Here is a 67,121-nt window from a genome sequence, read left to right as displayed (position 1 = left end):
CTTTTTCTGCTTATGTGGTGCTGAGGAATTGAACCCAGGGCCTCATGTATGCAAGGCAAGCACTCTACCACTGGGCCACCTTCCCAGCCCCTAGTGTGTGTTTTTCTGACTGTGATCAGACCCCAGGCCCTAAGCTTTGCCTTTCAGGTCCCCTCCTGTCTGCCCCAAATCCTATAAGGCTCTGGATTCCTCCCAGTTGCGAGTCCCTTAGGACCGTCTAGACTGACAGAGGACCATGCCAGGAGCCCCCCAGCTGGTTCCCAACCCTCGGTCCCCCTTGACCACAGGCTTCCTGACTGACATCAGTGGTAACTGGAATGCATGCCCCTGACAGGTCACAGCTTCCACTTCCCCGGGCCTGCGGATGACCCGGCACCTCCCTGCCACCCTGGGTGAGGACAGAAAGGAAGCCAGCCCAGGCCTGCACCACAGGGCAGCGCCCGTGAAGTGAAGGTCACGTTCCTCGGGCCTCTCATCAGCTCATTCCTCTGGTCGAATGTCACCTCATCCCTGGGCCAGCAGAGGAGCTGGCTTCCCACCCACACAGGACAGCAGGAAGGGCTAGCAGGCAGACCACCAAGCGCCCCGATGCCCTGGGCTTGGGCCACTCGGAGAACTCTGGAATGCATTCCCCAGCCTTGTCCTGGCGGACAGCCAGCAGCAGCATGTGTCATTTAACTGCACATGGACACAAAGAAAACAAAAGCTCCTGAAGCATGTGGTGTTGGTGGCTCCAGGACCCTGCCCAAGAAGCTTTCCCAGCTTCCCGCTTTGAGTTGGCCAAGCTTACTTCCCCAGAGGTCTGGGCAGCTGGGCCGCGGATGTCCTTTTGAGGAGGGGGCTGTGGCCTGGGCCCCAGAGGCTCCAGGGAGCCCAGAGGCCATTTTGGCCTCAGGTGCTGGAGCCCACTATCAGTGACACACACAGGGTAGGAAAAACTAGAAATCTGGCCTACTGGGGGTCCTAGACCCCACTTCCCAGGGTAGTGATAATTTCCTGTTTTTCTCTCCTTATGGCTTCCTCCCTTCCCAGAGGAAGGAGAAAGGAACTGCCCCACTCTGGGGGTGTCTGTGAACATGCCCCTCTCCACCCCAGACCTCCGTAAACTCCCATGCATAATGGCCAGTTGGCTGAGGCTGTGGAAACAAAGGAGAGATGAAGCTTGACTGGTCCTGTTCCAGCACTGCCCGGCCACGCCCCTCTGAAGCCAGACCTTCTAGACCCCGGGCCCAAACTTCATGAATTCTGTGTCAGGTGTGGCCACTCACCCCTGCACACCAACTAAAGAGATAGGGGGAAGGGCAGAAGATTTACTGCATGGCAGTGGTATGCCAAGCAGAGACAGCACTTAGTGTGTCTGTGACCATGCTTGCATATGAGCTTTAGATGGCGGGGATGGTGGCTTAGAAGAACATTCTCTTGGTCTTTGTTTCTGCCAAAGTTACCCCTTTCATCACATGAGGGGTGTGGGGATGGTCAGTGTCACCTTCGGGTGTTTTGCCCTGAACCTTTGGTTGTCTTTTTCCTTTTTTTTTTTTTTGAGGCAATTTTGTCTTTTACCACAAGATGGCTTTTTGTAAAAAAAGATACTCTGTCTGGGGGACACTCTGCCTATGTCCCAAGATGTTTATCTGTAAATCCTGTCCTTCCTAAAACCCAAGGTAATTACAAAGTGACTGTAGGAAAAAGATTTAAAAAAAAAACACAGGTGTAAAGTGAGGGCTTTTATTCTGCTGCTAGTTCATTTGGAGGCCCAGCAAAAACTCTAAGCAGCTCTTACCCGGCTTGGACCATGTTTGTCCCGCCAGCCTGGACTGTTGTGAGGGAGGAGGGTCCTGACATGCCAGGCGTCTGTCTGTCAGCAGTGTCCAGGTTCTGCCCAAATTCCCTATAGCCATCCCAGGCAGACGAGAAAACGGAGTTTTGGTGTGATTTTTTTTTTTTTTCCCTCCAGTCCTGGGACTTGAATTCAGGATAAGGGCACTGTCTCTGAGCTTTTTTGCTCAAGGCTAGCATTCTGCCATTTGATCCACAGCTCTACTTCTGGCTCTTTTGATAGTTCACTGGAGATAAGTCACAGGTTTTCCTTCTTGGGCTGGCTTAGAACCATGATCCTCGGATCTCAGCCTTCTGAATAGCTAAGATTATAGGTGTGAGCTACCAGTGCCCAGTAAGTTTGGGGTGTTTTAAGGAGTTAAGTGTCTATTATGTGCTAGTTTGGTAGTTGGGTGGGTTTAGCCTCTAGGAGATACGAGAGCTGAGCGTGTTGGATATACCAACAGGAGGTGACATCCTGGGTGAGGGGCTGCGGGGCTGGTCATAGGATTGTAGTAATGGCAGCATTGCCTAGGAGCTGATCCTGGAGGTAGAACCAGTGGATGGGGGCTTGCCCCGCATAGGCCGCTCCCACCGTGAGGGTCTGACTACAGGCCCTAAATCACCCGGGTCTCCAAGGAAAGAGGCCTGTCCTGCAGGCTCTTTGTCCTCTCATCTTGTGCACAGCTTTCAGCTTGGGCAAATGCTTTCTAGCCTGAGAGTTGTCTGCCACACCCTCAGAGTTTACAACCCTCACGGGTGCATCTGAAAATGAAGTCTGGAGAGACAAAGTAAAACGAGGTCATTGGGCAGTCATTGTCCAGCATAGCGGGTCCTTACGGGAAGAGATCAGCACACAGACACACACACAGGGTAACCACGTGGGAAACGAGCGAAGATGGCAGCTCCAAGCCAAGTACGGAGGCCCCAGCAAAGGACTGGCCCCGCCCACACCCCATCCTGACCAGCAAAGCACTGGCCCCGCCCACACCCCATCCTGCCCAGCAAAGCACTGGCCCCGCCCACACCCCATCCTGACCAGCAAAGCACTGGCCCCGCCCACACCCCATCCTGACCAGCAAAGCACTGGCCCCGCCCACACCCCATCCTGACCAGCAAAGCACTGGCCCCGCCCACACCCCATCCTGACCAGCAAAGCACTGGCCCCGCCCACACCGCGATCCTGACCAGCAAAGCACTGGCCCCGCCCACACCCCATCCTGACCAGCAAAGCACTGGCCCCGCCCACACCCCATCCTGACCAGCAAAGGACTGGCCCCGCCCACACCCCATCAGCAAAGCACTAGCCCCGCCCACACCCCATCCTGCCCAGCAAAGCACTGGCCCCGCCCACACCCCATCCTGACCAGGACTACATAAAGCGGCCAGGGGGCTTGAACTCTGGGCCTGGGCGCTGTCCCTGCGCTCTTCAGTTCAAGGTGAGCGCTCTACTGCTTGAGCCACAGCGCCACTTCCAGTTTTCTAGTGGTTTATTGGGGATTAGTCTCACGGACCTGACTGCCCGGGCTGGCTTTGAACCGTGATCCTCAGATCTCAGCCTCCTGAGTAGCCAGGATGACAGGCGTGAGCCACTGGTGCCTGGCTGATAAAGCTCTTTTCTATGGCACCCAGAATGTGGTGTGTATTGCAGCAGCCCAAGCAGGCTGATTCACCTGCAAAGTAGAGTTCCATTTGTGCGTCCCTTGCAGCTGGTATTAGCTGGGTTAGGTTCATCTAGGAAGGGCTCACGGAGTGCTGGGACTCAGCTTGGAGTCAGGATTCTCCTGGAGGCCAGCTTGAGGCTGGGAGCTTACCCGGGAGTTGGGGCCCCCTAGGGGCAGAACTCCCTGGAGCGCACCTGGAGTCAGAGCCTACCTGGAGTGCGGTTCCCCTGGAGGCCACCAAGCTCACTGGGGAATGGGGCTCACCTGGTGGCAGGTTACCTGGAAGTGGGGTGAGCAGGGCTGAGGCCCAGCTGGGGTCAGAGTGCCCCTCACAGTCAGCAGCCCACCAGTCAGGCCGGAGTTGGCTGGGGTGAGCCCAGGGACGCCAGGGTTTGCAGCCTGGGGCGACGCTGCTGGGGCTGGGCGCCAAGGACGTTGGAGACAGCCGGGCTGCCGAGCAGCGCCGGGCTGCAGCTGGCCACACCTCCCCTGCCCCGCCCCCACCTCCCCTGCCCCGCCCCCACCTCCCCTGCCCCGCCCCCACCTCCCCTGCCCCGCCCCCACCTCCCCTGCCCCGCCCCCACCTCCCCTGCCCCGCCCCCACCTCCCCTGCCCCGCCCCCACCTCCTCCCCTGCCCCGCCCCCACCTCCCCTGCCCCGCCCCCACCTCCCCTGCCCCGCCCCCACCTCCCCTGCCCCGCCCCCACCTCCCCTGCCCCGCCCCCACCTCCCCTGCCCCGCCCCCACCTCCCCTGCCCCGCCCCCACCTCCCCTGCCCCGCCCCCACCTCCCCTGCCCCGCCCCCACCTCCCCTGCCCCGCCCCCACCTCCCCTGCCCCGCCCCCACCTCCCCTGCCCCGCCCCCACCTCCCCTGCCCCGCCCCCACCTCCCCTGCCCCGCCCCCACCTCCCCTGCCCCGCCCCCACCTCCCCCCCTCTCCCTCGGTAACGCCGCGGTGGGAACCCTGACACTTCAAAGGACGATGGGAAAGTGGAAGGCGGGCGCCGGGGGCGGGGCCGGGGCGAGGGCTCTGAGGCGGGGCGGGGCGGGGCGGGGCGGGGCGGGGCGGGGGCGGGGGCGGGGCGGGGCGAGGGCTCTGAGGCGGGGCGGGGCGGGGCGAGGGCTCTGAGGCGGGGCGGGGCGGGGCGAGGGCTCTGAGGCGGGGCGGGGCGGGGCGAGGGCTCTGAGGCGGGGCGGGGGCGGGGCCGGGGCGGGGGCTCTGAGGCGGGGCGGGGCGGGGCGGGGCGGGGCCGGGGCGGGGCGGGGCGGGCCGGGGCGGGGCCGGGGCGGGGGCTCTGAGGCGGGGCGGGGCGAGGGCTCTGAGGCGGGGCGGGGGCGGGGCGGGGCCGGGGCGGGGGCTCTGAGGCGGGGCGGGGCGGGGCGGGGCGGGGCGGGGCCGGGGCGGGGGCTCTGAGGCGGGGCGGGGCGAGGGCTCTGAGGCGGGGCGGGGCGGGCGCCGGGGGCGGGACCGGGGCGGGGCGGGTGGAAGGCGGGCGCCGGGGGCGGGGCCGAGGGCTCTGAGGCGGGGCGGGGCGGGAGGGCGGGGGCTCCGGGGCGGGGGCTCCGGGGCGGGGCGGGGCGGGGGCTCCGGGGCGGGGCGGGGCTCCGGGGCGGGGCGGGGGCTCCGGGGCGGGGCGGGGCGGGGCCGGGCACCCGCGTCCGCCCGGGACCCTGGGCTCGGGGCGGACTGTTCCGAGGGGCTGCCAGCGTGCGGGGCTCGCCGCGTCGCCAGCGCGCACCCCTCCGTGAAGACACCGCGCGCCTGTGATGGGAGCGTGCTTTATTGGGCCTCCCGTCTGGAGGCCGAGTGGGGAGCAGGCAGGGGTCGGGCCCAGCTCCCCGGCGCTGCGGGCCCCGGCGGGCCCCGTCCCCGTCCCCCTCCCGCCCCGCCGGCGCCGGGCCTCAGATCCACACGGTGGCTTTGCCGTCCCTGCTGCCGGTGCTGCCCTTCTCGGAGCCGGCCCTGGCCCGGGCGCCCGGCCGGCCCTGCTCCCCCAGCGTGCCCCCCGACGTGGCGCTGCCGGTCCCGGAGGCCGGGGCCCCGGCCCGGGGCGGCGCCCGGGACGCGGCCGGCAGCGCGGGGCCGTCCCCGGCCGCCCCGTCCCGCAGCGCCTGCAGGGCCAGGTGCGCCAGGTGCTGGTCGTGCGCGTGCGCGCGCGCGCGCTCGGCGGCGCGCACCACCAGGCTGTAGTCGGGCGGGCAGGCCAGGCCCGGGGCGGCGGCCGGGCCCGGGGCGGCGGGCGGGAGCGCGCGCGGCGCGGGGCCCGAGGCCGGCGGCGCGGCGGGGGCCCGGCGGCCGCGCACGGCGTCCTGCGCGCTGCCCAGGCCGAGGTGCGCCATCTCGCAGAGGTTGAGCAGCAGGCACAGGCAGCTGACCACGTACATGACCAGCAGGAAGACCGTCTTCTCCGTGGGCCGCGACACGAAGCAGTCCACCACGTGCGGGCAGGGCCGGCGGCCGCAGGCGAAGGCGGGCGGCACCTCGAAGCCGTACAGCAGGTACTGGCCCACCAGGAAGGCCACCTCGAAGGCCGCGCGCGCCACCAGCTGCGCCACGTACACGCGCATCAGGCCCTCGCGCTGGATGCGCCGCCGGCCGTCGTGCTGCGCGGGCCCCGCCGCGCCCGCCCCGGCCGCGGGCCCCGCCTTGGCCGCCGGCGCCTCGTCCTCGCCGCGGGCCTCGGGCGCGCCCGGCTCCTCCGCCTCCGCCTCCGCCTCCGCCTCCTCCGCCTCCGCCAGCCCCAGGATGGGCTCGGCCTCGCCCAGGTCGGCGGGCTCGGGCCAGCCGGGCGGCGGCGGCGGCGGGGGCGCGCGGGGCGGGCCCGGGCGGCGGCGGAGCGCGCGGCGCCGCTCCCGCTCCGAGGCCCGCGCCAGCCGGTGCACCGCGTAGCCCAGGTACATGACGGAGGGCGTGGAGATGACCACGATCTGGAAGACCCAGAAGCGCACGTGCGACAGCGGCGCGAAGGCGTCGTAGCAGACGTTGTCGCAGCCCGGCTGCCGCGTGTTGCAGGTGAACTTGGCCTGCTCGTCCGAGTAGATGGCCTCGCCGCCCACGGCCGTCAGCACGATGCGGAACACCACCAGCACCGTCAGCCACACCTTGCCCACGAAGGTGGAGTGGTTGTGGATCTCCTCCAGCAGCCGCGTCAGGAAGCTCCAGCTCATGTTGGTCATGGGCGCGGGCGGGCGGGACCTGCGGGCGGCGGGGGTCAGGGGTCAGCCGGGGCCCGGCCGCCCGCGCGGACCCTGCCCGCGGGCCCCGGACAGACCGGGCGTGAAGCCGCGTTCCCCGCACGCGCCCCCGTCCCCGCCCCAGACGGCCCGCGCCTGCCGCCCGGCCCCGCCCGCCCCGGGCCCGGAACCGCGGAACCGCAGAGCCGCCCGAGCTGCCTTGGAGGCCGGAGAATCCCAGGCCCGGCCCGGCCCCGCCCCGCCCGTGGCCCCAGCCTCGGGTCTCCCAGGGCCCGGTCCCCGGCACAGCCACTGGGGAGTGCGCGCAACCCCTGCTGCTCTCCGCCCGTGGGACCCGAGTCCCTGGCCCTGGCAGCCCCCCGCCTCCAGCCTCCCTGACCCCCAGTCTGGGCGTGGGCTCCCCTCCCCCCGGGAAGCCCCTGCTGGTCCTGCTGAATCCGGCTTGTCATCTGCTCCCCAGGGCCCAGAGACCACTAGGGTCCTGATGCAGCCCCTACACTGCCTACACTGTTCCCAGCGAGGGGCCAGCAAGCAGGACGCAAGCAGGATCCCAGCCAGTGAGGCTGCAGACACTGCGAGCCCTGAGCCTGGGAGAGGGTCTCCGCCGTCTCTGATTGCCCACCCAGCCGGTACCTGCCACTGGGTTCCTTTGGGGCGCGAGACCCCGTCGCAACCCTCAGCGTACTTCTGGCCCTGGACAGGCCTGGGAGGCAGCTGCAGCAGGTGTGTGAGCAGCGGCGTCGGGAGCGGGGCTCCAGGCCTCTTTATGGGGCTGGGGCCTCTCCCTGCAGCTCAGGAAGAAGCAGCAGCCAGAGGGGGCAGCAGGGGTTCCTGAGGAAGTGGCCCCACTTCCTCTCGTCTGTGCAGCCCCCACCGGAGCCAATACACTCCCATGTGTTAAGTCACACACCTTCATGGCACACTTAGTCAAACACATGTACACAGACATGAGAACAGGTGCAAACACAGTGCACATATGTAAATATAGATGTGCACTCACAGATCACATCCACACACATGCAAACATACCTACATACAATTACATGCATGCATGGGCTCAGACACGTGTGCACACATCCAAAGTGCATATCTGCACTAAGATGCACAGAAGAGCACGTGACCTGTCACCCATGAACACAGAAACATTTGCACATGCACATAGATATGCACACACAAGCGTGCGCATAGACATTCACAGGCCAGTGCACCCACAGGCCTGCACTCAGGCAGGCGTGAACGTGTGGAGCCTGATGCCTCCCAGGGGATGGATCCGGCTTCCTACCAGCTTCTGCCCGTCACTGGAGCAGGAGCCCTAGATGAGCAGCCCAGAGGAGAAATAGAGTAAGGGCTCCTGGGAAGCTTCGGCAGACTTGCCCAGCAGTGTGTGTGCAGCTTTTAGCAATTAGATCTCTGTGGGAAGCCCTGGCTTGTGGTGTTTGCCTGTGCACAGGTGTAAATAATGGCTGATTAACACTGAGCGTGCAGTGGAGAAGTGCAGCCATTGCAATGTTATGATACAGCCCAGGCTGACTTTGTCCTGGGGTCTGAGGGAGGATGCTTTGCCTTTGGGAGCCCCTGGCACTGTGCACACATGCACAGTCACAGCCATTAATTCTGCACCGACTTCCTAGGGCCGTGGGTCAGAAGTTGGCTGGAAGAGTCAGGGCCCTGGTCTCAGGTTGTGAATATGGGAACTCCCAAATCCTTAGCTCTTTTCTGCCTAAAACTGGCACTCAGACCCTCTGCAGGAAACTCAAACTCCAGAAGCACAGACCTAACTGCCGGTCTTCCCTCAGGCCCCACTGCCAGTCTCCCCTCCGGAGCAGCCTCATCCGCACAAGATACTTAATTTGGATGGCGTTTCCCCTCCTGCCCTCTCCCGTCTGAACCCACCTGCTCATGCCTGACTGCATGACCCGGGCCCTCTCCATCCCGTGGGTTGCTGGCTGCTGCATGCCTCCCTCCCTGTGAGCCTCACTTCAGCTGACACAGCTTGGAATTGCCGACCAGCACAGGTGACTTGCCTCCTACCCAATACCCTCTCTGCTGTCCCAGCCCACTCTGTTGGAGGCGATGGTATGTTTTCATGCCACTGCACATGTTCTTACACACACACACACGTTCCTACACAAACACGTTCATGCACATGTACACACTTGCATATACACATGTAGTTGGCCCTGCCCCAGTTGGCCTTTCAGAGGCCTCCCAAGAGGGATGGGTTTACATCCGGATGCTGCTGTCCTGCCTGTGTGCCTGGTGAACATTCCTTAAGGTAATCTCAGAGTGTTTACAGATATTATGTGGCAACCCATGGGCCTGTACACACACACACACACACGTCCTTGCACTGTCTTCTGAAAAGGACTAAATACAAGGACACATCTGAGTCCCAGATCTTGGTTTCTCCACTCCTAATAATAGGAACTAGGATCTGGGCACCAGTGGCTCATGCCTGTAATCCTAGCTACTCAGGAGGTTAATCTCCATTTAACCACCCAAAAGCCAGAAGTGGAGGTATGGCTGAAGTGGTAGGGTACTAGCCCTGAGCAGAAAAGCTAAGGTACAGAGCTCAGGCCCTGAGTTAAAGCCCCACTATCAGCGTGCGTGCACACATACATGAAAAGGAACTGGGACTCCTTGGGGAAGTGGCTGAGACCGAGAAGATGGATATGCTTAAACACACATACACGCTTGCGGAGGTTACTCATCTGTGATGGACAAATGGCACAAGTGAGGACAGGAGACAGATTCCCAAGTGCAGAGGAGCTATGCAGACACTGCGCTGGGGCATGAGAGAACAGTATGAAAGGGAATCATTCACACTTCGAGTGAACACATTTAACCACATCCCCTGACCAGGCAACTGGGGTCAGCACCATGTTGATACCACCTGCAGGGCCTCCCATTCCAAAACCCGTTTCCTGAGACACCGAGGAAAAAAACAAGCCTATTTCCAATGGAGGAAATTGATACTCTACAAAATGCTTGGGCAATATTCATCCAAATGGCCAAAATAAGAAGTGTCTGAGGACAGCCAGACAAGAGATGCCTGAATGTCAGGAGGGGCCTTGGACAAGTCCAGATAGGAATGCAGGAGAAACCTAAGAACATCTGAATGGAGTGTGGTCTTTAGGCAGCACGGATACAAGCAGGCATCATCAACTAGTTCACTGCGATGACACATGAATCTCACTAAAGCAGACATGAGCCTGGGGGACGTGGGAAGGAGCTTCATCTCCAACCCATTTTGCTCTGGTTACTTGGGAGGTAGTGTCTCACCTTATGCCCTGCCCAGCCTTCCCCTGCTTACATTTCACAGTTGGGACACACGTCACTGTCACAATTCCTGGACATTTGTTGAAATGGTCTTGTTAACTTTTTAATTCCAGCCCCTGCCCCAGCTTCTAACCTCCACTCCAATTTCTGCCTCCCAAGTAGTTAGGATTACAGGTTTGAGTAACTACACCTTCCTTTTTTTTTGTTAATCTAAATACATTTAATTAGAGAAAGGACCTTCAGCAACAGAGGCGGGGGCTGCCCCAGCTCTGAGAGCTGATCTTCAGTCAGGAAGCCCAGTGAGGTCCAGGATGAGAGGTTCCACGGGGGAAGGGGACTTGGGGACTTGGCCAAGGCCTGGTGCTGGTCAGTAAAGGGTGAGGCTAGGGAAAGAGGGGTGGCAGCTACCCAGGGCCAGTGGAGGGCGGTGTTCACAGTGAGTTCAGCGCGGGGACTCACAGTGAATCCTGGGAGTCTCCAGTGGGGCTGTCCCACGCCCACCACACCCCGACAGCCTTGGGCACTCTGGCCGGTCATGGTGCCGACGGCATGGAGGGGGCTCTCCCCACCGCGAGCTGAGATGGGGAAGGGAGAGCGATGGTTGGGCTGGAGTCACACTCCGGGAGGAGTCTCAGGTTAAGCAAGCAAAGCTACTGTCTAGAAACTCACACCCAACCCCGCAGGCAGTCATGACCGACCAGCCAGCCCAAACCTCCCGGGGCCGACTAAACCCTGCCTATCCCAAACTGAACGAGGTTGTGTGGGGCTCAAGAACCAGGGAACTCCCTCTCACTCCTGCCCAGCGTTTCCGTCCCTTGTCCACCCCTCTCAGAGCAGGAAGGACAGGGCAGGGCTTCCTGCTGCCCGGGCAGGTGCTGGCAGGGGCGGGCAGAGGCTTGGCTACCAAGCAAGAGTGGTGCGGAGTGGCCCCTCACACCACTCTTCCCCTTCCTGAGGATGATGGGGTTGGCACAGGGCTGTCCTTCCCAGGCCACCGCTCGGCCCTTACCCAGCTCCCGGGTGGCACGGCCCTGGGCCCTGCGGGGCAGGCAGCGCTCATGCAGAGAAGCCACAGGGCTTCCGCTCTGCAGGCCGCGGCCGCGTGTATCCCCGGGGCAGGAACTTTCTCCTGCCTGGGCAGGCAGGGTTCTAGGCCCAGGACGTTTGGCCTCAACACACCTCCTGCCACCCTGGCCGGCAGGTGTGCTGTCAGCCAGAGCCCAGACCTCCAGCCTCGGCTGTCCAGGCTGGAGACTGGCTGTGTGGCACTTCAGCACATCTGTAGCCTTTTCCGCCTCTCCCCAACCCACTTCCTCCCCCCGGAGGCAGCCTGGGTACTGTCCACGCCACCCCCCCCCCCAGGGAACCTGGGAATCTCCACTCAGGAGACGGCTGAGTCCTGCCAGGGTCCTTAGGTCCTTTCCAACCACCCATGCCCACCTCCCGGCTGACCTCCACCGCACGCGCACGTCTCAAGAAGCTGACTCGTGGAGCGCTGCACACCCTCCCGTGACAGGCCGGCTCTGCCCCAGCCGCCAGCGCCTCCCTTGGGAGGGCTCTCAGGCCCAAGAGGACCTGTCCTCTCTGGTCATCCTTCCTCACACGTCCAGTCGAAGGTGGGTGGCGCAGCGCCTGCTGTGACCGGCACCACTGCTATTATCATATTTATTTGGGGAGGTGGCCTGGGCATCGGGGTGGAAGCAGCCCCCAGAACCGCCCCGTGGTCCTCACGAGCACCAGAGGCTGCCTGCAGAGGCCTGGCCTCCTCCCCTCACGCACCTGTGGCCTCACCCGCTGCCTTCCCCACGCACAGCAGAGCTGGGTCCCTCACACCCAAGCAGACATGGGGGTGCCCGGAAATGAGCCCTTCCTCCCTCAGGGACAGAGGGGCCAGGCGGCACCGAGGGGACAAATGAGGCAAGCCTGGACCTAGGAGGAAGCTACGATCCTGCAGTGTAAACACCTCCTGTGGAGAGATCTGTGGGGCTGCTCGGGTGGCCTGGAGTGAGGCTGCCTGGGAGCTGCTCATCCTCAGCTCCTCACAGGGCCCAGACTTGCCCCGCCGCCCCCCCCCCCCGTCCCACTGCTCCCCACCGCCCCACTGCACCCCGCCGCCCCCCCGCCGCCCGACTGCACCCCGCCGCCCTCCCCCGTCCCGCCCCCCCCACCGCCCCACTGCACCCTGCCGCCCCGCCGCCAGGCCCACCTGTCCCTTCCACGGCTGGGCCGACGCCCCTGCCTACCCTCGCTCAGAGCGCGTTGCCTCCCAGCTCTGTACACCCTGGCCGGCCTCAGGAGACCCTCGGGGACGGGCCCTACCTGGTCTCCCTCCCTCGCACCCGCGCTTGGCCTGTCTGTCCTCTCTGGACGCAGCGGGAAGGCCAGGGAAAAGCCCTGGTCAGAAGGAATCCTGGCAGCACGAAAACCACAGGCCAGGCGAGAACACCGCATCTCACCCGCTCGGCAGCTGGGCACACCTGCCCGGGAGGGCAGTCTGTCCAGAGCAGGCTTCCAGGAAGCTCAGCATCAAGCTGAGGAGTGGAGCACGCCTGGAACGCTCTGGACACAGCATGACCGGCTGGACAGCCTGGCCCACCCCACTGTAGCCGGAGGGACGCGAGCGCGTGCGCACGCACACACACGCACGCGCACACACACACACACACACACACACACACGCACACACACACACTCTCCTCCAGGTCTAGCTGCCCAGAAAACCCAGAGATTAACCTCTATTTGTGAAGTCAGTGAGGCCCCTCGATGCAGAGCTCGGGCTGAGTGAGGCGGTCAGCCTCCTTCCTTGCAGGGCCAAGGCCGGAGGGGTTACAGGAGCAACACAGCGGCCCCATCTCACCTAGCGGGTGAGTGTGGGTCACATCAACTCCGTGGGGGGGGGGGGGGGGGTCTGGCTAGCACCTACCTTCTCCAGGCCAGGAAACACAAGCCTCTGGACGAGTGGCTCCACCTGCCACTGCGGCTGCTCTCCCTGAGTGCTGCTGGCCGGGCCACCCGCCGCCAAGCACAATGGGGGTGGAGGAGGGGCCTCAAGGGCTCCATTGTTCCCCCCCCCCCCAGCTCTCAATCCCCGATTGTCCCTGGGAGCAGGGCACCAAGGAGCGCAGAGGCCCCACACGGTCCGGCCTCTCTCCCCTGCCTCCACCTCGAGGTCAGGCCGGTGCCCCTGTCCTGCTCACTGCACTTCTGAAGGCAGCCCAGGACCTGCTGCTGCCCAGTCCTCGGCCTGTCCTTTCCTCCTCACCCACGCCACCCCATCCACTCCAGAGAGCAAGCGTACTGAGGCACACACACAAGGCAGGGCTGTGCTCACCACAGGGAGGGGAGGGACTGGTGGCAAACGCCAGACTGCCCTGCTGAGTCAAGGATTCAGCCGGCCCAGGAGGGAGGGTCCACTGCCCTTGACCCAGACCCATCTCCCTCAGGGACTGAATGCCACCGGTCAGACTCAGGGCTCTAGGAGCTCTACACTGACCGGCTCCCAGGGCGGATGTGAGCTGGCCTGAGCAGCCCCAGTCAGCATGCCGGTGACCTGGGGATGGATAGAGACCCCTTAGCTGCTCCTCCAGGCTAGCCAGGTGGCAGCCAGAGGCCCAGTATGGAGGGCAGAATCCCTAGCCCTGCTTAAAATGGAAGCACCCCGCCACAAGGCTCCGACACAATTATTTTATTCAAAGGTCGGTCCTGCTCCAGCAGGAGGAAGAGGGGCAGTTGGAGGGGCAGCCCGGGAGGGTGGGCGGGCGCCTCGCGGTTCTCGGTGATGGGGAGGGGGGAGAGTGGGCCCTTAGCCACAGGTGCTGGCCGAAGGCACAGAGCCCCCGTGTGGCCAGCAAAGGGAGCTCACCAACTCCTGATCCCAGACATCCCTGGCCCCAGGGCAGGCCCCACCAGAGCCTAGGCAGAGTTGGGCCACACCCTGCTGAGTGAAGCAGGTCCTCAGGCAGGGCCGGTCTCCTGAGCTTTCTGGATCTCCTGCCAAGAGGGAAGAAAAGAGGGACGTCTAGGATCTCAGAGGACTGACCCCTCACCCTTCCTCCTGGGAGGGGCTCCCTCAGCCCCAGCGCCCTGCCAGGCAGCAAGGGGCTCAGGCCCCCAGACCACCTTTAACTTTGCCAGAGTCTACGCAGGGACAGAGTGGCAGTGTCTGCCTACAGCAGGCAAGCAGAAGGGGCTCACCTCCAAAAGCACCTGCTTCAGAGCGACGTAGGCCGTGTCCAGGTTGTCGTTGATGATCACCAGGTCGAACAGGCCAGGCTCCTTGCCTGGGGACAGGGCAGAGTCAAGAGCACTGTGTCTAGCCCAGCCCATGCCGGTCACTAAGCCCACTGCCTTGGCTGCTCTGCTGCCACTGCCATGGACAGCCCGACCTGTCCAGGACGTGGGGCTGCCGGGAGAGGGACAGCCCGACCTGCCAGGGTGTGGGGCTGCCTGGACAGGGTTGGTAGGGAAAACTCTCAGGACGTCTCTCCAGCCAGGGCTTGCTCTCCTGATGTCCCTGAACCCTAGGCCGTGGGCACCAGTGCTATTCCCGGCTTCTCATTAAGACTGGCATAAGGCCTGGCCAAGTGGCTCAAGTGGAGAAGCAAGTGTGAGGCCAGCTCAAAACCATAGCACCACTAGAAAAACCCTCCGCTGGGTGCCAGTGGCTCATGCCTGTCACCCTAGCCATCAGGAGACTGAGATCTGAGGATCACAACTCAAAGCCAGCCCGGGCAGGAAAGTCCATAAGACTCTTTTTTTTTTTTTTTTGGGGGGGGGTCCAGTTGTGGGGCCTGAACTCTGGGCCTGGGCGCTGTCCTTCAGCTCTTCAGCTACGGCTCTACCACTTGAGCCACAGCGCAGGTGCTCTACCACTGAGCCACCTTCCCAGCCCCATAAGACTCTTATCATCAATCAACTACTCAGAAAAAGCCAGAAGTGATGTTGTGGCGGCTCAAATAGTAGAGCACTAGCCCTGAGCCAAAGAAGCTCAGGGACAGTGCTCAGGCTGAGTTCAAGCCCCAGGACAGGAGAAAACTGGTGGTGCAAATCTATAATCCTAGCTACTTAGGAGTCTGAGATCTGAGGGTTGCCATTTGAGGCCAGCCCAGGTAGGAAACTTATTTCTAATGACCACAAAGCACCTGCAGCTGGGCTTGATAGCTTAAAGGTACTTGGAAGGTAGAGACACGGAGGTCCGGGGAAGAGAGGGTACTTATCACAACCAATGGCTGTGCATGGAGGTACGTGCCTGTCAGTCATCCCACCGATAAGGGAACACACAAACAGGAGGATTACAGTCGAGGCTCAGTTCAGGATTAAAGCAAGACATTATTCTCAAAACAATCAATGCAAGAAGGGCTGGTGGAGTGGCTCAAATGGCAGTGAGCCTGTCCTGAATTCAAATGCCAGAACTGCCCCCAAACAAACAAACAGAAACAGACTGTGTGCCCTGTGCCCTGGGAAGACTGCAGCAGGAGCTCCCCCGCGTCCTCAGGTGGTTGAGTGGGTCTGAGGGCCCCTGGGACGGAGGTGGAGAACTCCTTCGCACTGGCTCTGGCCCCCTCTCCCTGGGGAGGGGGCAGGGTTTCCTGGCCACACTCACTGCTTTCCATGTCAGCCCGAGCAGCCGCCAGCCGCTTCACCAAACTCTCCTCGGTCTCGGTGTTGCGCTGCCGCAGCCGTTGCTCCTACGGGAGGGAGGTGCCCCCTGAGCCGGCTGTCCGGGCGTGCCCCCTGAGCCGGCTGTGCCCCGGGCGCCCCTTCCCCGGCACTCACCAGCACGTCCAGCGAGGGAGGCTGCACCGAGATGTAGATGGGACACAAGTCCGTCTTCTTGATGTTGTGCACACCCTGAAGGTCCACGTCCAGCACACAGATGCGGTTCACGGCCTGCACAGCCTGCACAGCAGCCTTGCTGGAGGCGCAGAGACAAGGCCACGGCCAGCTGAGGGCATGGAGGGAGGCCTGGCCCAGGCCGCGGAGTCCTCAGGAGCAACTCAGCCTCCAACAGGTCTGGGGAGACCTGCCCCTCCCTCCCCCGAGGTCCATCCTGGGCCTGGCCCTAACACCCCAGACTTCCCGGGTACCACAGGCACAGCCGGTGCACCAGGCCCTCTGCTGGTCCCGCAGCCCCCGGCGAGGCTCCTGGGAAGGCTGAGGTGCTTGTCGCTCCCTGTCCCTCCTGGGGGAGGGTCACGTGTGGCCCTGGAGGGACGGCTGAAGCACAGCCAAGCCTGAGGCGTGACTGGGCCTGTCTACTTCCTGGAGCCTCCTCACCGAACCCCTCGTTGACATCTACCGTCATGACTCAGATGCAAGGCTCCCGGGCCCCCCTGGGTCATGGCCCACCTTGTCCCGTATAGGTTCCCTGAGAACTCGGCATGCTCAATGAAGTTCCCAGCCGCGATGTCACGCTGCATCACCTCCCTGGTCACAAAGTAGTAATCTGGAGAGGAGGAGGGCTGTCCGGAGGGCGCCCAGGCCCAGCCCTGCCTGGTGCGGCCTTTCTCCTGGGCTTGTAAAGATCCTTCTCTATCCCACACCGCAGGCTGTCCCTGCCAGACTCATGCTGCCGGGACAGGCAGCACTGCCCTGACTTCCCTGGGGGACTGAACACGAGGCTCCAAACATGGGGCTGTAGTCCTCCAGATCGCATGCAGGAGGCCAGGCTCCAGGCAGGGGCAGCCCTGTCCACTCAGACAGAGAAAGCACCCAAGATGTGCTGAGGGGCACACCCCACGCACGCTGTCACACACGAGGGTGCAGGGCCCTCAGCACTCACTATGGTGCACACCGCCTGATGAGGCAGGTTCAGTCTTCAGCTAGGGAGACGAGGCAGCGTGCACGGTGATCGACAGACCCAGAGCACGGGCCACTCCCACCCTCCGCCCCATGCTGCCTGTGGCCCGCAGCTCACCTCTGCCATTCTCCTCACCGGGCCGAGGGTCCCTCGTGGTATCTAGGAAAAAGATACGTCACCCGCCGAAGGGCTGCAGAGCCCTGTGGTTCCGCTCAGCCCATCACCAGTGTGGAGGGAAGGCATGCAGACCCAAGCCACTGAGGCCAGGACACTGGTCCACACTCAGGCCCCGGGGGGAGGACGCAGGGCTGCAGAGGGTGAAGAGTGTCTCCCGGGCTGGCGAGGTACATGTGGGGCTGCGGGGCCTAAGTCTGAGGCCATCCCCCCGTCCCCGGACCCCAGTGAGACTCACGGGACACGCTGAAGCCGAAGAGGTTGCCATACTCCTGGAACAGCTTCTTCAGCAGGGTGCTCTTCCCAGCCCCCGACGGCCCACTCAGCACCACAGGCCTGGGGCCCGACATGACTGCGCAAGTGAACGGCAGGGACGGGTGTGAGCAGCTCTGTACCGCGCTCCCTGGGGAGGTGGTGAGGGTCTCCCAAGGCCACACCACCAGACAGACGTCACTCAAAACCCCACTTAATCCAGCAGCGATGGCAGATAAAGGCAGGGAAAATGGCAGGGCTGTCCACAGGCCTTTCCCAAGTGACGCAGCACCACCTCCCACACAGCTCAGGCCCGGCCTGAGATCGCCAGCCCCCACGGGAGCCACGCGGCACGAGCCCCTGGATTGGCAGCAGACAGGACAATGACCCTGTCCCCGAAGATGGGGCTTCACCAAGCCAAGGCTCCCAGAAACCGCACACTAGGCTCAGGACCCCCACCACGAGCGGTGGCGGGCGTGGGGACCCTCTCAACTCTACAAACAAAGGTGAGCATAGCTGCCACAGGCAGGGCCACCAAGCAGCCAGAGAGGAGCAGGCCTAGCAGTACAGCCGAGTGCCAACTCCGGGGTCAGAGCTTCATTCCCTACGCTTGGCTGGGTGGCACCTTCCCAAACCAAGAGCCCTCTCCACAGCTGACACTGGACCTCACCACCCCAGCCCTGAAGTCACCTCCCGTAGCGCTTCCCCACCGGCTGACTCACACCCAGACCAAGCCTCATCCAGCTCCCTCCAGCATGGTCCCCCTCCTTCTCGGTGGGAACCCTCCAGCAAGGCGGCCAGCCCTCCTTCCCCTCCTTCCCCCGGCACGCACCCACCTCCTTGGCAGCGTGCAGCGTCTGTGGTCAGCGCTGCGATGCTCTGAGGGTTGGGGGAGGATGTAATCCCTGCCAAGCCTGCACCCGCCCTTCTGAAAATTAAATCCCTGAGGCACCAGCCTTGGGTCACAGAGAGGTCAGCTCCACCACCCACTGTGCAGGAAGGAAAAGCCAGTTCCTTGTCCTGTCCTTGAAGTACGCAGCTGCCCACTCAGCCCCGGTGAGCTGAAGGCCCAGGCTGCGTGTGTGTGTGTGTGTGTGTGTGCTGTGTGTGTGTGTGTTGGGAAAAAAGAACCAAGATACGGACTGCAGTCACACTGCCGCTCTGTTCTGGGTCCAGAGAGGTATTTGGAGGCTAGAGGAGCTGCCTGCTAACCCAAACACCTTATATCCATAGGGTTGGACACAGGTTTCCTGTGGGATTGTCTACGGGTAGAGGTTTCAGGAAGCACAGCCACTAAAGATCTTATATTCTTAATCCCCAATGTAGGCCACAAGGTAATCTCACAAGAGCAGTCTACTGAGGTTCTCCTGCTGTATGAGCACGACTGCATGTAGGGAGAGCAGAACACATGCACACACACAAACACGCGTGTGCAGCAAGGTCACCTGCCACACACACGTGAACACACAAAAAACGTGTGCGCGGCAAGGTCACCTGCCACACACACACCTCCTGATGGGGCTACCAAGCGCTCAGATCAAAAGCTCCCCAGACTACGGCGCTGGCCCCATCAACCCCATCAGGATTGCCAAAGGCTGGTAGTCTATAGCTGGTAGCATGAACTCTACATCTGACCACCTTAGCCAGCTGCTACCTAACAGCCATGTCCTGCTTCCCTTGAGCTCCCAATGGGCAGTACTTGCCCTGGGTTCTCCAGATTCAGTGTACACGACTCCAGTATGCAGCCACTGCACACATTTCTAAGTCACCAGCACAAAGAAACGGAGACTCAAAGAGATAAGTACGAACGCAGAAGGACCCTCAGAGCTGAACTGAAGGCAGAGAATAGTCAGAGCTGAACTGAAGGCAGAGGATAGTCAGAGCTGAACTGAAGGCAGAGGATAGTCAGAGCTGAACTGAAGGCAGAGGACCCTCAGAGCTGAACTGAAGGCAGAGAATAGTCAGAGCTGAACTGAAGGCAGAGAATAGTCAGAGCTGAACTGAAGGCAGAGAATAGTCAGAGCTGAACTGAAGGCAGAGGATAGTCAGAGCTGAACTGAAGGCAGAGAATAGTCAGAGCTGAACTGAAGGCAGAGGATAGTCAGAGCTGAACTGAAGGCAGAGAATAGTCAGAGCTGAACTGAAGGCAGAGGACCCTCAGAGCTGAACTGAAGGCAGAGGACCCTCAGAGCTGAACTGGAGGTAGGGGAGGGGAGGGTTTAAAGTGCTATAGGTAGGTAGAGCTACTGAAGGATCTAAAGTAGGCTATCTGCAAGGTCAGTACAGATGGCTCAATGTCCCTAGACACGGGGGCGGGGAGGCTGGCAGCAGGCAGCCCGTGTCTCTCTCGGAGCTTATCCCCTGAATCCTGTTGATGGAGAGTCCAGGCAGCCCCAGCTCTATACCCTATCCACTACCAGGTGTAATGAGCTAGTGCCCTCAACCAGATCCCCATTCCTAGGGTTAGGAAGCCCATGCTAGCTCCCGAGCCAGGCTCTGTGGGCTGTGAAAAGCTTAAAGAGAGGAGAGAACACCTGCGTGCCCGGTGCAGGCTACCCCACCCCACCTATGTCTCTGCTGAACGGCCCTCCCTGTCTTGTCTCTGAAGCTCAGACTTGCAGGTCTGTGTCCATGTAAGCCCACCTCCTCTGGAGGGGTGAACTCCAGACAGGCCGATGCAGGGGCCACGGGAGGACGCCTGCTCCCCCCTGCTGCTCCACAGGGTTCTGAAGGGCATCACTTGGCCACATGCTAACCGGGGGCCACCGTGAGTTGCTTCTCTGGAAGCCACACAGACCGTGCCACTGCGGAGGTGCGCGGAGCATCCTGAGGGAGGACCCGGACCCCACAGGCCCACTTAGGGAGGGCTCCAGCCAGCAGCCATCTGACAGGGCAAGTACTGTGCCACCGCCCGACCTCAGAAATCACACATGAATCCCGACTTTGCCCTAGCAGTTGCCCAACATAACTGAGTGGAAAGAGCAGAGTGGAGGGAATTTCCTTTGGGAAAACAGGAGAAGGCACTCTGGACCTCCATTCTCATTGGCTTTTCCATTCTCAAATGCTAACTGCCTGCCCCAAACCAATTGTGCCAGTGCATGATTTCCACTGGAGCACCAGGAGGGAACACTGCTGAGACCTTCCCTGATCTCAGCTTCCCCCTTCGGGCAGCCAGTCACCACCCTCCCAGGCTTCAGGTCACCAGTGGAAGGACGAAACTGGAAAGGAGATTTCAACTCCCCCATTCCCCTTCTCAGACAAGCCGCTCAGGGCATGTGGGTGGGCAGACCGCTTCAGGAGTCTACTCCACCGGAGAGTAAATGAGAGCCACCAACTCTTCATTCTCCTCCTTACCTGAGCGGGACTGACATACTGTTGCTTCTCAAGGAAGCCAGGATGGAAGGACATCAGCCAACCGTCTGCCAGTCTCCACATCCTGCTGGTGCTACCTGGCTTAATTTATCCCCTTCCATCAAGAGGAAGGAGTAAGTTCTAAATGGGCCCTAAAAGCAACCTATGGTCAAAGGCAAAGCCAACATGAGACTAAAAGGGTTTAGGACCTATAGATAGCAGAGGTGGAAGGACCCCAGACATCACAATACTGGCCAGCTACTCTCATAGAGAGGAAACTGAGGCCCACTACACTCAGAGTTACGAAGGGATAAGAAAAGTGGAGAATGAGGCACTGAGGCGGACAGGGTCAAGGAGGAATGGGGTGGAAGCCTAGGCCAAACACAGGCAGAGTCAAAGCTGACCATAAAGTCTCTTCTTCCTACACCTGCTTCCTCACTGCCTGAGATCACTCTCCCCCATTTCCTCCTTCCACCACTTCCTCAAATCACCTCAGCATGTTTCCTGGCTATTCTGCATGTGCCAAACAGAGAGGTAAAAGTGTGGGTGTGCCTGAAGCGAAACATACTGCCTCTTCCAAATTTCTGACTTCAGGAAATGATCTTTCTTTTTCCAAAAGCCCAATGCTGGGGCCAAGGTGTCCCTGAGCCTCCATGAAAGCCAGGTCAACTGACTACTGCCTTGTGTGACAGGTGGTATAAAGTGGGAAGATAAGGAGCTATGGTGGCAGGAAATTCTGCCTATCAGTAGCGGAAACAAGAAAACACAGTCGTGGTAGTTTGTCCTAACTCACTTTTCTACAGATTCTATCTAAATCAACTTTTCTGAGGAAAAAAAAAAATTCCTGTGTGCCTCAGTAAGGCATGGTCTGGAAATCTAAGTGCTAGAAAACTCCAGAAAAGCCCATTGTCTGGCAGGGCTGCCTAAAAAACCTCAGAAGAACGTGGACACCTATAAAACAAATTGCCATACCGGGTACAGTGGCTCAAGTCGATAATCCTAACTATTCAAGAGGCTGAGATCTGAGAATTGAGGTTCCAAACCAGCCTGGATAGACAAATCCAAGACTGACCTCCAGTTAACCAGCAAAAAGCTGGAAGTCACCAGACATCAGTGGCTCATGCTTATAATCTTAGCAACTCAGGAGGCTGAGATCTGAGGACCAATGTTCAAAGCCAGTCTAGATAGGAAAGTCTGTGAGACTCTCATCTCCAGCTAACCACCAAAAAGCCAGACATGGAGCTGTGGCTCATGTGGTAGAGTACAAGTCTTGAGCAAAAAAATCTGAGTTCAACTCCAGGGTCAGAGCACCCACATGCACCCACAAAAGCTGAGCACACATGTGAGACATGGTTATCCAGCTGCATGAATGGCAGTGCCTGTGCACACAGGCACACAGCCAGTAAGCCTTGCACCTTCCCAGAGTGACCACTACCCTGAGTCTAACTCTCCTCTCAAGACATTGCCTTTGTAACAGATATTTAGATGAAATAAAACAAAAATGAAACAACACACACACGCACAAGCTCGATGACTCCTGACTCCTTAGGGCCATAAATCAATTAAAATCAAGACAAAGGCCTGGCCTCCCTGCCTTCACTTTGCATTTGTCCCCTTTCCCGGAGATAATGTTCTTTGACCAGGATTGTTTAATTACGTGTACTCTCTCCTTGCCATTCTTCCTCTGTTTAAACCTAACGTTCACACCTGTGCCCTGAAGATGGAATGGAAAGCTCACTCTGACTTCCTGCTCTCCTCTTCTACTGGATCTGACAAGTTGGAAACACTGGAAATGACCCCCTGGCCTAGAATACACTTGGTGACCCAGAGCCAGGGATTCACACTTGGGTTGGTAAGCCACTCGCAGCTTGCTCAACTGGACTAGCAAGGCAGAAAAGGAGGACTCCAAGCCGCTGTCCAAAAGGAGAGTTCCACACAGCTGCCAGGCACACGGAGGCGTCCTTCCCTTTTTTTCCAGTTCACAATGGCATCAGCAGTCTTGTTTGGTTGGTTTTTGACCAATTTTAGTGTATTAACCAAATTCCGTGTATTAAGGTGAGTGGCCCGACAGACAGGCTGGGCCGCTGTAGCTGGGCCACTGCCTATCGCTTCCAGCTCGCGGCGCCCCGTGCCTAACCGGCCGTGTCCGACAGAGCGACGGCTGGGACCCTCAGGCAGAGAGCGATTTACAAACCCTGATCTAGACTCCGGTCTGGAGAGACCGCCACGCCACGTCCGTGGCTGGAGGCCGCTCAGGTTCAGGTCGCCAGAGAGGAAGGGGCAGACTCGGACCGGGACGCGCAGAAAACAGGAGGGCCGCTAGGCGATCGCGGGACCGCCGAGCCCCGGCCGGCCGGAGAGCTTGGAACACGCGCGGCCTCGGGGGCCAGGACGCCCGCGCGGGGGACACACGCCCGCTCGGGGGCCGCCGCGTGGCCATCGGGGGCCAGGACGCCCGCTCGGGGGCCAGGCCGCCCGCGCGGGGGCCGCCGCGTGGCCATCGGGGGCCAGGACGCCCGCGCGGGGGCCAGGACGCCCGCTCGGGGGCCGCCGCGTGGCCATCGGGGGCCAGGACGCCCGCGCGGGGGACACACGCACACTCGGGGGCCGCCGCGTGGCCATCGGGGGCCAGGCCGCCCGCGCGGGGGCCGCCGCGTGGCCATCGGGGGGCAGGACGCCCGCTCGGGGGCCAGGACGCCCGCTCGGGGGCCGCCGCGTGGCCATCGGGGGGCAGGACGCCCGCTCGGGGGTCGCCGCGTGGCCATCGGGGGGCAGGACGCCCGCGCGGGCTCCGGCTACGCGGGTCCGCGGGCAGCTGGCGCTCCACGCGCCCTCCCTTTAAATGGCAGGCGCGGCCCCCGCGGGCCCGGCGGCCCGAGCGCCCCCCGAGCAGCCGCCGCGCACTCACCATCCGGAGCGGTGCGGCCCAGGGCTGTCGCCGCCAGCCCGGCCAGCGGGCGCCGCAGCATCCGGCGCCGGAGCGGCCTGCGTCCGCCCGCGGGAGCACGTCATAGCGGCCGCCCGACCTGCTTGGCGCCTGCGGAGTTGCGTCACACGGCCGCGCCGCCCCGGCCCGCCGCCTCGCAGCCGTCCCTCTCCGCAGGGCCTCCCGCGCCGGGAGTCCGGGAAGGGACGCGAGCCCGCCTCCTCCGGCAGGGGCCCTCGGGTCCGGCCCCGACCCGCTCGCAGACCCGCCCGCCGGCTGGTGGGCTGCGCGCGGCCCCGACCCGGCCCTCAGTCTTCGGCGCTCGTCGTCTCGCCTTCTCCGCGAGCCCCCCCCCCGCTTTCGTCATAAACCTGCGCCGGCCGCGCCCCGCCCGGCCGGAGCGCCGCCCCGCCGCGCGGTCGCTCTCGGGGACGGGGCCTGGCTGCGGCTCGCGGGCCGGGCCGCCTCGGTGGAGGCGGGGAGGGCCCCTGGCCGCGGCGGAGCCGTGAGCGGGCGGCCGGGCGGCTCCCGCGCTTCTGGGGCCGGGGACGGGCAGTGGCGTCGCGGAGCTCCGGGCTGGGGGGTGCTCGTTCCAACAGAAGGGGTCGCAGCGGAAAGGAACACAGACCTTGGTCATGACGCCTCCGCAGCGCCTCTTCGGCCTGGGCCGCCGGGTCAAGCCAGCGCAGGCCCCGTCGCAGTGGCGCCCGGCCCTCCGGAACTGAGCTAAGTCAGGCTCTTTTCTGACCGAGTCCCCAGCCTTGCTTGGGTCTTTTGACATAACAGCTCAAACCAGGAGATGGTCCAAACCAAAGTTCTTCAGTTGTTGAACCAGGAGCCATTACTTTTCTTGTTTTGTCTTTCAACCTCTTGTGTTTGGTTCTATGTGACCTTAGGAATGGTGTTGGGATCATCTTTTAGAGGTTTCTCCAGGGGACATGGCAGTCTGCAATGGAGTCTGTTTTTCACCTGGTCCAAAAGTGTAATGATGCTGGGCACTGGTAGTTCACGACCGTAATCCTAGCTACTCAGGAAACTGAGATCTGAGGATCATGGTTCAAGGCCAGCCTGGGCAGGAAAGCCTGAGAGACTCTTTAGTAAACTACTGAGAAAAAGCTAGAAGTAGTTTAAGTGGTAGAGTGCTCGCCTTGGGCACAGAGCAGCTCAGGGACAGAGGTCAGGCCCTGAGTTCAAGCCCCAGGATCAGCAAAATACAGCTACAGTAGGTAGCTGTATTGCATCTGGCACATCTTTTACACACATGCCATTGTTTATCTCATTTGCTTAAGGAGGAAACTCCATGATTTGCCCAGCCCACTCCATAATGCATACCTTCTGTTTGTATGGATGTTAGTAGTTTCCTAGCAAGGAGGCTACAGTGAAGGCAAACAGCTCATTTGCTGGAATGAAGTCGCTGAAAACAGGGGCTACTTCCACCACACAAAGGAAGTGGTAACTGTGTAACCCACACAAGCACTTCCCAGCACTATCTTCCCAGGATGTGCCATCTGTGAGCTAGTACCACTCACACTTGCCAGCGAAACTTCCAGTATACCCTGGAGTTATCAAAAGGTGGTATGTGAAGGCAAGACAGTCATGTGGCATTCTGTCCCAGGGGAGAGAGCAGAGGGTAGCAGGATTGTGCTTCTTATAGTCAGTGTCCTCTGGGGAGTTGTCAACAGAAGGACCCCAAGAGAAGGGCAGTTGAGACATGAAGCACAAAAACAGTGTGGGGATTTGATCAATAGGGAGAAAGCAGGGACACTCCTTAGTCCAGGGGTACACACAAGCTTTGGGGATGCCATGGTAAGACCCCTGTAAGACTCTAGTACATTTCCAAGTGCACATAGCTTAGACTTGGTACTCAGGATGTGCTCTGGCAGGGTGGGGGGCAGTGGTGGTATTCAGCAAAAGGATCAGTCCAGAAAAGGAAAAGGGTTGAGGGTCTAGTTGTAGCAGTAACCCACAAGCCCTAGAAGTCCAGAGTTGGTGTTCAAGGAATTGTAAGACACCAGGTATTAGTCTGAGTCTAAGTGTAATCCATTTTCTTAAGTTAGGTGGCCTAAATATTTTTTAATCTTTTTTGCCAGTTTGGGGGTTCAAACTCAAGGCTTGGGTGACATTCCTGAGCTACTGTACTCAAGACTAGAACTAGTTCTCTACCACTTGAGCTACAGTTCTACTTCTGGCTTTTTGGTGGTTAACTGGACATAAGAATCTCATGGACTCTCCTGTAGAGGCTGGCTTCGAACTGTGATCCTCAGATCTCCGCCTCCTGAGTAGACAAATAAGTGTGGGGAATTCAAGTTTTGGAGCTCTAATAACTCTACACTTCATACACTGGCTTAAAACACACATAAGGAACCAGCCTTCAAATACAAAGCTGCTAGGGACCCTGGACGAGGATTGCACCTTTTGTTCCTTACCAACCTGTCAAGAGCTATAAGAAAACCGTGTTCTACCAGCTTAGACGAAGCATGGTGGCAGGCCGTTCTACGTTGGAGAAGGTGCCTTTCACAGGACACTGATTTTGCTGGGTAGATGGCCTTTGCATAGCTGTCGGGTATGTGGACCAATGAGCTCTCTCTCTGAATGGGCTGTTACAGTGGTCCCCATTAAAGTGCTGTTGTTGAAAAGAGGCAACCTGCCTGTCATGAGTGACCTATGTCAGAAACAGCTGGACATGTGTCTTTCCAGTCAGAATTTATTAAATAACAACTTCAAAAGCTATGTCAATGTCCTTATTGTTAACTTTCCAGGTACAACAGAGGTCACTTGATAGGCTAGGCCATTGACAACACAGGTCCTTTAATGGGGTTGAATTGGGACCTGTCACTCTTAACCCTTCTGACTGGTGTTCAACCATTTGAGCTGTGCCTCCACCTCCGGATTTTTGCTGGTTGCATTTGATTTCTCAAATCTCAGTCTCTTGATTAGCTAGGACTATAGGCACAAGCCACCTATGCCCAGGTCTTTATTCCAATCTTAATCTTAACTAATATTCTCAGATTACACAGTATATGTCACAATAATATAGATGATGGCTAGGACAGCTGTGTGTGTGTGTGTGTGTGTGTGTGTGTGTGCTTGCGCATGCATGCACACGTGTGCATGTGCATGTCAGTGCTCAGGCTTGAACTCAGGGCCTGGTCTCTGTTCTTAGCTTTTTAGCTAAAGGCTGGTACTCTACCACTTGAACCACACCTCCACTTCTGGAATTTTGGCGATTAATTGGAAATAACAGTATTACAGGGGTTTCCTGTCCTGGCTTGCTTTGAACCATGATCCTAAGACCTTAATCTCGTAAGTCCCTAGGGTTACAGGCATGAGCCACTGGTGCCCAGCTAGGAAAGCCTCTAAAGGGATGTAGGGTCAAAAGAACCCTTGCCTCCAGCATTGATACAAATGCCAAGAGATACAGTTGCAAAGAAGGTCAAGGCAGGTGGTTTAGTAACAGTGCCAGAGTTGTGGAGGCCTGATGCTGTGAAAACACAGGGCTCCAGGATGGGTGACCATTTAAGTGCATCCCATTAAATGGGAGCTGAGCTGAAGTCCCACCATCAGAGTTGCAAGTTGTCATCTGTTGATTCTTTTTTTTGGGGGGGGGGGTCTGGTCGTGGGGCCTGAACTCTAGGCCTGGGCACTGTCCCTCAGCTATGCAGCTCAAGGCTAGCGCTCTACCACTTGAGCCACAGCGCCACTTCTGGCTTTTTTCTTTTTGCTTATGTGGTGCTGAGGAATCGAACTCAGGGCCTCAGGCATGCAAGGCAAGCGCTCTACCACTGAGCCACCTTCCCAGCCCTCATCTGTTGATTCTTGATGTGTGATGGGTTGGTGTGTGCCTGCCCTCCTGCTAGCATTCCTTTCACATGTTCGGATGAGGGAGTATACGTCAGTCTGGATCTGCTGTTTTTGATGTTTGCTGAGGCAATTGTTTATTACTGTAATTATCAGTTTGCTCCTCATAGTGTGATGATAAGTGATTGTTGTTTACTTACATAAACACAATATAGAATCATTCTGTTTGGAGGCACTTGTACTCAAAGCAAAATGGCTTAGGTCAAAACAACTGTATTACATAATGGAATGGATTAAAGCTAGCTGCCTTCTTACATCCTAGAGTAACCCAGAGCAAGCTGCCTAATGCAAGCCATTTCTTAGGTACTTGATACTACAATTGGACTCATAACAGACTTACATACTGAGAAAATTGAGAACTGAACTGAGGAATGATGTTTCAGTGAATGGGACAGTACTTCAAAAAGGAAACAAGATTTTCATGCAGTTACGCTTTTGTCTGAGGTATTAGTTGTTTCACCACTTGTAAAACATCTACATGAAAGTACATATTATGATTATGATGCATTAGTAGAATTCATCTGACCTCATTTATAGGAGCTCAATAACAACGGTCAATACTACCAGCTCCTCAAACCTGTTCTGTGTAACCCAACAACAGAAAGAAGACCTCTGAAGAAAGGAGCCCAATATATGAAACATCCTTTTGAAAAGTGGCAAGTGGATTCTACTTGAAAACTTGAACTGTTCATGCTAATTGATACCTTTTCAGTTGGGTTGAGAACTATCTCAGCAAAACTGAAAAAGTATCAGAGATGTCGATTTTGCTAAAAGATATCATTCCTAGATACAGACCACCATCTTGAGAGTGTGGCAACAGAGGTTACTAAGGAAGGAAGTAGTCTTGGGCATTAAAGTTACATGCATCACGGAGATCTCAAGTTTACTGGAAAACTGGAAATGCAATGAATTATACACGAAAAGAGTGATAGCCATGGGGCTGGGAATGGGGTTCGGTGGTAGAGTGCTGCTAGCCTTGAGCAAAAAAGCTCAGGGACAGTGCCCAGCCCTGAGTTCAAGCCCCAGGACTGGCCAAAACAAACAAAACTGACAAAACTATGTCAAACAAGCAAACTCAACATAACTGAGCACTTGGTGGCTCACCTCTGTAGTCCTAGCTACTTAGGAAGTGAGATCTGAGGGTCACAGTTCAAAGCTGCCAACCCTGGGCAGGAATGTCCGTCAGACTCTTTTATTTCCAATAAACCACCAAAAATCTGGGGAAGTGGAGCTGTGGCTCAAGTGGTAAGAGTGCTAGCCCTGAGCAAAAACTGCCGAGGGCATTGCCTAAGGCCCTGAGTTTCCGAGGACTGGCAAAAACAATACTACCACCAACAAAACCACATAAAATAGGACAATGTATTGTCAATTGTCCTTCTCCACATAACAATATGTCCCCTAGAAGATTGTTGCTATTAATTTAAGACATGGGGTGTGATCCAGGCTTCCCCAAAGAATAGGGCCAATGTTGAATTTCAGGTCTTCCATTTGCCAGTGTCCTATGTCCATTTGTGAAGAGTTCATAACAATACATCAAAAGAGAAAGCTGATGTACCTACCCCTAATATGTCTCTGTAATCTTACAACAAAAGGAGTTGATGGGAGGGGTGTTTGCCGTTCTAACTTTACAGTTTAGTTCTGGATCCTAATTTCTGAATTCCCTCCTCCCATACACTTTCTCTTTTTTTAGTTATCTTTTTTGGTGATACTGGGTTTGAACTCAGACCTCAGGATGGCTTGGCCAGGCTCTCTTAACACCTGAGCCACACGGCTCAGTCTGACTTTTATAATGCCTTCTATCCGTCCTGCACCAACAGTCCTCCCTTCCTGACAGACCGGTCACCTGGCCTATAAGGAGGCTAGCCTAGCTGAGTATCTTGGAAGACAGCGGGTGCACAGGCTTTGCTGGGTTCGGTGGCCGCCATTCCTGAGGTGTGGCCATGCTTGTAGGCCGGCTTGCTTGTAGAGCCAGCGGGTGGAAGGCTGGTGCTTCTCACTTTGCATGTCTGCTCGCGCCCCTGACTGTGGGATAGGCCATTCCGCCCGGACTGCGCCGAGGGGAGGCAAGGGAAGAGGGCACACGGCACAGCGGAGAACCCCGGGCTGGCAGGATCCGAAGGCAGTCTGGAGAAAGGAGCCCGGCGGAGCTGCACAGCGGCCGGCCGGGCAGGCGGCACCGCGGGCCGCCGCTGCCGGAGGCGGGATTCTTTGGTCCTCGGACCAGAGTCGTTCGGCGCTGGCTGAAGCCGGCCGCGTGCACGCAGCCCGGGCGGTGCTCCCCGCGAGCCGCCCCACGCGTGACGTCCCGCAGCGCCCCGCAGCGCCCCGCAGAGCCGCGTCCTCGCCCGCCCGGGCGCGCGGGCCGTGGTGTCCAGAGCTCCGTCCGGCGGAACCGGCGCGGAACCGGCCCTCGTTACTCCACGAGACCGGACGGGACGGGACGCCACCGCGCGGGAACGGGCCGCAGGCCGCGGGCGCACCCCGTCACACACCGCGGCACACGCCCCTGTCCCCAGGCGTCACCGCGTGCGTCACCGCGTCACACGCCCCGTCACACTTTTGTTCACGTGCGTCGCCGCGTCATACACCCCTCACACCCCTGTCTGCGTGCGTCACACACCCGTCACACCCCTGTCCCTGTGCGTCACCGCGTGCGTCACCGCGTCACACAGCCGTCACACCCCTGTCCGCGGGCGTCCCCGCGCCCGGCGGCCGCACCGAGCCACCCCTCTGCGCCAACGGCCCCGGGCGTCGTTGGTCGCGGGCCGCTCGGCAGGCCCGGGGCGTACCTGAGCGGCAGCCGTGAGGCTCCCGGCCCTCCCTCGAAGGCGAGCTGTCCCGCCAAGCTGTGCCTCGGTGGCATACCTGCCCGGTCCGGCCCGCGGTCGCAGACCTCTGGGCCGCCGAGCCGACTCGGTCCGCCCCAGGCGGCTGCGCCGAGGTACGGACGCCGCTACTGTGACGACGACGCCCCGCCCCGCCAAAGGCCCCGCCCACCAAAGGCCCCGCCCACCAAAGGCCCCGCCCACCAAAGGCCCCGCCCACCAAAGGCCCCGCCCACCAAAGGCCCCCGCCCACCAAAGGCCCCCGCCCCTAAGCGTCATCCCCGCGCGACGCGACGCCGGCTGGGACGCGGCGGGCCGTGGCGCGGGGCCGGGCCCTCTCCACGCAGGTCTCCGCCTGGGTCGCGGCGGCGCGGTCGGCCGGCCGGCCGCCGCCCGGGGGTGGGAGGGGGGCTGCGGCCTGCGCCAGCTGGGCCCCGCGCTGGGGCTGAGGCGGCGGCGGCGGCGCGGGCCCGGCCCGGGCCCGGGCCCGGCGGGGAGCGCGCCTGGGCTCCGGACACGTGCGCTCCGCGTTTCACCGGTGGCCTTTCTTCCTCCGTAGCTCGGAGCCCAGGCAGAACCTGCGCGCCGGCTGGCTCGGAAATCTTCCCGAACTCCTCCGGTCCGTGCGGACTGCCCGGGATCAGGCGTAAAGAAAAGGCAGCTCCGGAGTTCCTTCCCCTAAGTGAGCAGACGTTCACTGAAAGGCTTCCCCATCACGGACCCTGGGGCACAGACGAGGAAAAGGAGTTTTTAAGGTCAGCAACCTGACAGGCGCCCTCGCGGGCGGAGGGGCGGCGGACGGGCTCTCCGCGCTGGGGAAGGGTGCGCGTGTGCAGGTGTGGCTGCGTCAACACGGGAGAGGCTGCCATTGAAGACTGCAACTTGGAAGTGGCGCTGTGGCTCAAGCGGTAGAGCGCTAGCCTTGAGCACAGACGCAGGGACAGCGCCCAGGCTGAGTTCAAGCCCCAGACAGTATTTTAGAAATCAGGGTGTACACCCCAACTGCAAAGGACTCTCCTGACACCATACCCCCTGGAATGGGCAGGCATGTGCCTCATGTGATTCATTATCTTTGGGAGTAAGTAGTTGTTTTTGAGAAAACTTCCACAGGCCATTCTCGTCCTAGAAGGCAACTTGTTAGTGAGATACATTAACAAGTAATACAGTGATTACACCTGGTCTGTATTAGGAGATTCAGCCAGATGCCAATTGAAAATAACTCAAAAATTTTTAATTGATTCTGTATTGTACATTATAGATTTTTTGTCATTCCGTAAACGATGTAACTTATTTATATAGCATTTATATTCTGTTAAGTATTATAGATAATATTAAAGTATATGGGAGTGTGTGCACAGGTTGTGTGCAAGTACTGTACCTTTACATATGAAAGAACTGAGGGCTGGGTGCCAGTGGCTCATGCCTGTAATCCTACCTACTGAGAAGGCTGTGATCTGAGGTTCAAAGCCAGAGCCTGGGCAGGACAGTCCATGAGACGCTTATCTCCAATAAACCACCAGAAAACCGGAAGTGGCACTATGGCTCAAGTGGTAGAGCACTTGCCTTGAACTGAAGAGTTCAGGGACAGAGCCCAGGCCCAGAGTTCAGGTCCCACAACTGAAAAACAACAACAACAACAAAAAAAAAAACCCAGAGGATCTGTGGATTTTGATAGTTGTAGAAGAATACTATATCCAATTCCCTATAAATACTGAAGGAAAACTGGATGTAGATGTTAGAGAGACACCAGAGTTTGACTTAATTCCTGGCCAGGATTTCAGGAAGATCAATTAAAGGCAAAACAAAATTTTTGTAGCTTTTTTTGTCTTTTTTCTTTTCCCCCAGGACTAAGGACCGAACCCAGGGCCTTGCACGCGCCGGGCGGGCGCCCTTCCGCTGGGCTAAACCCCCAGCCCCAAAACAAAATTTTTAAAAGACTTCTTGGCTGGGTTATGGTCCAAGTGATAGAATGCCTGCCTAGCTAGTAATGCAAGGCTTTGAGTTGTAACTCCAGTACTGTCAAGAAAAATAAATAAATAAATAAATAAATAAGATAAAAAGCCTTATTCTCTTGCCTAGCAGGTGTAAACAAGGTCCAGTGGTTGACGTTCCACCAGGACTCTTAAGGAAAGATGGTGGCTTTGGGCAGCTTGCTTGGGTAAGCATGGATTTTCAGGCCCCTCACGACTCTAGTCAGGCTTACCTCAGGAAAAGCCTCAGCAGGAGTTAAGACTCTTGGGCTCCTGCTTCTTCCTGTCCCCAATGCTGTCAGCCACCCGCTTGACCCCTTCCTGGCTGTGAGGTCAAAACTCTGGGTCAAGCCTTGTGGCTCTTCAGGGCACCCTGGCTAGTGTTCATGGCCAGCAGGAAGTTCTCTGTTAGGCCCTGATCTGGCCATATTGGTGATCTCTGTCCCCAAACCATCCACTTACCAGTACCCCATGTTTTGTGTGTAGGTTGCTGTGGCAGAGGACTGTGAAGTCAGCGTCCTCTGTGCCTTGCTTCCTGCACACATCTTCCCGGCAAGCTGATAGCAACAGGGCGTCAGTCACTCGTCTCCGTCGCCAGGCCTATGCTCGCCTCTACCCAGTGCTGCTGGTCAAGCAGGATGGCTCGACCATCCACATCCGCTACAGGGAGCCAAGACGCATGCTGGTGGTATGCTGCCTTCATCATCCAGATTTCTCTGGAGCTTGTGGCCACTGGACTCAGGATGGACAGGTCGCAGTAGTCACAGTACAGTCGTGCAGAAGAACAGACTGTTGGAGAGGAAGAATGTCTGACTTAGAACTTCCTCCAAGCATTAAAACTAGATAGGATGAATAAGTCAGTATTTTTATGTTTTGTTTTGTTTAAAGACACCTCCAATAAACTGTCCTGGTGGCTCATGCCTGTAATCCTAGCTACCCAGGAATCTGAGATCTGAGGATCCCAGTTCAAAGCCAGCCTGGGTAGGAAAGTCCATGAAACTCCCATTAATCTCTCCAATTAATCACCAAAAAGCCAGAAGTGGAGCTGTGGATCAAGTGGTCGAGTGCTAGCCTGGAGCAAAAGAGCTCAGGGACAACACCCAGGACAGACACAAAACAAAAAAAAACAAAACACCAACCTTAGGAAAAAGAGACAAAAAATAGTTCTCTTAGTAAAACAAAAGCTCACAAAAATCTAGAGAAAATTAAGACGGGTCTGTGTGGACACACGTGTGTTTCTCCCCTTTTAGATGCCACTAGACCTGGACACCCTGACTCCAGAGGAGCGCCGGGCCAGGTTCCGGAAACGCGAAGCCCTACTCCAACAGAAGAAGGAGGAAGAGCCAGAGCTGGTGGACGGTTTTGACACTGAGCAGTACCGACAGTTTTGGTCCAAGACCAGGAAGTAACTGTGGCTTGAAGGTGCCCCAGGGTGACTGTGAGGGCAGAGTTCTATGCCTGTAAACAAACTCCCATGTTCTTGAAGCCATCATCTTAGTGTCGTGTGTGTGTTGCACTTGTGTGTGTACTAATCCTGAGACTTAAATGCAGGGCTGAGTTGCTCTCTCTGACCTTTGTTATAATCAAGACTAGCTGGTGGCTTATGCCTGTAATCCTAACTACTCAGGAGGCTGAGATCTGAGGATTGCAGTTCAAAGCCAGGCTGGTCAAGAAAGTGTGTGAGACTTATCTCCAATTAACCATCAGAAAACCAGAAGTGGCACTATGGCTCAAGTGGTACAGCAGTAATCTTGAGCTGAAGAGCTCAGGGACAGTGCCCAGGCCCAGAGTTCAAGCCCCACAACTGACAGAGCCACAGCTCTACTTCTGTGTGTGTCCTGTGTCGTGTCCTCCCCCTTCCTCCCCCGTTAATTGAGGTGAGATAAGAGCCTCAGAAACTTTCCTGCCCAGGCTGGCTTCAAACCTCTATACTCAGATTTCAGCTTCCTGAGTTATGGGTATGGGCCATTGGTAGCCAGCTTGTTAGTATCTTTTATGTGTGCATCTAGCCCTGAAGCATATCATCTTTGGAAAGTGCCTCTCAGAGCTAGATGGTAGGGCTCTGGAGCTTAGAGCAGACTAGAAGGATTAGGATCTGTTTAGATGAAACCCATGGGTTTAAGACACTGCTGCAAGGATATGGAGCACAGAAAAACCAGAGAGCTGGACAGAAAGCACCCAGCATCCCCCAGCTACCTTCTCAGCCTCAGATACGCTCCGTTTGCTGTTCTGCAGACCAGGGAGCAGAGGCTCACCATCCTGGGAGTCAGGGACCTTCTTGGTTATAGCCTCCAGTCCTCCCTCAGTCTTCATTTGTGGGCACTTGCCTGTCAAGGCTACCCCAGTGGAGGGGATCCAAGAGCAGCCAGAGTAGGTGTGTTGAACCTTTCATCGCCTGCAGAGTACAGGGCCTGCAGTACATGTACTGCAGAGTACATGGAGTCGCCTAGTGCTTTGTGTTCTGGTGTTGGGATCCAGTTTTACTGTGTCTCTCCAGGTACAAAAGTGTGGACACACCAAAGGAACTGTGATCATCCTGGGTCAGCTCATTCTCATGTCTGTCCTGAGTCAAGTCATGCCTCCATCCTCACTGAGACAGGGAGCTGTCCTCAGGGCTGCGTAGGGGCCAGGCCTCTGCATGCCTCACTAGCCCTGCATCCACAGTCCTCTTGACTACATCCAACACGTCCAGTTTCAGCCTTCTGCCTCTGTTGCAAGCACACCTTGGCTGGCCAGCAGTGGAGCCCAGGCCCTGCCGCCCTGTGCCCGAGAGACATATTTTTGGAGACATCAAGTGGCTCCGTTCTTTGTCACTGTGGCCCACAGGGCTGGCCTTGGCTGCTTTGCATGCCACACATCTGTGCCTGGGGTGCTCGTGCCCCATGGGACTTGCTGTCTTAAGCTAGGACACAAGCTCAGGGCTTTTCCTAGCAGCCCCTGTCTGAGGATCCCTAAGAAACAAGTACTGAACACCAAGATGACTGGCTCAGAGGATTTATTAGGAAAACTTGCATATGAAAGCAGCTTACTACCTTGTGATGGAAAAGGAAAAAGAGAAGTGGTCTACTTAGGTCTGAAACCAGAGAATGTATGTAAGAGTTGAGGAGTTTGGCTCAGAGGCTCAGTCTGTTTCAGTATTAGGCAAGAACCACCTTAATCAGTGCCTGGGAAGGCTCAACACCAAGGCCTGGTCTCTGGCCTTCCAGGAAGAACTTACAGCTCACCAAGTCCTAGAGTAGGCAAAGTTCTCTGTTCTATTCAGGACCAAGAAAGTGGGGGCTCTTTGGGACTCTGAAGTATCCAAAGTCAGGATGCCCTTATTATCAGGTTTTGGTGAGGCCTTTGTTCAGGGCTGTCATCAGGTGGCAGAACAAGGGCTACAGGGCTCGGGTCTTTTTTTTTTTTTTGGGGGGGGGTGTGTCGGCCATGGGGCCTGAACTCGGCCTGGGTGCTGTCCCTCAGCTCTTCAGCTCAAGGCGACCACTCTACCACTTGAGCCACAGCGTCACTTAGGTTTTCTGGTGGTCAATGGAGATAAGAATCTTACAGACTTTTCTGCCTGAGCTGGCTTTGAACTGTGATCCTCAGATCTCAGCCTCCTGAGTAACTAGGATGACAGGCATGAGCCACCTGTGCCCAGTCCTTTTGTATTTTTTTAAAGTGTGTGTGCCATTGTCAGGCTTTGAGCTCAGGGCACTCCAGCCTTGCTTTATGCTTCTCGAACCATGACCCTCTGGTCCTCCATATCTCAGCCTCCCGAGTAGCTAGGAGCCTTTTATACATGCACTGATCTCATTCATGACGCTCTGCTTCCTTATTTCATCTCCTTCCAGGTATTTTACCTGGAGAGACTATTTTTCAACATGAATTTGAAGTGTATGTAGGACACATTCAGTCTAACAAGGGCTGCTGGGTGCCGCTGGAGCCGGAACTGCAAGATTGAGCTCTACTGAATACTCTTAAGAAAGCAGACACACCCCTTTCCAGCACACCCCTCCATACTGACTGCAATGTGTAATGGAGAAACAATTCACATTTTCTGGTCTCCCCCGGGTGAAACGACGAGTCCTGGAGGCACTATGCACCTAAAGGCTACCCGAAATGGGCGCCCGCAGGGCTCTGGTTAGAAGCCGTCCAGACCAGTGTCGCCATGCGCGGATGACCGCCATGGGGGCTTCTCTTTGCCCGCGCTTCCCCCTTTTCTTTCCTGCCGGTTTGAGTCCAGAGCCTTCTGGAGGCAGGCCCTCGGCCTCTAACGCTCTGTGCGTCTGGGGATGCAGGCAGGCCCACCGTTCAGCCTCCTGGCGCCCGGCTGGCCGGGCCTGCCGCTGCTCCGGGAATAGCGGTGGTCCTCCCGCCCGGCGGCCCGGGCACCGGCGGCCCGGGCTCGGGGACGGCGCCCGGGGACCAGGAGCCGGCCGGGCCGGAAGGAGGGTGGGGTCGGACCTGGGGGAGGAGGAAGTACGGGTGACGCGCTGCGCAGTCGCGGACGGCGGCTGGTAGAGCGGTGCGCAGGCGCGGCGGTCACGTCACGCCGCCCATTCAGGGCCGCGCCGTGGGCCCGGGGCTGTGCGGGCGCCGGCGCCGGGGTTCGCGTCGTGTCCGGCGCCATGTTCGGGTCCAGCCGCGGCGGCGTGCGCGGCGGGCAGGACCAGTTTAACTGGGAGGACGTGAAGACCGACAAGCAGCGGGAGAACTACCTGGGGAACTCGCTGATGGCGCCCGTGGGCCGCTGGCAGAAGGGCCGCGACCTCACCTGGTACGCCAAGGGCCGCGCGCCGTGCGCGGGGCCGAGCCGCGAGGAGGAGCTGGCGGCCGTGCGCGAGGCCGAGCGGGAGGCGCTGCTGGCCGCGCTGTGAGTGTCCGCGGGCCGGAGCGGGGCCGGAGCGGGGCCGGAGCGGGGCCGGGGATGGGGGCCGGAGCAGGGACGGGGCCGGGGATGGGGGCCGGAGCGGGGCCGGAGCGGGGCCGGGGATGGGGGCCGGAGCGGGGCCGGGGATGGGGGCCGGAGCGGGCCGGAGCGGGGCCGGGGATGGGGGCCGGAGCGGGGCCGGGGATGGGGGCCGGAGCGGGGCCGGGGCCGGGGATGGGGGCCGGAGCGGGGCCGGGGATGGGGGCCGGAGCGGGGACGGGGCCGGGGATGGGGGCCGGAGCGGGGACGGGGCCGGGGATGGGGGCCGGAGCGGGCCGGGGATGGGGGCCGGAGCGGGGACGGGGCCGGGGATGGGCCGGAGCGGGGCCGGGGCCGGGCCGGGGGCGGGCGGGGACGGGGCCGGGGATGGGCCGGAGCGGGGACGGGGCCGGGGATGGGCCGGAGCGGGGACGGGGCCGGGGATGGGCCGGAGCAGGGACGGGGCCGGGGATGGGCCGGAGCGGGGACGGGGCCGGGGATGGGCCGGAGCGGGGACGGGGCCGGGGATGGGCCGGAGCGGGGACGGGGCCGGGGACGGGGCCGGGGATGGGGGCCGGGGCCGGGCCGGGGGCGGGCGGGGACGGGGCCGGGGATGGGCCGGAGCGGGGCCGGGGCCGGGCCGGGGGCGGGCGGGGACGGGGCCGGGGATGGGGGCCGGAGCGGGGACGGGGCCGGGGATGGGCCGGAGCAGGGACGGGGCCGGGGATGGGGGCCGGGGATGGGGGCCGGGGCCGGGCCGGGGGCGGGCGGGGCCCCGCGCGGCTGACGCCCCCCTCCTCCGCAGCGGCTACAAGAACGTGAGGAAGCAGCCCACCGGCCTGAGCAAGGAGGTCAGTGGAGGACGGGCGCGGGCGGGCGGGCGGGCGGGGCGCGGGGCCGGCCGAGCCTCTCTGGTCTCTTCCTCCCCGCAGGACTTCGTGGAGATCTGCAAGCGAGAGGGCGGCGACCCGGAGGAGAAAGGCGTCGACCGGCTCGTGGGGCTGGGCAGCACGAGGTGCGGGGCACGCGGGGGCGGGGCAGCACGAGGTGCGGGGCACGCGGGGGCGGGGCATGCGGGACGGGGCACGCGGGGGCGGGGCAGCACGAGGTGCGGGGCATGCGGGACGGGGCAGCACGAGGTGCGGGGCATGCGGGACGGGGCACGCGGGGGCGGGGCAGCACGAGGTGCGGGGGCGGGGCGCGGGGAGGGGCAGGGCACGTGGGCAGGGCATGCGGGGAGGGCACGCGGGGGCGGGGCATGCGGGACGGGGCACGCGGGGGCGGGGCAGCACGAGGTGCGGGGCACGCGGGGGCGGGGCAGCACGAGGTGCGGGGCATGCGGGACGGGGCACGCGGGGGCGCCGCCCTGTGGCCGCCCTCACTGCCTTCTCGCCGCAGTGGCTCCGCGGGCCGTGTAGCGCTGTCCCGGGAGGACAAGGAAGCCGCCAAGCTGGGGCTGTCGGTGTTCACGGTAACCGGCGCCGGGACCCCCTGAGTTCCCCGGGGGGCCGGGCGGGACTCCCCGCGCCCCTTCGCCCTCCCCACCACGCCCCTTCTCCCGCAGCACCACCGCACGGACAGCAGCAGCCGAGCTACTTCTCCAGCCGCCGCCAAAAGGAAGCCGCGCGTGGAAGACAAGGCCGACCCCGGGTAAGAGGACCGGGCTGGCTCCGTCCCGGCTTCCTCCCGGGGAATGGAGTGCTCCACGTGCGTCCCCTGCCCACCAGGCCTTGCGCAGCCTGGTGAGCGTGGGCTCGTGCTGAGCCTCCACTCAACACGGGAGCCACGGCCCCACCGAGGCCCTGGTGAGCGTGGGCTCGTGCTGAGCCTCCACTCAACACGGGAGCCACGGCCCCACCGAGGCCCTGACCGGTCCTCCCTGGAGGGCAGGAGGCTAAGGCTAGCCATTTCCTCTTGCAGTGCCGAGAGCCACAAGAAAAGCAAGAAGGAAAAAAAGAAAAAGAAGAAGAAACATAAGAAGCATAAGAAGAAGAAAGACAAAGAACACAGGAAGGATGCTGAGGTTTCCTCCTCCTCTCCCTCTCCCACTCGGTAGGCACAAGCGCAGCTCAAGTAGAAAGGGCTGTAGTCAGCGGGCCTGAGCAGGGTGCTGGGCCGCTCTCAGGGCATGGCCCCGCAAGTGCTGCTCAACGCCCTTCCTAATTGTCTCACTGTCCTTGTCTCCAAGGCCCAGACGCCGGCGCCACGATTCGGACTCCTCTTCCCCCAGCTGTAAGAGAAGGAAACGGGGGCCTAGCGGGGGCTGCAGAAAGAGCCCACCCCACAGACGGCCGAGCAGAGGCTCAGATGACTGAGTGCGGACTGATACCCGCCAGAGCCCTGGCTGGCTGCTTTGTGCTTGGTTACCTGCTGACCTGCCATGGGGAGGCTCTGTGCAGGCAGAGCAGGGGCTGCTGCCTGGAATGCCCTGCACCACACCTGTGGGTTTTGGGGGATTGACTGCCGAGGGACAGGTGGTGTTGCTTGGGGAAACTTCTCCAGGTTCCTTTTGACCTGGGTCCCTGCAGACTCCCCTTGAGGGTGGCGCTAACTGAGGGGCCCTGCACACTACAGACTGCTGTCTGCTTGCAGCAGTCCAGGCCCAAGAGCCGTAACCGAGCATGGTTGCTTTTCATTCACTTTGTACTTAAATAAATGTATTTCGAAAGTAGCGCATTACCTCGTAGTGGCAGGGGAATGTGGAAGGGTAAGAGGCCTGGGCTCAGGCGGTAGTCTCCTACGTACTGGACAGTCTTAGCCTGGAAGGGACTTGTGGGGTGGGGTATAGTATGAGGTTTGAACTTAGCTTCATGCTTTCTAGACAGGTACTCTAGCTTGAGCTGAGCCATGCTTTGAGCCTTTTTGCTCTAGTAATTTCTGAGACAGTCTTATGTTTCCTGCGTAGCTGGAGTGACAGGCACCTGTGTTTGTTGAGATGAAGTCTTGTGAGCATTCTTGCCCAAGGCTAGCCTGGAACCACCTCCTCAGTAACTTCTGATGTCTTGTAGTGATTCCTGCTACATCTTGTATGACCAGAGCAAGCCTTCATCTTGTACTCATCTGAAAAATAAAAGCCTATCCACAGGAGCTGCCTTTTCAAAGGCCAGGCGGTCCAGGTTGAGCCTGGAAGGGTGGTGGGCTTGAAGCGCCTAGGGGCTGGGCTCAGCTCGCGGGTGCACCCCCTCCCCCCTCAACATACAGTCCCAGCCGGCCCCTGCCTGAAACAGTGGACTGGGCAGTTAACAGAGAGGTACCCTGGGTTCGTGGGGGCCTGGGCATAGTGAATGGAAAACAGGCTGTGTGGCTGTATCTGTAATGGTGTATTTATTGTTGAATTCTTTTGCTTCTGACTTGAAATTATAAATGCTGTGGCCCAGGCAGACCCTCAGTGTCCACTAGACTATGGCGTGCACCCTGGCCTACACTCTGCATGTGGCTGCCTTCAGTGGAGACTGCCCTTACTTTAGACTGTCCTGGCTGGGGGAAAGGTGGTGGAGGGACAGGGAGGTACTCTGACCTGCTGGTGGCCATGCCATTGGTGGGCATGCATGTGTGCACAGGGTCGGGGACCACACAGGGGCCAAGGCCCCACAGCACTCAAGACTCCTACACCCTTTCCTCTGGAAGTGTAGTGTGCTGTCTTCTCCATGTACATATGTATGAGGGGAAAAGTCCAGGCCTGGAGACCAGCCACCTGCTCTCTATGGGGAAGGCCCTATCGGCCTCTGCTTCCTTCCCAGCAGGCAGCCTCCTGGCAGTGACAGTGACCCACTGACAAGCCCATGAAATAGTTGAGACTTTATTCTAATAGCTATAATTACAGTGCTTGTTGAAATGAAAACTGAAAACAAGTATACAAAACAGTTGATTACTAATTGTGTATTGAAAGCGGTAAGAGGTTCCACGACACCAAATAAACCAGTTCTGAGGTTTTCTCAAGATAAATTTAACAGCTCCAGCTTCTTCAGTGTTTATCAAAATACAAAAGAAAAAAAAGTAGAGGTCGTCTTTTTCGATGGCAAATCGGACCCTTGCAGGCTGAGGGAGGAAGCTACTTCACACATGGAGATGGGGTGCTCTGGGACTGGGTCTGGAGTGGGCCGACTCCCAGCTTGCAGACTCCTGCTGGCTAGACCCAGGCCTCCAGCCGGTACTCGGAGCAGGCGCCAGAACTGGGAACGCGGGCGGCTGCTAGGCCACAGGCCCATCAAGGATGAGGCCCTGCCCCGGCCCCTGCCAGCCCCTTGGTGACCGTGTGAGCACGAGTACAAGCACAAGGCTATGGAATGCAGGTGATCCACAGACAGGCGAGTCACGGGGGCTCTACTGTGACCATGCAGCGCGATGGTGGTTCGTTTGTCACCGTCTCTCCTGTTCCACAGGGGAACAGCTAGCTGATCTGATGGACCAAGCATTCAGGCGGTTACTGCAAAAACCTACACTAGGCATAGTCTCCCTTCTATGTGTTCAAGTGTTCTGCTTGTATTTTTAACAATTTTAAAAAATGCACTGAGTTCAGGTTAAAAACCAACCACCAAATGGATTCCGATACTGATCTACACCCACTGGCTCCTGGAGACCAGGTGCCCACATGTCCAAATCTCTTCTCAGTACTGACCGTAAGTTGATTCTCTTTACAATAAAAAAGCTGAGTAATATTGCATAGGAGTACCAGAAACTGCCTCAGTGGAAACAGAAACTATTTACATTAAATAAAAACCTGGCTGCAGGCTGCGTCTGCACACGCACAGCACGGTGCGGTGCGCACTGTGACCAACCCATGGAGACAGCTTCTGGCACTCAGGACCACAGGGTCGCACGTTTGCCACATGAGAGGAAAGCGGAGGGCGGAGAGGAGGAAGTGAGGGGGAAGGGGAGTTCTGGTTCACTTCTGGTTCCGGAGCTGATTGGACAGCCAGTCCAGTCCTTCATAGAGCCCGTCCCCGCTGGTGGCACAGGTGGCCTGAATGTACCAGTTCCTGTGGCGTAGCGAGTGCAGCCCCAGCTTGTCTGTGATTTCAGCAGCATTCATGGCATTGGGGAGGTCCTGAGGGGAAGGGTGGATCAGCAACAAGGGCCACCAGCAAGCTGTCCTCCCCCTCCCTGACCTGGGTGCCGTGAGGGAGGACCCTGCTGGCACCTACCTGCTTGTTGGCAAACACCAGGAGGACAGCATCCCGGAGCTCATCCTCCGCCAGCATCCGCATGAGCTCTTCACGGGCCTCATTGACACGCTCTCTGTCGTTGCTGTCCACCACGAAGATCAAGCCTGCAAGGGAGCCATGTGACTGCCTAAGCTCGACACCACCCACCCACCCACCCACCCCACAGGCCATGGCCCCAATCCCGAGATTACAGCTGTTCTTCCTGGCCTGGCTCTGTGGGGCCTTGACTTGCAGTTAGCAAGGCCATGGGACCTGAGCAGAGGCTAGGCCTTGGAAGGAGCCCGGTAGTAGAGGTCTACAACGAGGGCTGTCCCATTACCTTGGGTGTTCTGGAAGTAGTGGCGCCACAGCGGCCGGATCTTGTCCTGGCCACCCACATCCCACACAGTGAAGCTGATGTTCTTGTACTCCACAGTCTCCACGTTGAAACCTGGGGGCAGGGTTGCAGCTGAGGACCCTCTGCGCCTCCAACCAGGCCCAGCCCCACCCGGCCGCGGTCTCAGCTCAGCTTCTCACCTATGGTGGGGATGGTGGTCACGATCTCCCCCAGCTTCAGTTTGTACAGAATTGTCGTCTTTCCGGCAGCATCCAGGCCCACCATGAGGATGCGCATCTCTTTTTTGCCAAAAAGGCCCTTGAAGAGGTTTGCAAAGATATTCCCCATGCTTGTGGACAGGTGGAGGCGACACTGGCCAGAGACCTGGGGAAGCAAGGTATCCCAAGAATGTTTTGTGCTGCTAGTATGAACCCTGTGGCAAATCAACCTATCCACCCTGGACTCCTCGGTCCCTTCTAAAATCCCACAGAGGAATGAATGTGTAACACAAATGCCCTTCACCAAGGAACTTGAAGAGCCCACCTGGCCGCCTAGGTCCTGTGGCACAGAGCCTCCTCAATTCACTGGCCCTGCATTTAGCAAGCTGCAGGACTTAACCACATCCATGCTTGGGCACAATGGCTCATGTGCTGTCTGAAAACAGTGCTTTCTGGAGACATGTGAGACCTCTACATGAAATAGCTTTTCCAGTGTACCAGCAAGCAACAAGGAATCACACCTAGAGAACAGAGGGGGTGCGAGGGGGGGTGCTCCCAGCATTCCTGGGGTGCCCAGGAATGGAGAACACGTCACAGTGCAGACTCAGACCCAGTGTTTCTAAAATATCCTGACTGTAGTGCAGCCCAGAGCAAGCCCAAGAAGCACTGTGGCATCATGCCATCCATGCCAGGCAACCCAAAGAGCCAGGGCCCCATGAGGTACAATAAGAAGCCCCCACTACCCTTTGTGAAGAGTATGCATACAGGGCACACTCCTTCCTGCATGGGCTCACACGCTGACTCGTGTCCATCAACTAGCAGACCAGAAATGCTGGGCATCAATCACGTCAGCTATCACCAGTTCATCAGAGCCTGGTCTGAGGCTGACAGGGCCTCTGAAAATCAGACACTAGGCCCTGGTGTAACCATATGGTGGGCACTTTCATTCTGTCCAAACAGGGGCTTTCATCACTTTCTAAAATGATGAATGATAGAAAAGTCAGACTGCTAGCACCTAATTTTAAACATAACCAATGGAAGTCTTGTAGCCTTCAAAAAGTTATCAGTGTGCCTTCTGTGCTGCCATGACAGAAGATCACACACCAGGTGGTCTATCAATAATGAGGCCGTGGCCTGGGAGGGTGGATGTCTGATGGTGTTCTGTCCTCTGCAGGGAAGGAATCTGGTGTCTTCAGAGTTGTTAAGAACCACTCCCCAAGGCCCTTCTTTATGAGGCACTCATCTGTCCAGGAGGTTAGAGCCTTGTGAAACTACCTAACATTACTGTACTCAAGTCCAACTTCTCACAGACCAAATGGGGGGCATTCTGACCATAGCCTATATGCCAGCCAAGAGTATTTAGGAGTCACTCCTCCAGTGAACCTGCAGCAAGAGGCCTCCCGCCCAAGGCCCCACTCACTCCTCACCATCCCTCCTCTTCTAACATTACAACAAGGTGAATGCTATGCAGTAGCCTTCTAATGGGTTACCTCCAACTGCGGTCAATGCAGAGAAATCAAATCTCATTTCTTGATGCCTGGATGATCTGTATACATTTCCCCAGATGTGACCAGAGACCCAGTGCTTTCTGGACACGGTTCTTTCTCATTTCACAGTATCACATTCAAAACATTACACTAGGTCTCAAGTTATCATGGCCCTCTTTCTGGAGACAGCCAAGCTCCCAGGTACAGAGGACAAAGTTTCTGTAGAACATAGTAGATTATTTCCCAGTGTACCCTGAATTCACCATCCACTGGGGAGAAAAGGGAGACCCTTGAGACCCACACATTCCCCCTTCAAAGTCCTACTAATTAGGAATTAGGTAGGATAAACAGTCATTTCAGCACCAAAGGCCTCTTACATGCACACTTTGCTTGAGGCTCCCAGAAAAATGGTTACCAATATCCAGCCAGATGGAAAGTCTGAACATCTAGACCATGGATGGAATCCAGCAGTGCTTTTGTGGGGTGAGAGGCACCAGGGAAACACACAGAAGAGGTCACAAGACAGAACCTCCCAGAACACCCCACTGAATATAAGCACCATCCCCAAAAGCCTAGCCTAGCCCCTCACCTCTTCAAGAGTCTCAAATATAAGACTCCAACAAGCAAAGGGGGGGGGGATTTGGAGGAAAACAGGCAAGACAGGGAACATGTTCTTGTAAGAGAAAACAAAAGATTATTATTAAAAGATACAGTGTCCACAAAATAAGATACTGAAACAAAGGGGGAAAATGAGGCAATCTGTTCACACTACAAAAGTTCAAAATGAAAGCAGAACCAGACAAAAACAGATACAAAAGGAAAACCATTATAATCCAATGCTAGCACCTGAGAGGCTAACACAGAACCCAGAGTTTGAATACAGCTTAGGCCATAAAGGGGAAAAAGACAGGAAAGCAAGCACACTACAGAGACAAGGTTCCTTCATGCTCCAGACAGACATGCATGGCTGCCATACTGACAGAACCAGTGTACAACAGGCTCTTAAAATTCGGAGACTATAGCCAGCCTTTAATCTGTAATCCTACCAGCTACAGTAAGAATTTCAGCATCACAAGGCCTTACCTCTTATACACAGTTCCCATGCGGACCCTGGCACCAGGCAAAAGGAGGAGCCAAAGATGATAATGCAGAGGGGCAGGCAGCACTAGATGGACTGCAGCGTGAAGGACAGCCAAGAGGTATGTATGAGTAAAAACTCAAGCCTAATACAAGCAGGTGTGCACACAATCACTCTCTCAAAATGTATTCCAAACCAAACCAAATCAAGCAAACAAGTCAGGAAGCAACCCTGCTAAGCACGCCCATGTCCACACAACCTCGACAGTTAGTCGCTGCTGGGCACAGAAGCAGTAAAGGCCGTCCTCCCTCCCTCCCTTTCTTTTTTCTTCTTTTCCAGTCCTGGGGCTTGAACTCAGGGCCAGGGCATGGTCCCTGAGCTGCCTTTGCTCAAGGCTAGCACTCTACCATGTGAGCCACAGTGCCACTTCTGGCTTTTTCTGTGTATGTGGTACTGAGGAGTAGAACCCAGGTCTTCATGAATGCTAGGCAAGCACTCTATCACTGAGCCACATTCCCAGCACCACCATGCTCTTTTTTGTTGTTGGTCATGGGGCTTGAACTCTGGGCTTAGGCGCTGTCCCTGCGCTCTTCAGCTCAAGGATAACGCTCTACCACGTGAGCTACAGCACCACTTCGGTTTTCTGGTGGTTGTTTGGAGGTAAGAGTCTCAAGGACTTTCCTGCCCCAGCTGGCTTTGAACCACAATCCTCAGATCTCAGCCTCCTGAGTAGCTGGGATGACAGGCGTGAGCCACCAGTGCCCAGTACCATCCTCACTTTCTAAATCCACAAATCTCAAGTAGATGTCAATGGAGAAACAAGAAAAATCTACTGGTGGTGCTAGGGATACTGTGACAGAGGAATTCTTGGATGGCTTCCTTCATTTTTACATGCTGCAAAAACATGAACCAAAATATGCATAACTGAGGGGAAAGGGTTCTCAACTCCTACAGGGCCCCATACACAACAGCAGGGAAAACAGGGAGTAGCTACATGAGTACATCACTGCCTATAAAAGTCTGCTGGAAGCCGGGCACCGGTGGCTCACACCTGTAATCCTAACTACTCAGGAGGCTGAGATATGAGGATCGAGGTTCAAAGACAGCCCGGGCAGGAAAGACCACGAGACTCCTATCTACAATAAAAACCACTAGAACACCGGAAGTGGTGCTATAGCTCAGGTGGTAGAGCGCTCGCCTTGTGCTGAAGAGCTGAGGGACAGTGCCCAGGCCCAGAGTTCAAGCCCCATGACCGACAAAAAAAAAAAAAAAAAGTCTACTGGAGGGGCTGGGAAGGTGGCTCAGTGGTAGAGCACTAGCCTTAAGCTGAAATTGCTGAGTGACAGCACCCAGACCGAGTTCAATCCCCATGACAAAAAAAAAAAGTCCACTGGAGCCTGATGTAGTCTGGCAAGGGTGTCCCATCCCCTAATGTGCAGGTCTAGGCCACAGTCCCATAGACAGAAAGGCTGTGAAAAGCACAGTGACCACAGCCTAGCTCTCCAAAAGGCAGAATGGCCACACCATTTGGAGAGGGCCAGGATGGGATGAACCTCAATCAAGTCTCAGGTTAAGCCTACTAGCACCGAGGCCCACCCAGCAATCCAAAGTAGATGGTGGTCAGGGTTTCCAGCCTTGGCGCCTAGACTTCCAGTGGGTTCCAAGCACCACCTACTGTTTCAGCAACAGGCCCAAATCCAAGAGGACTCCATAGTGGTAGAAAAACCCAGTGGTACAACAGTGGATCCTAGCCTAACAGTGGCTCACCTTTCCTCCACCAGAATCCTGCGCAGAAGGTAAACCTGTTCTTCAGGTTCTGCCGCATTACTCTAGGAGGAAGCAGTGAAACTAGACTTCCCTAAGAGTCTTCTGTCTGTGTGGTCTGTGCCCCAACCACAGAGGGGTGCCTCAGGAAGGGTGACAAGCGTCCAGGTAAGGCCCGGCAGCAGGGTACTCAGACTTCACCTTGGGACAAGAAAGCTCCTTCAGGAAAACCGTGCGTGGTAAGAAGCAGGGCACCAGCGTGGGGTGGCCTTATCCTAGATGTTACCCTTCCTCCACAGGGCTCTGTGGGCCTTCCTGGGATACAGTCTCCATGATACCGGTCACTCGAGCTTAGTCCTCAAAATGTTAGTGCCAGTGTGACAGAATTTCTCTAGTAAGACACGTCTCCTGTTTCTAGCTGCTAACAGGGTCCTCGGTCCTTGGGAACAGGGTTCACACACATCCTACTTGAATGAGAAACTGATGACATTAAGGAGTTTCTTTGTTTTCCTGTTTTTTAGGTTTTATTATGAACAAATTCAGTACAGTGTAAATTAATGGACTTCTAAATTTACACTGATTTATACGTAGTAAATCAATAGCTCATAATTTCAGCTTTCATGTCTAACGAGAAAAATTAACTAATTTAAAGATATTCTGAGAGAACTTATGTATGGCAATATTTTGCCAAGCTGGGTGCTGGTTGCTTTTGCTACTAAGAGAGTTGAGATCTGAGGATCTCCATTCAAAGCCAGCCTAAGCAGACAAATACAGAGGATTTATCTCCAACTAGCCAGCAAAAAGCTAGAAATAGAGGTGTAGGTCAAGTGGTAGAGCACCAACTTCGAGTAATAGCGCCAATGGGGAATGAGAAGCTCTGAATTCAAGTGCAAATACTAGCACAAAACAAACACACAAAAAGCCAGGAGTGGTGAATGTCCATAATCTGATCTACTCAAGACATTAAGGTAAAAGAATTAAGCAGATGCACTTGGCTGGCCCATAATCCTAGTTAACTCAGGAAGCTGAGAGCTGAGGATCTCTGTTTGAAGCCAGCCTGGGCAGGAAAGTCCATGAGACTTTCATCTCCATTTAACCACCAAAAAGCCAGAAGTAGTGGTGCTGTGACTCAAGTGGTATACTACTAGCCTGGAGCAAAAAAGCTAAGAGAGGGCTAGGAAGGTGGTTCAGTGGTAGAGCATTTGCCTTGCATACATGAGACCCTGGGTTTGATTCCTCAGCACCACATAAGCAGAAAAAAAAAAAAGGCCGGAAGCAGCGCGGTGGCTCAAGTGGTAGAGTGCTAGCCTTGAGCTGAGGGACAGCGTCCAGGCCCAGAGTTCAGGCCCACGACCAGACCCCCCCCCCCAAAAAAAAAAGCTAAGGGATAATGCCCAAGCCCTCAGTTCAAGCTCCAGGACTGCACAAAAAAAAAAAAAAAAAAAAAGGTAAGTATTGTTATGAAGGTAGCAGGGCATCCAGACTATACAAGAAACACAAACACTAAAAGCAAAAAGACTGAGGGTGTGATTCAAGTAGCAGAGTGCTTGCCAACAATCACCTGAGTTCAAGCCCCAATACTGAGCGATTGAACTCAGAGCCTCATAGTCTCCATGGGCTTTTTTTTTTTTTTTTTGTCGGTCGTGGGGCTTGAACTCTGGGCCTGGGCGCTGTCCCTCAGCTCTTCAGCTCAAAGCGAGCACTCTACCACTTGAGCTACCGCGCCACTTCCGGTTTTCTGGTGGTTTATTGGAGATAGGAGTCTCGTGGTCTTTCCTGCCCGGGCTGTCTTTGAACCTCGATCCTCAGATCTCAGCCTCCTGAGTAGCTAGGATTACAGGCGTGAGCCACCAGTGCCCGGCTCCATGGGCTTTTTAAATTAATGGCTAGTACTCTACTACTTGAGCCATGCCTCCAGCCCAGAATTTTTTTGGTTAGAGATGAAATCTTGAAGACTTTTCTGCCAACAAAACATGATCCTCCAGGCCTCAGCTTCCTGAGAAGCTAGGATTACAGGCATGAACCCAAGCGTGGGGGGGGGGGGAGGGGGTGGGAAGGAGATGGTTTTTAAGCCAGGTTCTAGTAGCTCGCACTTGTAATCCTAGCAACTCAGGAGGTAAGATCTGAGGATCAGGGTTCAAAGGCAGCCCTGGCAGAAAAGTCAATGATACTCTTATCTCCAATAAACTACTCATAAAAGGCCAGAAGTGGCACCCAGGCCCAGAGCTCAAACCCCAAAACTGACTGGCAAAAAAAAAGATTCTTAGCAAAGAGCAATTGTTTCCCAACAGGGAAAAAAAGACACAAGATGCCCGGACTATCTTTTATGTAAAAGCCTTATTCCTTTCCAAAATAAAAGGTCTGTAACTTAAAGGACTCCTCTACTTTCATATGGGATTCAATTTACATGTTAACATCTGTGTACAGTTTTTTTGTGCTACATAGGATGGAGCTTGGTTACTCATAAAATCTCAGCTCATCATATGCAGCTCAGCCAAACATTTGACGCTTCTATGTTTGACATTTTTCTGCAACTATTTCCACTATGCTTTATCACTATTTCACAAAATCTAAGAGAAAAACAGAATGTGCTGATAATGGGAACCGACAGGCACACCTGAAAAGTGTAGGCCTCGGCCTGTGACAGAAGCATGACTCAACCAGCCTGTGCCTAGGGCTAGCCCACGACTCTGTGGATCCAATCAAGGGGCGAAGGAACATGACAGAGAACCCACAAGAGCACTCTAGAATTGCTCTCAAGGTGTCTCCAGGGACTCGTGAGGCACCAAAGGCAGTCTGCACAGATCTGAAGCCATAAAAGGCCCACCCCAAGTCTCAGGCTCGGCTCAGCCCTCACACACATCTGCTCTGCAGGCCGCCTCCTCAGAGGTGGTGTGTTAAGGCAGTGGCATTACCTACCAGATCTATTGTCAGTGAGGTGATGAGTGAAATTTAAATTCACTCTTTGCAAACCTATAACTTCAGATGAATTCTTAAGTTTGTGTGCTGACAAAAATGAGTTTCACTCATGTCAGCTGAGTTTTAGGTTTATAGTAACTGTTGTCAAAGAGCTTTGTCCACTAATTGCATTTTTGTATTTCTCCTTATTCATATTTTCTTTACTATTTTATTCATTTCACTGTATTTTTACTCACTGAACTCCTGGTCTAGGCACTGTCCCTGACCTTTTTTTGTTCAAGGCAATAGCTCTACCACTTGAGCCACAGCTCTACTTCCGGTTTTCTGGTGATTGAGATAAGAGTCTCACGGACCTTCCTGCCTAAGCTAGCTTCAAACTGCAATCCTCAGATCTCATTCTCCTGAGTAGCTAGGATTTCAGGCAAGAGCCACCAGCACCTGGCTTGTTACTATTTTTTAACTTAACTTCAAACAGCCCATGAAATCTAGGTGGGCAGTTCTTTGAATTGCATGACTTCTGATTGGAGCTATAAGAAGGAATTCAGGAGAAACGCAACTTTGGGACTTGTGGTGACTTGTTCTAGGGCACACGGCAGGAGCATCTTACTCCATATCTCTGCATACATCCTTGAGACAGATGCAGGTTGTTGTTCAAAGTCATGCTCTGTTCTTTCAGTAACAGAACTTGGATGTGTTACTGGACACAAGGGCCTTTTCGAATAAAACCCACACTTCCTTCCCTTCCCTTCTGTTGTCGGGGAGTCTGGGTCCTGCATCTGTGCAGCAGCAGAGCCTAGGCCCTAATGTTATCAAGACAATTTTTACCTGCAAATGTAAATTAAGTCTGGAATCCCACCAGTGGGGGAAAAAAGACCAACAAAAATCTGGGGCTGGTGGTGTACCTCTGAGCTACCTAGCCATGTGGGAGGTCATGGCTTGTTTCTACACACAAAGAAACACAAACAGGCATCCACCCCCAAATAAACTGAAATTGGCAAAAACCAGAGTAACTTCACAAAGATGCAGGTGAGAAAGTACCCAGACGTCAGGGGAGAGTGGCCCAGTCCAGCCCAGCACTGCACTATGGACCTTGTCACTAGTCTGGTCAGCAACCTTCATACCTCATCCACTCTGCAGGCCCAGGATCATCAGCATGGGGTCACTCTGGTATTTTCAGGGAAGTGCCCTGCTTACCCTGTGACCAGAACCTTGACTCTTTGGTAGGCCCCAGGCTGGTCCTTATCTTCTCAGACACATGGACAGTGTTCGTTCTGTAGTGGAATTATTCTCCACAGAAGATGGAACTTAACACCATGGAATGGAACTGAGAGAGGACAACTAAGACCATATTGCTCCTAATACACGTCACAAGCCTCATTAAGAGGCCTCTTGGCTGCAGTAATAATGACCTGCAAGGTCTCTGCCTTGGTGCTTTCAGAGAGGGGCAGGCCAAGTTATCTACCAATTTACTGCCCGTCCACACACCACCACTATGCTTGGGCTTAATAGGAACAGTCCTAGTAAACAAGACAAATTTCTCTTGTGAGGGAAATCACACCAATTTAGCTTTGCTAGCTCAACTATGTGCTTCCTTCAAAACACAATGAGCCTTCTTCCCTGCACAAGTATGGAGTTGAGGGACCCAGTGTCCTAGGGCCCCTTTCCCACCCTAGAACAGCTATTGGCTGGTGGTGCTTTCATAAAGTAAAACTCCCTGTGGATTTTCCTCAAACCACTCATAGACCTGCTTTTGGAAAGGAAGAGAAAAGTGTGTGTGGAAGAGGAGCTGTCAATAGGTTCCCTCAGCTCAGGATCATCACACCAGGTAGACACTCAGAGGGACAGGGACAGCTCCACCTCCAGTTCCAGAGAGCACTTGTCCTCACTGAACTTTGTGTTCTTCTGGACACGCTCCAGATCTCCGGCAGCCTGTGTCAGGAAAGCCTTCCTTTCAAATATTCATCTGTTAATATCTTGCCCCTGGTTTCCAGATACCTGCCCCCGCCCCACTCTCCCTTTCTCTGCAGGGTGAGGAGGTCCGACAGATGATGACCTCAGGCTTCCACCTCCAACTTCTCCACCCACCCTCTCAAACATGCAATACCCAAGCAACTTCCCCCAGTTCTTCATGCTAGAACTCTGAACGCTTCCCACCACTCCCTCCCCCTTTGCATTGCAACAGTCTAGTGCTTTGAGTCAACCTGACCAGCTGACACGCACAACTGTAGAAAACCCCATGAGGCTGCCCGAAAACTGTCACAAGGAGATAAAGGGAAGTGACTTCTACTGAAACTTGCATTTCAGTGCTGGCCCAGCCTCAAGAGAAGGTGGCTGGAGCGGTGCACTAACAAGGCTACTGAACCACTATGAGATGACATTTCCCCCTAGGAACAGAAAATAACTCTTGCTAAGTTTCTGAAGAGAACAAGACAGGATTGCTCCTGACTTGTAAGATAGTTGCTCAGAGCACCTGTTAAAACTGTACCCCAAAAAAGCTTACCCTTGTCACAGACAAGGGAGAACATCACAATATGAGCTTCCAGCGCCATCAAAGCTAACCAAATGCATTCCTGCTGCTGCCATCAAGTGTCAACGCTGCCACCCAACCTGCCAGGGCTCCCACAACATGTAAAGGACCTTTTCTAGGGACGACACAGCTGCTTCAGGGACCAAGGTCACTTGCTAGCAGGTATGTCACCCTCACGCGCTGTTCACAGGCAGCCTCCAAATCCACACTTCATACCCACCCACTTCAGGGTCCTTTCTCCAATTCTTTCAGACCACTGAGAAGCCTCTGGGTTCTCCCTTGTTCTATCATATCTCTGCTCCAGTGTCCCCTATCAGGAGACATTCTTGCCTTCTTGCACAGATGCTCCATCAGCAATGCAGCTTACGCATCACACTATGTGGGACCTCCTACCCCATCTTCTCCCACTACACTTCTCACAAGTGACTCATTATCAGAGGAGAAAGTGATAGCGAAAGAATATTTACCATGCTCTTGGTATCAAAAAGACCATATAAACCTGCAGATATACTATTTCTAAAGACAGTCTAGGCCGGGCACCTGTGGCTCACGCCTGTAATCCTAGCTACTCAGGAGGCTGAGATCTGAGGATCGTGGTTCAAAGCCAGCCTGGGCAGGAAAGTCCGTGAAACTCTTATCTCCAATAAACCACCAGAAAACCGGAAGTGGTGCTATAGCTCAAGTGGTAGAATGCTCACCTTGAGCTGAAGAGCTGAGGGACAGTGCCCAGGCCCAGAGTTCAAGTCCCACGACTGACCAAAAAAAAAAAAAAAAAAGAAAGAAAGAAAGAAAGAAAGAAAAAGACAGTCTACCAGGAAAAACCTTTTGGGTCAATAATGAACATGGCACCATTTTAAACTATACACAAGCATGGCTCAGCCTGAAAATTCTTGAGCCTGTAACAACGTGGAAACACACACACACTGAAACAAATCCCTGAAAGGAAAAATCCAACACCCCCACAGGTTCAAACACCAGGGGAGACAAGGTGTATGCCAACAGTAACAATACATTTCAGAAACGGGGTACTGGTGGCTCACACCTGTAATCCTATCCAGGATGAGATCTGAGGATCATGGTTCAAAGCCAGCAGAGGCAGTAAGATCCATGAAGTTCTTATCTCCAATTAACCACCAGAAAACTGGAATTGGTGCTATAGTTCAAAGTGTTGGAGTGCTAGTCATGAGCAAATGAGCTCAAGGATAGCACCCAGTCTGAGCAAGCCCCATGACTGACAAAATAAATTGCTCATTCCCAATAATTTTCAGAATCTGCTACCATACCAAAAGAAGAGAAATGCTATGAAGAAAGGTTGTAAATATTTAGATGTTGTAAAGAAAGGCTATAAAGGCTGCAAACATTTCGCGGAAAATTTCACCACCAAAAATGTTAAAAGATATGACATTTAAAATATAAGTGCGGTGCTGTGGCTCAAGTGGTAGACCGCTCGCCTTGAGCTGAAGAGCTGAGGGACAGCGCCCAAACCCAGAGTTCAAGTCCCACAACTGACAAAAAAAAAAAAAAAGAACATAATCTAAGTTAAAATATAATCTAGGGGCTGGGAAGGTAGCTCAGTGGTAGAGCGTTTGCCTTGCATGCATGAAGCCCTGGGTTCAATTCCTCAGCACCACATAAGCAGAAAAAGCCGGAAGTGATGCTGTACCTCAAGTGATAGAGCGAGTTCAGGCCCCAGGACTGGCCAAAAAAAAAAAGTGCCACTCTTTCCTGTCATTGATTACCAGTAGGCTGCCCTCTCTAAGTGAAAACTAAAAAACAGGATCAGTAGGTCAGTGGTGTCCTAAACAGGTAGCCTCACAACTCCTCTATACTTGTAGCAAGCTGGGGTTGACAGAACTCTAGGTGAACACCTAAGATCCTCCTGAGAATAAAGAACTTGGGTGTATCTGTATTAAGCTATACAACTAGTTTACCAACAAATCAAGCCATCTGACCCACCTGAGAATGCTGAACTACTTCCCAAAAGAGATACAGCTACCCAGGCGCTACAATGGCACCTCAAAGCATTTATAACTATCACAACAGGCATATATATTCTCAGGCATTTGCCTGAGAATCCCAATGCCCCCACTCACCCAAGCATCCATCCTTTGCCTCCTAGCAGGCAAGTTCAATTTTTCCTTTTTAGTACTATAGTTTGGATCTAAGGCAGGAGTTGGCATTATGCTCTCCACCCTTTTTTTGCTTTGTTTTTCAGGCAGTTTACTTTTTGCTCAGGACAGGCTTCAGCCAGAGGTCATCTTACCTGTATCTCCTTCGTGGCTAGGATCACAGGATCACAGAGGGGTATTACTAAGCCTCCTCCTTGCTTGAGTGAGATGGGGGAGGGTTATCTAGCTAACTTTCTGCTAGGGCTGGCTTCTCACTGCAATCTCTGCCCCCCAAGTAGCTGGGATTACAGGTATGAACCACAACACCCAGCCCTTAAATCTTGTTTGGCTATAGCACACACAAAATGACAAGTTCTTATCTAACTAAAGACCCCAACAAAAAGGATTTTTTATGCAGTTCTCCCAGCTACCTCTAACAGGTAAGCACTTTATTTCCTCTCACTGTCCTAATTTTACGAAGGCAAAAGGCCAAAGGGAGAGACTGTCCATGAGAGTACACAGGACACACCACGGAGGCCGCAGCAAGCTGAGGCCAGCTGGGGTCTGACCATCTGCTCAGTGGAAACCCGTATCTCTTGGAGGAATTTTCAGAAAAGCTTGGTAAGCAGAGCTTGTGACTAAGAGCAGATTTAAATCTACACAACAGTCCAACATTTAACTTGAAGAATCTGCAGGGGGGGGTGAGGGGGGGAGGGTGTTAGGAAGAATCGATCCACCTCTTTAACCACAGTTCGGTGCTATTCTATGAACTTGAACAACAAGTTTTTCTTGTTTGGTCTACTCTATGGTTAAATGACTTGGGGTCAACTCACAGTGTGGCCCATATTAACTTTACCTTTAAAAACAAAAGCCAAATGTCCTTCCCTGTACTTTCAAGCCCTGCCTGGTACAGGGTAGAGGCCACTGGGTAGGTGGAGATGGCCCAATACCCTCTCCACACAATATTGTGCAAGAAACACAGAGAATACCTTCACTATGATTTTTCTTCATGGCTGTACTCTATTTTGGAATTATTCCCTCTCCATTTTGCCTTTTTCTTCTCCCTCATTCCCCACTGACTATGTTTTTAAACCAGAACTGAGGAGCACAGAGCTAATGGCCTTGAACATATCAAACAAGCATTCTGCCACTGAGTTACATACAAAGCCCACATTTTTTTTTCTTTTATTCCACAATGAGTAGCTGTGAGGTGTTACCCACACCAATCGCCTTAAATATTTTGTGTGTGCACACACTCCACTCCGTTGCTAAGGCTTGAGCCGGAATACTAGACAAGTGCCTCACCACTGAGCTACACGCCCCCCCCCACTGGTCTGTTTACATCAACACCCCTTTTGTTATCTGCCTCAAGGGCAAGACACATTGCAGTGTTCCAGGAATTCAGTCTCATTTTCAACAAGATACCTGAGGACAAGTGACAGATGTCCCCCTGCCCAACAGTATTAAACAAAAAACCCTGTATAGCAAGAAGACAGCACACCTGTGGCCAACTAGACTTGTGGCCCGCACCTACACCATGCAACACCTTTCCATTTGGGGCTGGGTTAATAATACTGTTGGTGTCAAGCCCTCACAATCCTTGCTACCAGTGTTGCTGAGAACTCAGTTCCGCATGTTAGACACTGGTTCACAGCGAGGGACGCACACATCGCAGCGACCCACTAGTCACACACACACGCACACACACGCACAGCAGAAAACATCAGCTGGCAGGAAAAATTGTTCATCACTTGCTCGGAAACAAGAACTGCCAACTGACCGCTCGCGGGCTGAGCGGCTGCGGTGAGGCCCTCTCCACGGCGACTTCCAGGATCGCGCCAGGCAGCGGCTGCAGGCCGGCCCGGCCCGGCCCGCCCAGAGTCCCGGGACGGAGGGGGTCGGTGCTGCGGAGGCCCGGCGGCAGTGCGGCCCCGTGACCAACGCCGGTCGGGTTAAAGGCTCCGGCGCGCGGGAGCCGGCGTCCGCGGGAGGGACCGGCCCGGGAGGACGGGGCCGGCGGCCGCCGCGGCGCGGACCCCAGGCCCGTCCCCCGGGGCGCGGGGAGGGGCGGCCGCGCCGCGGGCCGTGCGCGGCGCCCCGCGCGGCCCCCTCGTCCGCCGGGAAGCCCTCGGGACCCGCGTGACCTTGACGCCGGCTCGGGCCGGCCCGCGCCTCAGTTTCCCCACCCCCGAGCCCGGGCCGTGCGCCGAGGCGCGGGCTCGCCCGTCCCCCGCTCGGGGCCCCGCGGCCCGGGCCCGCCGCCGCCGCCGCCCCCGCCGGGCACCGGGCAGCGAGCCTCGGGGCGGCGCCGAGCCGGGCGGGGGCTTCCGGGCCGCGGCGGCGGCGGCGGGCTGGCGGGAGAGGCCCGGGCCGCTGCGGGCGACTGCGGGGCGGAGGGGGTCGTGCGGCCCGACGCGGGCCTGGCCGCGCCGCCCGGGCCCCGGTCGCGCCCCGGAGCCCCCGCGAGCCCGCGGCCGCCCCGCCGGCGCAGCCCGCGGCCGCCGCGGCCGCTCGCCCCTCAGCCTCACCTCAGCAGCAGCCGCTCCCAGCCAGGCGTTGGTTTCGCTCCCACAAGATGGCGGCGCTGACGGCAGCCACGTCAGCGCCTGCGGCCGCGGCGCACGCCGGGAAAGGGGCGGGCACACCGGCTGGACCGCCCTCGGCCCGCTCCGCGCACGCGCACTGGCTCCAAGAGGGCCGCAGGGGAGGACCCGGAGAGGCCCCGCCCCCGGGCCCGCGCCGGTCCCCGGAGGGGCGCCCGGGTGGGCGTGGCCTCCGGGTGGGCGGGCGCGCGCACGTGCCTCGGCGGGTCGTCCCGCCCGTGGCCCCGACGCGGAGCCCGAGGCCCGTCCCGGTTCTGCGAGCCCCGGGCGCGGCAGTCGGGAGGCGGAGGACCGTCAGCCCGGGAGCGTACGGCGTCCCCCGCGGGGTCCCAAGGGCCGGGTCCCCGCCGTGCCCGACCCCCGAGGAGCCCGGGGCCGCTCAGTCAGAGCGCTCGGGATGGAGGTCGGGCGCCGGCCCGCAGCCAGGGGCCGCCTGGCCGGCCCGACGGGGGCGGGAGGCCGCGGGGAGCCGGAGGGGAGGCCGCGGGGAGCCGGAGGGGAGGCCGCGGGGAGCCGGAGGGGAGGCCGCGGGGAGCCGGGGGGGAGGCCAGGCCGGAGGGGAGGCCGCGGGGAGCCGGAGGGGAGGCCGCGGGGAGCCGGAGGGGAGGCCGCGGGGAGCCGGAGGGGAGGCCGCGGGGAGCCGGAGGGGAGGCCAGGCCGGAGGGGAGGCCGCGGGGAACCGGAGGGGAGGCCAGGCCGGAGGGGAGGCCGCGGGGAACCGGAGGGGAGGCCGCGGGGAGCCGCAGGGGAGGCCGCGGGGAGCCGCAGGGGAGGCCGCGGGGAGCCGGAGGGGAGGCCGCGGGGAGCCGGAGGGGAGGCCGCGGGGAGCCGCAGGGGAGGCCGCGGGGAGCCGGAGGGGAGGCCGCGGGGAGCCGGAGGGGAGGCCGCGGGGAGCCGGAGGGGAGGCCGGGCCGGAGGGGAGGCCGCGGGGAACCGGAGGGGAGGCCGCGGGGAGCCGCAGGGGAGGCCGGGCCGGAGGGGAGGCCGCGGGGAGCCGGAGGGGAGGCCGCGGGGAGCCGGAGGGGAGGCCGCGGGGAGCCGGAGGGGAGGCCGGGCCGGAGGGGAGGCCGCGGGGAACCGGAGGGGAGGCCGCGGGGAGCCGCAGGGGAGGCCGGGCCGGAGGGGAGGCCGCGGGGAGCCGCAGGGGAGGCCGGGCCGGAGGGGAGGCCGCGGGGAGCCGCAGGGGAGGCCGGGCCGGAGGGGAGGCCGCGGGGAGCCGGAGGGGAGGCCGCGGGGAGCCGCAGGGGAGGCCGGGCCGGAGGGGAGGCCGCGGGGAGCCGCAGGGGAGGCCGGGCCGGAGGGGAGGCCGCGGGGAGCCGGAGGGGAGGCCGGGCCGGAGGGGAGGCCGCGGGGAGCCGGAGGGGAGGCCGCGGGGAGCCGGAGGGGAGGCCAGGCCGGAGGGGAGGCCGCGGGGAACCGGAGGGGAGGCCGCGGGGAGCCGGAGGGGAGGCCGCGGGGAGCCGGAGGGGAGGCCGGGCCGGAGGGGAGGCCGCGGGGAGCCGCAGGGGAGGCCGGGCCGGAGGGGAGGCCGCGGGGAGCCGCAGGGGAGGCCGCGGGGAGCCGCAGGGGAGGCCGGGCCGGAGCGGAGGCCGCGGGGAGCCGGAGGGGAGGCCGCGGGGAGCCGGAGGGGAGGCCGCGGGGAGCCGGAGGGGAGGCTGCGGGGAGCCGCAGGGGAGGCCGGGCCGCAGGGGAGGCCGCGGGGAGCCGGAGGGGAGGCCGCGGGGAGCCGGAGGGGAGGCCGCGGGGAGCCGGAGGGGAGGCTGCGGGGAGCCGCAGGGGAGGCCGGGCCGCAGGGGAGGCCGCGGGGAGCCGCAGGGGAGGCCGCGGGGAGCCGCAGGGGAGGCCGCGGGGAGCGGGGGGGGGGGGGGGGGGGGGAGGCCGCGGGGAGCCGGAGGGGAGGCCCGGCCGTCCGGGCCCTCCGAGCCCACCCCCGCGGGACGTAAGCGGGGTCCCCTTGCGAGCCTGGGCGCTGGGCCTGGACAGCGGAGGCAGCACCGTCTCCGGACAAGGGCCTCGCGGGCCCGGGACGGGCGCCTGGACTGCCAGGCTCCCAGAAGAGGCGCGATCCACCGTCCCTGCTCGTGGCTGCACTCCTCCAGGAGGGCGGTCTGCGTGGAGGTTATTCTCGTACCTGGAAACACATGTTCACGTAAGCAAAAGGCAGAACAGGCCTGTGAGCTCTTCCATGGCCCCCGTGGCCCCAGACCTTCCAGACGACCAGACCTTCCCAGGAGGGCAGCGATCCAACCTCAGAAGGCCGTGTCTGCAGGAGATGGTCCAGAGGTTGGACGGATCTGACATTATAGGTTATCTATAGATACTGAAATCACACTGTACCCTCTCTCAGTCATGTACCCTATGTAAATTATTGGGCTGGGAAGGTGGCTCAGTGGTAGAGTGCTGGCCTAGCATGCATGAAGCCCTGGGTTTGATTCCTCAGCACCACATACGCAGAAAAAGCCTGGAGTTGTGCTGTGGCTCAAGTGGTAGAGTGCTAGCCTTGAGCACAGAGAGACTCAGGGACAGAGAGCCCAGGCCAGGAGTCCAGGCCCCAGGACTGGCAAACAAAAAACAAAACAAAAAAACTATTATATTCAATAAATTATTTAATTAGTGGTTAAATGTGAACTGGGCTATGTTGATAAATCCCAAGCCTTTATCAAGTCCTAGGTAGGCTAAGGCTCCAGTAAAAAATGATCATATTGTATGTCCTAATGCAAATTCTCTTTAAAGAGTTTACTTAGCAAAAGAAAAAAATCTGTATCTTATGAGACCAAGACTCAAACTCAGTTCTCATTGGTTGTCACTCTACCACCTGAGCCTTAAGATACAGTTTGAACAACAATAAAGTAAGATATTGCTGGGTGTAGTGGCTCATATTGGTAATCCTAACTATTTAGGAGGTGATGTTTGGGAGTATTGCAATTCAACATCAGCCCTGGCAGAAAAATTTACAAGCTCCCTCATCTCAACCGATAAAGCTGGGCCTGATGGTAGCATGCCTGTCATTTCAGCTGTATAGAAAGCATAAACAAGAAGGCCAATGTGCTTGGAAAATCAAGACCCTAGCCCCAAAATAAAGCAAAAAGGACTGGGCATAGAGTGCCTGTCTAGCAAGCACAAAGCCCTGAGTTCAAACCGCAACATCACAACAACAACAACAAAAAACAGACTGCTGGTTTAAGCAATACACCCTCTAAAAAAAAAGAAAGAAAGAAATATACCTTCTGGTAGACACTGGTGGCTCATGTCTGTAATCCCAGCTACTCAGGAGGCTGAGACCCAGGGGAACACAGTTTGAAGCCACCTCATACAGCAAATTCCACTAGACTCATTTCCAAACTAACAAGCAGAAATCTGGGCTGGAGCTGGGTGCTGGTGGCTCACACCTGCAATCCCAGCTACTCAGGAGGCTGAGATCTGAGGATGGAGGCTCAAAGCCAACATGGGCAGGAAAGTCCATGAGTCCAATGAAACTCCAGAAAACCGGAAGCAGCACTGTGGCTCAAGTAGTAGAGCACTAGCCTTGAGCTGAAGAGCTGAGGGACAGTGCCCAGGCCCAGAGTTCAAGCCCCACGAACAACAAGAACAACAACAAAATCTGGGCTGGAGGTGGGACTCAAAGGCAGAGCATTCATTATCTGACCAAGCAAGCTCCAGGCATTGAGTTCAAACTCTGGAATCAGAAAGAAAAAAAAGAAAGAAATTTATCTTTGTTTTGTGCTTCTGGTCTGGGACCCAACCTTAGTAAGAGAGAGAGACAAGTGGACGAGCTTGGGGACGTTACCGGCCCGGAAGCAACGGAGCAGTTTAGTTACCTGAGGAAAGAAGCCTGGGGACTCATTGTCTTTTCCTCCGTGTGACCGGGGCTGACCAACTCTGACCAGCAGGGGGCGAGAGGAGCTTGCTGGAGAGAGGTGTGGAGCTCCCGGCGGATCTAAGCTGGGCTGGGGCTGGGCCTGAGCTCTTCCTCTGGAGCCTGTCTCTGAGGACCAGGTCAGGCAGTCATGCCACTCAGGCAGGCCTCTTGGGGAAGGTGTCTGGAAGGACAGATGGATGCCTAGAACTAAGGGGCAGAGGCAGGAGTGCCCAGTGGGAGTCCCGCACGGAAATGGTTGCCTCTTGGGGGATCCCCCCTCACCCCTGTGCGCTGTGTGCAGCCTCTGCAGTCCGTCTGTGAGATGAGCAGAATCCACGAGGATTCTGGGCTTGAGCCCACTGGAGCTCAGTGGCCCACACCAGCCTGTGGCCAGCACTTTGATGTCCTCTTGAGACTTGGCATTGTGGTGTCTTTGAAGGCTGCTACATTCCCTAGGATACCTGTCCTGACAGAAGGCACTACTGCACCGGTGTGGGTGGGAGATGGGGGCTCCCAGCCCCCCCATCCAGCCAGAGTGCACCTTTCTGGGGTTTTCTGTCCCACTCTGCCTTTCCAGGAGGCTCTGAGCAGACAACTACACAATGGCCAAGAAAGATCTAACTTAGCAATGGCTTCAAGGTGGTTCTGTGTAGCATCAGAAGGAAGTACAGTACAATCATCATCAGGACCTCTTGGACCCAGTGTAGGAAGAATTTTATTCCTTTAAGTACTTCCTTGGAGGGGGGAGGGGAAGACCCCACCTTTCCCCATTTCTGCCCACTCCCTTCTCCAGGCCACATAGATTGGGAAATAACCATTTGGTCATTGTTCTGTTTCCTGTGGTACAGTTCCTAGAGTGAGAATCTCTGGATCTCTAGCACATTTGTATGCTAACAAGTTATTGCAGGCTGGTTGCCCTAAGTAGCTTCAGGATGGGGTTGATTTACTGGAAGGCTAAGATAGGATCAAAGGATTGAGACTTTCTGCTTCACCTACAGCTTCCAGGGATGGGCTGGGCCCTAAACTCCAGGAGATCACCAGTGGCCCGGGGCTTAATCAGCCACCTTCCCTAATGTAGCCTCCCTAGAAATAGCTTCTTAGGTAAAGAGGTGGCAGTTCCTGAAGGGCAGTGCTCGGATGGCAAGGCAGTTCCAGCCCCTTCCTAATTCCTGGCTCCTTTGCATCCCTTGCAATACCCTTTATGATAAACAAGTAAAGTTGGTGTTTCCCTGTGCACTCTGAGTCACTGGAGAAAATGAATCCAATCCAAGAAGGAGTTCTGGGATTCCTGATTTATACCTGGTCTGTCAGAGGCCCAGGAAGACAGCCTAATGTCTGATCCCTGATCTGGACCCTTTTAGGAACAGACAGAAAGTGCCAAAGGCAGAATGAAACGAGGTCATTCAGGGTGTTCACGCTTGCAGGGCTGACTGCTGGGTGGTGAGGTCTCGCCACAGTTTAGGACCATACCAGTCTCTTTCCAATAGACGTATGCCTCCAGCCTGGCTTCTCTGCCCTGGCTAGGTTTCAAACCACTGTCCTCTAGATCTCGGCCACCTGAGCAACTAGGATTATAGGCATGACCTCTGTGACCTGGTTTTTAAGATTTGTGTTTTGTGTGTGTCAGTATTGGGGCTTGAACTCAAGACCTAGGTGCTCTTTTGTAGCTGTTTTCCTTTCAAGGCTGGTGGAAGTGGAGCCACAGCTCTACTTCTAGAATTTTTGAGGGTTTTTTTGTTTTTTGTTTTAGTCGGTCATGGGGCTTGAACTCTGGGCTTGGGCGCTGTCCCTGCGCACTTCAGCTCAAGGCAAGCGCTCTACCACTTGAGCCACAGTGCCACTTCTGGTTTTCTAGTGGTTTGTTGGAGATAAGAGTCTCAAGGACCTTCTTGCCGGAGCTGGCTTTGAACCGTGATCCTCAGATCTCAGCCTCCTGAGTAGCTAGGATTATAGGCGTGAGCCACAGGCGCTCAGCTACTTCTAGAGTTTTGGAGGTAAGAGTTTCAGACGTTCTACTCTGAACTGGCTTGGAACTGTGAGCCTCAGATCTCAGCCTCAGCACTACTGGTGTGAGCCACCAGTGCCAGACCTCTGGTACCTTTTAAGCATCTTGTTTCTCCACGTGCCCTAGCCTGTTTTCCATCTCATAGTCCAGCCCTTGGTCCCACAGGGAACATGGCCCCTCAGGTGGGCAGGGTTCTACTTGGAGGGCGATGTCTCGGGATGGGTTGCCCCACCAGCTCTGCTAACTCTGCTTTGCGTCAGCACAGCAGTCCATGAGGCAAGGGAGGGATCTCCGTCCTTCATCTCAGGGGACAGGTTCATCGTGAGGTGAGAGCCCACCAGCACCGGGGGCTGTGGTGTTTTCATCTTAACTGGCAATAATAATGAACAACTGTACGTTTTCAGGGGTAAGTGTGATGATCTGGGAGTGATTAGGTAGGGCGTCAGGCATCCACCATTCCTGTTTTAGGGGCCTTCAAGTTCCTCTCCTGGGTTTTTTTCTTTACTGTGAAAATACTGTACAGAGGGGTTACAATTACATGGGCAAATAATGAGTACATTTCTTATCAAGCATTGTAGCCTCCTCTGTTTCCCCTTCCCATCCCATCCTCCCCCCCCCATTTCCCCCACCTCCCTTGGGTGTTTTTTTTTGTTTTTTGTTTGGTTGGTTTTGGGTTTTTTTTTTTCTTTTCGCTTATGTGGTGCTGAGGAATCGAACCCAGGGCCTCAGGCATGCAAGGCAAGCGCTCTACCACTGAGCCACCTTCCCAGCCCTGGTTTTGGTTTTTTGGTGCTGATTCTAGCACTTGAACTCTGACCCGGGGCGCTGTCTATGAGCTTCTTTTGCTCAAGGCTAGTACTCAACCACTTGAGCCACAGCTCCACTTTGGACTTTTTCTGTGCTTAGAGATAAGAGTTTCCTAGACTTTTCTGCCCAGGTTGGCTTTGAACTCAGATCTCGGCCTCCTGAGTAGTTAGTATTTCAGGCATGAGCCCCAGTGCCCGGCTCTCCTAGGTCTTTGTGAAGTGTGTAATAATCTGCAGTGCCCCATTACCCCCCCTGCTGTGGAGAACCAGAGCTGTCCCTCCCGTCAGGTCTGTTCTGTATCCCTGTTATCCAGCCTCCCCCGAGAACACTGTGACCAATAATTTACTTTCCTGGGAGGTCAATTTTTAGCTTCCTCATCAGGAAAGACATTTGTTTTTCTATATCTGGCTTCTCTCACTTAACATAATATTCTCCAGTTTTATGTACATGGCCGCAGACAACAACAAGATTTCGTCTTTGCCTTCTTTCCGGCTGAATATTAGAACCCGTGATCTCTGTGTCTGATAGAAATCTCAGGCTTTTGGGGGTCAAATAGTCCATGCTCAACTGAAACTGATGCCTGTTTTATCATTTTGTATGCTAAAAAACACAAAAACCACAAGTGTTTCAACCATTTTCTCAAACTAGAATGGTAAGATGGACTTTATGTAGGGCCATCAAATCACGCCGGGTGGCAGGCACGACTTGGATGCGTGTTGCACAGGAGGGAGAAACGGGGGCTCCCTTTGCATTGGTAGCCATCTTTAAATGGCATTAGTGCATTCACAGAGCCCTGCAGTCCTCTCCACTGTCGCTCTTCAGAACTTTCTGGAACTTTATTCTCATTAAACACTCTTGCTCATCCTCTCTTATCTTTAGGCACTCACTTACTCTACTCTCTGTCTCTATGAATTTGACAACTCTAGGAACCCTACTATTTCTCTCTCTCACTCTCTCTCTCTCTTTTTCTTTGGTTGGTCATGGGTTTAAACTCAGGGCCTGGGCGCTGTCCCTGAGCTGCTTTTGCTTGAAAGATGGCTCCACTTCTGGTTTTCTGGTAGTAAATTGGAGATAAGTCTCACAAACTTTCTTGCTTGGGCTGACTTTGAATCATGTTCCCCAGGGCTCAGCTTCCTGGGTAGCTGGCACTGCAGGCATGTACCACCAATGCCCAGCTTCTATTTGTCACTCAATGCTGGCTTTTTTCCCCACTGAACATAATGTTCTCAAGATTTATATTTATGTAGCATGTGTCAGAATTCATTCCTTTTTAAGGTCGAATAATATTCCATTGGACCATACTTTGTTTTTCCCATTCACCCATTTCTCAACATGTGGGTTGTGTCCACCTTTTGGCTATGGTGAATAATGCTGTCATGACAATGAGTTAGGAGTGTATAAATGTCTCTTGAAGAACCAGCTTTCATCTTTTTTAGGCATTTATCCCAAAGTGGAATTGCTTAATCATAAGCTATTTCTATTTAAACCAGTTTTTAAGGTACTGGGGTTTGAACTCAGGACCTAGTTTTTGTTAGGCAGGTGCTCTACCACATGGGCATTTGCTGTCAGCCCATCAATTTTTTTGGGGGGGGGGTCAGTCGTGGAGCCTAAGCTCTTGGCCTGGGCGCTGTCCCTCAGCTCCTCAGCTCAAGGCTAGTGCTCTACCACTTGAGCCACAGCGCCACTTCCGGCTTTTTTCTTTTTGCTTATGTGTTGCTGAGGAATCGAACCCAGGGCCTCAGGCATGCTAGGCAAGTGGGCTACCACTGAGCCACCTTCCCAGCCCAAGCCCATCAATCTTTGTGTGTGCCAGTACTGTGGCTTGAACTTAGGGCCTTGAGGGTTAGCTTGGCTTTTACACTGAAGGTTGGTACTTTACCACTGGAGCTACAGCTCCACCTCTGGCTACCTGGAGAGAAGTCTTTCCCAGACTTTGCAGCTTGGACTGGCTTCAAACTTCAATCCTCAGAGCTCAGCCTCGAGTAGCTAGGATTACCAGCCTGAGAAACTGTCACTGGCTTAAATCATTTAAAAAATTATTTGAAGAACTATCATACTGTTTTTATTTTCATGCCCATCAACATTGTTCAAGGAGTCCAGCTTCTGCACATGTTATATTCCACACTGGTTATATTCTGCTTGCTTCATTGTTTTATTTTTGGGATAGTCTCATTATGTACTCAAGCCAGCGACAGTTTCATAATCATCCTGCATCAGCCTCCTGAGATGACGAATGTAAGCTATTCTGCTCACATGCTTGTTGCTGTTTTTTTTCAATACCAGCCATCATAATGGACGCTTATAAGATGGTATCACTGGTGGTCTTGATGTGCATTGCTTGGGTAGCTAATTATGTTGAACATCTCTCATGGATTTTTGGTCATCTATATGTTCTCTTGGGAGAACTATCTATTTTCCTTCTTATTCTTGCTTGTGGGTCCCTCTCCCTCCCCCTCCCTCCATGCCCTAGCTCCTCAGCCCTCCTCTCTCCCCTGCCCAGAGCCTTGACATTACTGTTCCTTCTTCCAGGTGAGCTTCTTCCCTTCCTTCTGTAGTTCCTGCTTCTTGTTTTCATGGCTAGAACAGCCTCCCTAGCTTCTCCCAGCCCTTCACTCTGCTGGATTCCATTGTACAGGCACATTTGAAGTGTTTGTTTTATTTTTTTGGCTGCCTTTAAAGTGGACATACCACAGATGCCAGGGACTATGTGCTTCTTGAGCAAGCAGGTAGATGATTGCTCTGGGGCAGGTGAAAAATGAGCAGAACCTGACCGAACGAGGTAGCCACCTAGGCTGGAGGAGACAGCTGTCAAGCCCCAGACGGGCAGGCCGGCTGAGGCCTGGTGTCACCCTGAACAGCACTTCCAAGGAGCAGGCTTCCGCAGGAGGCGTCAGGAGGGGGCGCTCCTGCCCAGCCGCTGCGCCTCCACCGAAACCCGCCCGTCTGACCCTTCGGGGCCTTGGCATCCTGTACTTAATTGGGGCCTTCCGGAACAGCCAGCAGAGGTTAATTAAAAAGCCCAGCACCTGCCAGCCCAGCCCCACCCTCAGCGCCCGGGCCAGAGTCTGGGCCGGGTGTGGGCCCCTCCACGGCCCCTCGGGCCTGCACTGGCCACCAGGGCAGTCACCCCGGCCTGGAGCTGCCCCTGAGCCTGGATGTTCATGTGGTCCTTGACTTTAAGCTGGCTAGCCCCCTCTGGTCCCAAATGAGGCCACTGTCCTCCGATGTCCAATACTTTGTCTCCACTGGCAGGGTTGTCTCTGGG

General features: G+C 56.8%; 5 protein-coding genes across 8 annotated transcripts; 2 read left to right on the top strand and 3 right to left on the bottom strand.

The window, feature by feature from the left end:
* Positions 1 to 5,382: 5,382 nt before the first annotated feature.
* On the bottom strand, positions 5,383 to 7,328 carry LOC138810749 (gap junction gamma-2 protein-like). Its single transcript, XM_069997952.1, has 2 exons — positions 7,309 to 7,328; positions 5,383 to 6,676 (listed from the first exon to the last, which is right to left on the bottom strand). Exon 2 carries the CDS (start codon positions 6,655 to 6,657, stop codon positions 5,383 to 5,385), a length of 1,275 nt encoding a protein of 424 aa, XP_069854053.1. The 5' UTR covers positions 6,658 to 6,676; positions 7,309 to 7,328.
* A 6,296-nt stretch (positions 7,329 to 13,624) lies between these two features.
* LOC138810735 (guanylate kinase-like) lies at positions 13,625 to 30,258 on the bottom strand. Of its 3 annotated transcripts, none has more exons than XM_069997930.1 (8): positions 30,180 to 30,258; positions 17,166 to 17,279; positions 16,871 to 16,912; positions 16,303 to 16,399; positions 15,730 to 15,868; positions 15,557 to 15,641; positions 14,149 to 14,234; positions 13,625 to 13,944 (listed from the first exon to the last, which is right to left on the bottom strand). In XM_069997930.1, the coding sequence occupies exons 2-8, from the start codon at positions 17,275 to 17,277 to the stop codon at positions 13,909 to 13,911; spliced, it is 597 nt and encodes a 198-aa protein (XP_069854031.1). In that variant the 5' UTR covers positions 17,278 to 17,279; positions 30,180 to 30,258; the 3' UTR covers positions 13,625 to 13,908. The 3 variants fall into 3 exon arrangements, with proteins under 3 accessions (XP_069854031.1, XP_069854032.1, XP_069854030.1); XM_069997931.1 differs by lacking the exon at positions 30,180 to 30,258 and adding an exon at positions 30,104 to 30,126; XM_069997929.1 differs by lacking the exon at positions 30,180 to 30,258 and adding an exon at positions 23,439 to 23,521.
* Positions 25,934 to 33,601, top strand: LOC138810753 (collagen alpha-2(I) chain-like). Its single transcript, XM_069997958.1, has 6 exons — positions 25,934 to 25,963; positions 29,348 to 29,840; positions 30,115 to 30,255; positions 30,699 to 30,894; positions 32,596 to 32,797; positions 33,360 to 33,601. The coding sequence occupies exons 1-6, from the start codon at positions 25,934 to 25,936 to the stop codon at positions 33,516 to 33,518; spliced, it is 1,221 nt and encodes a 406-aa protein (XP_069854059.1). The 3' UTR covers positions 33,519 to 33,601.
* A 3,037-nt stretch (positions 33,602 to 36,638) lies between these two features.
* On the top strand, positions 36,639 to 40,380 carry LOC138810733 (multiple myeloma tumor-associated protein 2 homolog). The gene is made up of 7 exons (XM_069997926.1): positions 36,639 to 36,964; positions 37,806 to 37,851; positions 37,933 to 38,015; positions 38,399 to 38,471; positions 38,565 to 38,650; positions 38,921 to 39,052; positions 39,189 to 40,380. Exons 1-7 carry the CDS (start codon positions 36,720 to 36,722, stop codon positions 39,313 to 39,315), a joined length of 792 nt encoding a protein of 263 aa, XP_069854027.1. The 5' UTR covers positions 36,639 to 36,719; the 3' UTR covers positions 39,316 to 40,380.
* A 390-nt stretch (positions 40,381 to 40,770) lies between these two features.
* Positions 40,771 to 57,185, bottom strand: LOC138810734 (ADP-ribosylation factor 1). 2 transcript variants are annotated; one of them, XM_069997927.1, is made up of 5 exons: positions 57,111 to 57,185; positions 42,682 to 42,865; positions 42,485 to 42,595; positions 42,145 to 42,269; positions 40,771 to 42,047 (listed from the first exon to the last, which is right to left on the bottom strand). In XM_069997927.1, exons 2-5 carry the CDS (start codon positions 42,827 to 42,829, stop codon positions 41,886 to 41,888), a joined length of 546 nt encoding a protein of 181 aa, XP_069854028.1. In that variant the 5' UTR covers positions 42,830 to 42,865; positions 57,111 to 57,185; the 3' UTR covers positions 40,771 to 41,885. The 2 variants fall into 2 exon arrangements, with proteins under 2 accessions (XP_069854028.1, XP_069854029.1); XM_069997928.1 differs by lacking the exon at positions 57,111 to 57,185 and adding an exon at positions 56,363 to 56,451.
* Positions 57,186 to 67,121: the final 9,936 nt, after the last annotated feature.

The sequence above is a fragment of the Dipodomys merriami genome, unplaced genomic scaffold, assembly GCF_024711535.1.
Source record: "Dipodomys merriami isolate MVZ:Mamm:240054 unplaced genomic scaffold, mDipMer1.0.p SCAF_508, whole genome shotgun sequence".
NCBI classification, from domain to species: domain Eukaryota; kingdom Metazoa; phylum Chordata; class Mammalia; order Rodentia; family Heteromyidae; genus Dipodomys; species Dipodomys merriami.
The sequence above is the reverse complement of the archived record's forward strand: the minus strand, read 5'-3'. Positions and strand labels throughout refer to the sequence as shown.

What these genes read in the sequence shown, in the direction of transcription:
- LOC138810753 (XM_069997958.1), top strand. Translation starts at nt 25,934, where the DNA reads ATGGTGGCAGGCCGTTCTACGTTGGAGAAG. An exon ending in GCCGTTCTACGTTGGAGAAG is followed by an intron (nt 25,964 to 29,347) that starts GTGCCTTTCACA and finishes ACTGTGGGATAG; the next exon opens with GCCATTCCGCCCGGACTGCG. An exon ending in GAGGAAAAGGAGTTTTTAAG is followed by an intron (nt 30,895 to 32,595) that starts GTCAGCAACCTG and finishes TTTTGTGTGTAG; the next exon opens with GTTGCTGTGGCAGAGGACTG.
- LOC138810735 (XM_069997929.1), bottom strand. Translation starts at nt 23,499, where the DNA reads ATGCTGCGGCGCCCGCTGGCCGGGCTGGCGGCGACAGCCCTGGGCCGC. An exon ending in CTTCGGCTTCAGCGTGTCCC is followed by an intron (nt 16,913 to 17,165) that starts GTGAGTCTCACT and finishes TCTTTTTCCTAG; the next exon opens with ATACCACGAGGGACCCTCGG. An exon ending in GGGAACCTATACGGGACAAG is followed by an intron (nt 15,869 to 16,302) that starts GTGGGCCATGAC and finishes CTGCGCCTCCAG; the next exon opens with CAAGGCTGCTGTGCAGGCTG.
- LOC138810734 (XM_069997927.1), bottom strand. Translation starts at nt 42,829, where the DNA reads ATGGGGAATATCTTTGCAAACCTCTTCAAGGGCCTTTTTGGCAAAAAA. An exon ending in GACCACCATCCCCACCATAG is followed by an intron (nt 42,596 to 42,681) that starts GTGAGAAGCTGA and finishes CCCTGCCCCCAG; the next exon opens with GTTTCAACGTGGAGACTGTG. An exon ending in CTACTTCCAGAACACCCAAG is followed by an intron (nt 42,270 to 42,484) that starts GTAATGGGACAG and finishes GCTCCCTTGCAG; the next exon opens with GCTTGATCTTCGTGGTGGAC.
- LOC138810733 (XM_069997926.1), top strand. Translation starts at nt 36,720, where the DNA reads ATGTTCGGGTCCAGCCGCGGCGGCGTGCGCGGCGGGCAGGACCAGTTT. An exon ending in CCACCGGCCTGAGCAAGGAG is followed by an intron (nt 37,852 to 37,932) that starts GTCAGTGGAGGA and finishes TCCTCCCCGCAG; the next exon opens with GACTTCGTGGAGATCTGCAA. An exon ending in TGGGGCTGTCGGTGTTCACG is followed by an intron (nt 38,472 to 38,564) that starts GTAACCGGCGCC and finishes CTTCTCCCGCAG; the next exon opens with CACCACCGCACGGACAGCAG.
- LOC138810749 (XM_069997952.1), bottom strand. Translation starts at nt 6,657, where the DNA reads ATGACCAACATGAGCTGGAGCTTCCTGACGCGGCTGCTGGAGGAGATC.